Source organism: Solanum verrucosum, unplaced genomic scaffold, assembly GCF_900185275.1.
Source record: "Solanum verrucosum unplaced genomic scaffold, falcon-dt-bn FXZP01000278.1, whole genome shotgun sequence".
In the NCBI taxonomy this organism is placed as follows: Eukaryota; Viridiplantae; Streptophyta; class Magnoliopsida; order Solanales; family Solanaceae; genus Solanum; species Solanum verrucosum.
Window position 1 is genome coordinate 2126499 of NW_026020332.1, and position 71603 is coordinate 2198101.

Genomic DNA, 71603 nt, shown 5'->3' on the forward strand with positions numbered 1-71603 from the left:
TAATATAATTTTTTATACTATTTCACTCATAAAACCTATTTCAAATTTCATAAAAAATTGAATTTTTAATTGCATTTTAATTTTTAGGAATTTAAGCTTCAAACTTCATGGTCCTATTTTAAAATTGTTTCGTATTTTAACTATTGGTATTTTTATCTAGATATTATTTTCACTTAAAATAGTTATAATATTTCTTAATTATTTGTTCACTCCCAAAAAAGAGTGATCGACTTTGGTTGATTTTGGGCATGATTTTAAATCATATCGAAATGAGATTGTTTTGAAGTTGAAATTTTATTTGAACATGTATTTTGAAAATTTTAAGTTATATCTCTTTTATAAACATGAAAAATCTTTTAGTGAAAACTATCAAAACTTTCATACGTTCTTACTCTTACAAAATGAACAAATCATGATTCATAAGCATGTGTATCAAGATATTCTTATACACTGTATTAATAAATCACATTGTTTGCAACAAATTTTAAACATATGGAAATTAAATAAACCACAAAAATAAAATCTGAAGAAACATAATTTTATTCATCAAGATAGCGCGTACAATTTTGTTCCTCCCTTGATTTTCCTCTCCTAAAATTTATCCATGATTCGAGGGCCGTTAGTGGCGTATTTCTCGAACTAGGATGATTTAAATTTGACATCTATATGAATATTCCATGTCTTTTGTGCAATATATCGATGTCTTGATCTCTTTATGAAATTTTTGAGATGCCTTTTAAGAGAATTTAAACCCTTTATATAGGCATAAACTAGGGTTTAAGGTTGAGTAGCCTCCAAGAATCCTAATTTGAGTTGAACACAATTAGAAGAGTCCCAACTCGAATCGAACACATCTTGTAGAGTCCCACAAAATTTCAATGTCTACAAATGCCCCCTGCTTCAAGGCTTGTCGAAGTGTAGACTTGATGAAACTCAAAGACGGGGTTTGGAATATTCATTCTTCCACCTTTGCAGCTTCAGATTTTCAGATTTGATTTAAGAGAGAACAGATGAAGGGCAGATTTGGTCCCACTGGGCGTATTTTAAAGTGACAGAAAATAAATTGCAATCACAATAAAATAAGAAGAAACATAACTTTATTGATAAAAATTGTGGATACAATTATGTTCCTCCCTTGATTCTACTCTCCTAAGACTTATCCATGATTCGAGGGCCGTTAGTGACGTATTTCCTGAACCGGGATGATTTAGATTTGACCTCTATATGAGTATTCCATGACTTTTGTGGAATATTCGAGATATTAATCTTTAAAAATATCCAAGAGTTTATGGGATATTTTGAGATGCCTTTAAGGGAATTTAGTACCTTTTATATAGACATAAACTAGGGTTTAGGGTTTAGTAGCCTCCAAGAATTATAATTGAAACTGAACACATCTTTTAGAGTCCCAATTCGAATTGAACACGTCTTGTACAGTCCGCAAAATTTCAATGTCTACAAATGCTCCCTGCTTCAAGGCTTGTCGGAGTGTAGACTCGATGAAACTCAAAGACGAGACTTGAAGTACTCATTCTTCCACATTTGCAGTTTCAGATTTGATTTAAGAGAGAAGAGATGAATGGCAGATTTGGTCCCACTGGGCGTGCCAATTTGTTTGCAACAAATTTTAAAGTGACAGAAAATGAATTGCAATCACAATAAAATAAGAAGAAACATAACTTTATTGATAAATATGCGGGTACAATTCTGTTCCTCCCTTGATTCTACTCTCTTGAGATTTATTCATGATTCGAGGTTCGTTAGTGGCGTATTTCTCGAACTAAGATGATTTAGATTTGACCTCTATATGAATATTCCATAACTTTTGTGGAATATTCGAGATCTTGATCTTTAAAAATACCCAAGAGTTTATGAGATATTTTGAGATTTTGATCTCTTTATGAAAATTTTGAGATGTGTTTTAAGAGAATTCAATACCCTTTATATAGGCATAGTTTAAGGTTGAGTAGCCTCCAAGAATCCTAATTTGAGTTGAACACAATTAGTAGAGCCCCAACTCGAATTGAACACATCTTGTAGAGTTCCACAAAATTTCAATGTCTACACACATATCTCTATTTTTTTCTATTAACAGTTTTTTACGATTACATGTTATCACAAACTTTTAAAATACACACAATTTTACATAAATCCACTGATCCAGTAAATCAACAATAACGTTATTTATTGAAAAAATCGATATTTTGATTAGTAGTACAATTTGTAAAAAGGGGTTAAAAGTAAGTGGATTACGATTCATATTCTTTTTGTGCTAAACCAACAAAATTGGGATAGAATATAAAAATGTAAATTGCTCAAAGTAAAAGGGAATACGAGAGAGGAGAAGGTCGAAAGCCTTTCTCCATTGAAGTTTTTTGGGATAAGGGTCTTGAAAAATATCCCAACTTTGGTTGGATTTGCTGTTGCGATACTAAATTTTCATAACGACCTATTACCTCTTTAGACTATTTAATACCGTATTTTTTACCCCCTGAACTATTTAATAGTGTATTTTAAATGTATATGTGTGCCTACGTGGACACATTACTATTTATAATTTTGCATTATTTTTTATGTCCACGTGGACAAATATATATGTTTAAAATACGGTATTAAATAGTCTAGGGAGGTAATATGTCCTCATGAAAGTTCAGTATCGCAACAACAAATCCGACCAAATTTAGGGTATTTTTCAAACCCTTATCCCAAGTTTTTTTAGAGAGAGTTTTTGATGCATTTTCTTTTTTGGAAAAATTACCTAACTACACATCCCTTTGTACCCTATTTTCCATTATTCCCTACCATTTAAAAAAAAGGGAAGTTATATGAAATAACAAATTATTAATTCAAATTAAATGTTATAGCCATAGTTTATTTTAATTGTAATTCGTAGAAAACATCCTTTTTTTTTGCCGTCTGATTCGATATATAATTGCCATCCTCTTATAATTATATAAATACAGATCTTATTATAGAAATTACGATGTATAAGTGAATTTATACAAAACTGAATAATTTGTATAAAATTAGATGTTTGTAGGGAATTATACAAATCAAAAGCTCAATAGCAAACATAAAGTTTGTCATAGAGCGCAATTATGCAAACTATAGCTATAACATATAAAGATAATTTTTATGTTTGCCATATGTGAAAGTTGTTCTTTAAAAAATTACAAAAATCCCTTTTTTTTCTCAAATTCTCTCATTTCCAGATACATAACTTTCAATCTTCCAACTCCACTATTTTCTCCCTTTTTTCATGCCTATAATCACCGGTCACCTTCTTCACTCCTTTATTTTGAATTTTAAATATTTTATCTCTCCAGTTAATGATTTAAAGTTAATCAAGAGGTAGTTCTTCATTTATTTTTTTCTTTCTAGTTCTTTTTTTTACAAGAAAACACGAACAATAGGCTCAATTTATTGACTATGTATCATATGCTTGTTATGTATGTGCAGAACTATTTTATAACTAAATCATTGACTATCATATTCATAATTTTTTTTGTATATGATAAATAGCTACGTCAAATTATACAAGAATGATACATAAATACTAATTTATACTACATGTATTGATCTCAAACAAACAACTTATGGGCAACAATTACATGTTTAATGTATCCCGTAACAATACAATACTTATCAATTTAAACGAGATACATAAATAGTGTATCATGCACTAATTTTTAGATATGATACGTAAATTCGAATTTATACTAAATGTATCAATTACATAGCAACTACCACACGATAATGTAATGATCTCAAATCTAACATCTTATGGGCAACAATTACTTATTTAATGTATCTAGTATAAATACAATACTTATCAATTTAAACGAGATACATAAATAGTAATGTATCATGCACTAATTTTTTAGATATGATACGTAAATTCGAATTTATACTAAATGTATCAATTACATAGCAACTACCACACGGCAATGTATCAATCTCAAATCTAACATCTTATGGACAACAGTTATTTATTTAATGTATCTAGTATAAATACAATACTTATCAATTTAAACAAGATACATAACTAGTAAAATGCTAAGTAACAAAGATATTCATGATGTATCTTCTCAAAATTTTCGACAAGTTTGAATCAAAATTGAAAGGATCTTCAATAAACTAGGAAAAGAATTTTGAATCTCAAAATTTTCAACAATTTTGAATCAAAATTGAAAGGATCTTCGATGAACTGGAAGAAGAAAGAATCTTAAATCTCAAATTTTTTGATAATCTTGAATCAAAATTAAAAGGATCTTCGATGAACTTAAAGATTCAAAAGGAGATCGTTTGTCCAACAACAATTCCATCATTTTTGTATCCTTCATAACTCGCATAACTCACCTTGCTTACCCAAAAATTCAACAAAAGTTTTTGAATCAAATCTGAAAGGTTTCTTCGTTGAACGGGGGAGCAATTGAAATTTTGAATTTATTCATTTTGTTAGGATTTGCCTCTGTATGATTGAGAGTAAGAAGAAACGTAAGCGTAATTTATTCCCTTTTTGGCGCAACAGAAAGATTCTTCTTGTATTAGAATTAATGTATCCGGATAGTGAATTAATGTATTCGGATGATGACTTATGTATTCGGATAAGATGTAATATACTCTTTACACTATGAGATTTATGTAAGTTATACTTTTCTTTTCTTGATAGGGTTTTTTATGGGCCAAAAAACTAATCCCACTCCCAAGTTGGAAATGACTCACACTAGTTCCCTTTTTGAAAAGAGCAGGTGTCTAGAATCGGACGTTAGGCTCAAAGCTTATTGAGGGCAATCAATATCGGACTTGAGGTTGACTGCTAATCTATTCGAGGGTCATTATGATGGATCTACATCTATAAAGTGTCCTTCAAGCTATTCAAATACAGAGCAATCTTGATTGCCTTAAGGCAATAATAGTCCAAGTCACACCAAAATTGTAACTCCAAGGAGTTCCCTAAGCCGGAGTAAAAAATGACTAGTGTTTCTTCGATTTCAACTCAACCACATGTCATAGTTTGATAGTGTTTGGATATTTTTTAATATAATCATTCTACATAGTATGCACAATCTTGTCACGCCAGAGCATGCGTCTATTTTCACAAAAAATAAATAGGAGTAGTATTTTTCTTTATAAAATATAAATTTATGAATCAAAATTTTATATTTTTTAAATATTAAAATCACAACTTCGAATTTAAAATTCTACTTTCCAAACAATTTAAAATTGAAATTCATAAACAAATGTTTATTTCAAATTTAAGCACCAAATCATAAAATTACTCCAGAGGTGAAGATTTTTTATTTTTTTTATATTACATTTTCATTTAAAAAAAATATATAACTTTGATAAACTGCATTAAAAAAACGAAAAAATATATATTTTCAGTTATACAAAAAACAAAATTATTGAGTGCATGTGAAGAGGGGGATTCCAAAGAATAACTTTTTAAGGCCCGGAACGGAATTAGATTTGTTCACGCAATATATCTTGGGCCCGGACCAGCATTACCACGAAAAAAAACCCCGGCGACATCACGGTGCTGATTCAATGGCGAATCACGCAGCTGAGGAGAAGCCTCTTAGGAAAATGGCGGAAGCCTTCAAAGACCTAGCCAACACTTTGAATTCTCAAACCCTAGATGAAGCTGCTAAGATGGAAGTAGCTCCTTTCTCTCACGCTTGCACTTTGGTCTCTCCTCTATTCCGTTGCCTCGGTATCGCCTTCAAGTTTGCCGAGCTAGATTACGTTGCTAAGGTTATCATCCCCGATTCACAGTCCAATTCGCTTTTTGATTGAGGATTTTATTTTGTTCTAATAAATGAATTTTGAGTTGTGATCACATTGATTATGCATGAATTGTATGGAAGCTGGTAAATATTACTACTATTATTTTCTATTTTTCGAAGATTAAAGTAGAGAGCTTTTAATGTACATTTTGTGTTGTTTTTCAATGTTTATATTTGTTTTTTTTATCGAATCAAGTTATGTGCGAGTTCAATGACAAATTGATCAAATTGATTATTTAAAGTGTAGTGGGGCAGATATTATCTCAAGGACTATGAATTGTGGTGATCATATAAATATATTAATTTGATCACTTGCCTCATATGCCTTTTGTGGGGAATCTAGGCTATATTTTGGGTATTCATACAGTAGTGTATTGATCCTCTACTTGCAATGTTTTTTCCGACTGTGGATTTAGCTTACAGCAAAAATCTTGGCCCTTTGGGTTCCACTGATAGTAGGTTTTCCTTTGATCATGCATGCCTTTGGTAACATATATTGCATAGGACTATATGTGTTTAGGTATAGTCAATTTTTAATAAAAAATATGGTTGATTGAGTAACTAGACAATTGGTAATACCGCAGGTGGGTGATCTAGCAGAGGCATCAAAGTCTATCACAACGTTGCACACTATGATGGATCAAGATATTCAAGCAAACTGTGTGAGGAAGGCAGGTAGTCATACAAGGAACTTGTTAAGAGTTAAGCGTGGGCTGGATATGGTTAAGGTTTTGTTCGAGGAGATTATAGCCGCAGAGTATGCTTTTTATCTGGTCCCTCTATTATTAACATTTCTGTTTTACTATTTTGAAATGTAGAACTCTGAGATCATTTAGATGCACGACTTTATCTTTACCAGTATTTAAAAGTGAAAAAGTTTTCAACAGTGTGCTGGATGCCTTACCAACTTACATGATGTCTGTTTTCCCAGCACCAGCTGGTGTAATTGACAGAATAGAGGTACTCAGAAGAACTTTCTTTTGGCAAGGAAATGAAGATAAAAGGAAGTATCATCTTGTCAAATGGGAAGAAATGAACATAAGCAAGAAGATAGGGGGTGTGGGCATCAGAAACATGAAGTTTCAGAACCATAGCCTTATGATGAAGTGGTTATGGAAGTTTGCATATGCTGAGAACTCATTGTGGAAGGAAGTGATTGCTGCAAAATGTGGAATGAGGGATAAGTGGATGACAACAAAGGTGACCCCTCCCTATGGGTCTAGTGTATGGAGATCTATCAGTGATCTATGGGATTTGGTGCTAGAAAGATCATATTGTAAGGTGGGAAATGGCAGAAAGGTGGCGTTCTGAATGGACAAATGGTGTGGTCAGGTCCCATTAAGCCAAAGGTTTCCTGACCTCTACGACCTATGTCAAATGCAACAAGCAACTGTAGCCGAATTATGGAATGATCAGGGGTGGAATTTGCACCTCAGGAGGAATTTAAATGATTGGGAGATGTGCAGAATAACTGAGTTTTTGGTTACCTTAGCACAATTTAGTAACCTGTCTCAGGAAGAGGACTCATTGGTATGGAATGTGGGGAGCAAAGGGTGTTTCACAGTAAATTCAACATATGAAGATCTCAACACAGTTGACATTGAGGAAGTAGAATGGCCTTGGAAGATGATATGGAAAACCAAGATACCCTATAAAGTAAATTGTTTTACTTGGCTGTTAGCTAAGGAGACAGTTTTGACACATGAGAACCTGAACAAAAGAGGCGTTCACTAGGGATGGCAATTGGGGGAGGGCGGGGCAGGGCATAGTCTTAATAGGGCGGGCCAGGGGAAGCTTTAAACGGGGCGGGGTAGGGCAGGGAGGGGCAAATTATTATTTTAGAAAAATATTAATGGGTTAGGGCAGGGCGGGGCAAGGTCTAAAATAGAGGATGAGATAGCTAGAGGAGAAGAATCAGTGAAGAAAGCTGAAAAAACCTCAACGATTTAGGGACTTTCGGGCTGAAAAAACCTCAACAATTCTGCAGCTTAAAGTACTAGTTGGAATATTTTTTCCATTTCTTGGTTTCATTATATAGTCACTGTCACTTGAAATTATTAGAGTAATATTTTTGGAATTTTGTTATTTTGTAAGGTAGTGATTAATTAATAGTAGTAATTTAAGGTGTGATTTGTTATTTTTCTACATTCCAATTGTGATAGAATAATAAGTGTGCTACATGCAAAAAAAAAATACCAAAAAATTTCAAGTTTACTCCTTCCAATTCCTACCAGCACTTACCAATATTTAAATTTCTCAAATTTGTGAAGGTTGATACACCTAAAAAATCATGTAACTTGATGGGTTTGAGGTCTTGCACTGTTATTGTAATGGGGCAGTGCAGGGCAGGGCTTAGTGGGGCAGGTTAATTTAAAAAAAAAATGTTAAACGGGGTAGGGTAGGGCAGGCCAAAATATTAATAGGTCAAGGCTTACCCCGCCCCGCCCTAACCTGCCCTAACCCGCCCTATTGCCACCCCTAGCGTTCACCTGTGTTTCAGGTGCTTTTTGTGTGAAGAGCAAGGAGAGACAGTCAACCATCTCTTCTTACACTGCAAGTGGACAACCCAGCTGTGGCAAATGTTCACCAATATGAGAGAGATTAAATGGGTGAAACCAGGAAGGATCAAAGAGGTTTTGAAGTGCTGGAATAGAGATGGAAATGCAGGAAGAAAGGAGGAGAGATGGAAGATTGTCCCATCATGTATATGGTGGACAGTACGGCTAGAGAGGAACTAGAGATGTCATGAAGGAAAGCAGAGCAACATACAATGATTTAAGCTTAACTGTTTAGCTCTGTATTATTTTTGGTGTAAACAAGTAGTCTTAGATAGCTCAGAAGTAATCAACACAACTATAGATTGGCTGTAACTTGGTAGGTATAGGATCCTATGTAACTACAACACTTTTGGAGGGGAACTACACTTTTGAGGTAGTATACTTGTGGATAAATATAGACTAACTGTTACATTTCTAAAAAAAAAAAAAAAGCGAAAAAGTAAAAAAACTCCATGGGGATTGAGGTGAAAAGCGGCGAAAAGCGAGACGTGAACCATACGTTTCTTTGAAGTGAAGCGTACAAGTTATAGTAAGTTTAAAATGATAAAGTGAGATAAACATGTATGAGTTTAGTCTTAAATAATCACATACGATTAAAATAACTAATTTTTGCATCCAATTTACAATAATGCTAATATAGATCAAACTCTTCAAAAGAGAGATTCACATAATCAACTGCTCCTCCTTAGGATCGTGTTGCACATCATTGTTTGAAGCTCGATAGTCCCTCTTGCATTGCTTCATGGCTTTAAGCTATTGGTTTTACTAACACTGACCCTAACACTCATGTAATGGATTTGATCATTCAGTTGCAAGTTCCTCCAACTTCAGTGTTTCTATCTTTTTGTCGACATCACTGCTTGATGTTGTAAGCTTTATACTCTACTTCAGGCTTACAGTCTCATGGAAGTCTAAGCTAACCAGCATTTCATCAAAGAGTACTAATAGCATGAAAGCTCTAGTCTCAGATCTGTTGTAACAGAGTGAAGAAAAAGCTATAACTTTTGATGTTCTTTTTTCTCTTGTTGATAAGGAGCTATAACTTTTGATGTTTATGTCATGAAAAGAAAGAAGGACCCACAAATGAGTAGATTGGAAATAATATTTCATTGTGAGAAACTCCAGAACTTTCAATGTTCGCTAATTCAATAAAGAATTAACATTTTTGGTTGTTTCATTTATTTCCCAAGTAGTGTAGACCTATAAACATAAGCTTTGAAACCAGGAGTACAAAAAAGCAAAAGAACAAGAGATTGTGGTGTCATATATAAGATTATTTCTTTTTCTCCGTTGCCTAAACTATAAAAAAAGGAAAATAATATTATTAGTAACAAAGAAAAAGATATGCCATAGCAATGGGGTTTTCCAACATCACTAACATATTCCTTGACAGAGTTGTTGGGTAAAGAGGGAGGAACAAAGGGTTTGACAAGCTTCTCGCTGGCGAGCTGTCGGAGTTAACCCAAAGGTAGTCTTAGAAGCCCACATTAGAAAGGAAAGCGGAAGGTCCTAAACTACGAGAGTAAGACTTGAAACCAACATGTGCAATGCCTTTTTGGGTTTAGCAATGAGTGTATGTGTTACTGGGCTGTTACTGTATGGCTTCCTGGAAGTTGGCTTTCTTTTCTATAACTACATAAAAGTAAGCTTTGGCCCATTGGATGATGAGTTGGAAGGAGTGAAATCAGAAGATATTTTGTCCTATATGTGTCTACACGAGAAAACTTTTTTTTTTTTTTGATGAAGTAAGTAGATTCATTTAAAGGCATCAAGAAGATGCAAGATTTACAAGGATAGATCAGTTAATCTCACAAGAAAAGGATGTGTAGCCTCTTTCTAAACTATAGAGCTAACAAAATCCAAGAAGAGTTTTAAATTATTTACAGGGTCAATTTGGACCAACTAAAAAGGCTAACTAGACATCTGCCTTGCAAAAGATTTCTAGAAGTTGAAATTCCATCAAAACATCTTGTGTTCCTCTCTGTCCATAAACACCAACAGATAGCACCAAGGATCGTCATCGACATACTCTTGATGGCTTTGTCAACTTCCTGTGAACTCCAACTTTCAAGAGCATCCCTAATAGAGAAAGGCATTACCCAGGAAAGACCAAAAAAACAACAAAACATATTCCAGAGGTCTGAGGCAGCTGGGTAGTGCAGTAGCAAGTGGTTGACACTTTCTACGAGAAAACATTATATGTTTGGCCCCTAAGATATTGAGTTCAAAAGAAAAGTTTGGGTATTACAACATACAAAATACAAAATCAAGTGCCTTGTTTATGTCCAGATGAGTGGTACCTCTATTGCATATTGAGGATGGAAATTGGAGAGTCGACACATCTGGTTATGTGTTCCACAAGAGTTTAGGCATGCTCCAATTCATGTTCATGTGCATTTCCTTATATGATTTTTTTGGGTGTCCAAGACCAAAATGTGACAGATTCTGTATTCCATGCTGTACAAAATATCTTAATTCTCCAAGTAATGCTAATGCTTAAAGTATGATATCTCTCTCTACTTGAAATTGTTTGGTCATGTAATGTTATGTTCAATGAACATAATGGGTAAAGTCGTTTTAGTTATTAATAGAGGTCTTAATAGAAAACAAGGGAACATTTGATTGGATCGTGGAAGCTGTAAGGTATATTACATTTGACAGCTTGTATACATCAGGGTGCCAGAGGGCGAGGGGTCATCTACTTTGGTGCTACGGTGTACATGGAAAATTGGTTGTTTGACCAGTTTGCTAGCTTGTTGGTGTAATGGTTCTAGAAGCATGAGGGCCTTTGAAGATCACGGTGGAAATAGTAGGCCAGAGGAACTTATCAATACCTAGTTTTCCTGCCAAAGAAGCAATAATATGTATTTTTCTTCTCTGAAGAGAGGACTGAGTAGAGTAGGAGTGAAATTCATGCTAGCACTTTGAAACATGACTACTCCCCAAAATAATCCTATTTGCAGCTTTTATGATCTATGAAGGACAGTGCCAGAGCAGTTCATGTGTGTCTCACCTTTCTTTGTGTGAGAAGTGACAGTTTTTTTTGCTTAAGGTGATGGATCTTCACATGAATCTACTTTGTGGTTGAGGAATCGTTATCATAGGTTGATGTTTGTATAATTGCAGATACTAAATTTTAAATTTTATCCCGCTCGTTGATTTTAAGGTGCGTGGAAGTTGCATAATCTTATGGAGTTCTATTATAATCTGCAATCAATTGTTGTTTGACACGGTGGTGATATTCACATGAACCTGTCCTTCTGGTGGCTGAATTGGCAATAGATGGACATGACTCAAACACTTCGCTTGTTTGTTAATTCTTTTTAGGTGTGCGGAAGTAGGAAAATATCGTGAAATGTTGTTGTAGTACTATGAGATTTGTAGTATTTGTATGTTATCAGTTACTTTTTTTTTTTGGATCAAGTGTTTGTTATCAGTTACTAACTAGTCTTATCAGACCTCTTCTAGCGGATATGTTTGTTTTTAGTTTTAATATCCATATTTGATGTTCAAATTTGGTTGCTGTCTTTGGCAGGGGGAATTCCTTGAAGGATCCAGCATCAAAAGCATATACACAAGTGTTTGCTCCATACCATGGATGGGCCATCAGGAAAGCTGTGTCTGCAGGAATGTATGCCCTTCCCACCCGGCAACAGCTGATGATCAAACTTAATGAAGATGGTGAGTGTGCAGTTCAGCTTCTTTCCTATACTTCTGACTCAACTAAGTACTCACCTAGTAACTTTTTGAGTCTAATGCATTGTTCTGATACATTATTTTTTCTTTCTGAAGTGAACTTGGTTTGGCTTTATCCAATCTGTTGAGTAATTTGTTTAAATTCTTAATGTCACAATATGTTTTGGGCTAAAAATGAATTATGGACTGAAATTCTAGGACATTGTAATCCTGATTGTAGTAACTTCCTCCTATATACTATGACACGAAACTCAATATCAGTTTTTTAGTTTGCCTCACTTATCACACACTTGGGAAGGACTTCATGACACAACTCCGAAATTTTTTATCTTGCTTGTTTCGTTACTTCCTTATTTGGTTTTAGCTTCCAAATTGTTGGGTAGGGGGGGGGGGGGGGGGGGTCAGAAATGATTTTGCACTTTCTTTTGTCGAGGGAATAAATTGTGTTTAATTGTGATTTACTTATATGCTGACAAGCTCTTCTTAATAGTTGTTCATCTCATTCTATGTCAGCCTAGATGATAGTTGCCTTTTTATTGGCCAGAGTATCCAATGTCTGAGGCATTTTCATAGTTCATGACCCATCCTTGTCCGAGGCTCTGATCATATCAAATGCCTTGTAGTCTATGTGCTAAGATCTGGGATACTAGATCCGCCCACCTGTTCCAGTTTTTTTTTTTTTTTTTTTTCATTTTCCTGATGAGTTTGTTGTTTCTCTCTGTTAATTTCAGAAGACTCCGCAAGAACGCAGATGCAAAATTATGTCGCCTCGTGTGAGACTGTCATTACGTACATTGACAAACTCTTCACCTCAAGAGATTTGGGTATTGATTGGTGACCATGAAGAACTGGATGACAGAACGCCCATTCATTTATGTGATTCACCCCTAATCACTATTTATTATATGTATAATCATTTGACGCAGTGGTCCAAATATTTGATTGTAACTAATTTATCTTTACTAGCAGGGAAATGAAAAAATGCCCTAGAACAGAAAAGTATCTATCTGCACTTGGGGCGAGGTTGAGCTCATTATTTTAAAAAAAGAAAATACCACTTCAGTTTGACTTAAGTGTTTAATGTACTGAGTATAGAAAGTGACAAAATTACTTACCCATACTCTTTGCCATGTAATAAGGCCAGGTTCTCAAGTTCATCTCCATCTGAGCTTGAGGTTATGTTTAAACTTATATGTTGGTGTTTTCCCTACTTAGTTGTTCTGGCAGGTGTTTTGAAGAAAGTTTTGAATCCTAAAAGAATAATGTATAATAATATTTGATTGTTAGTTGGAGAAAATATTGTATAAAACTAAAGTCCAGGTGGTTATAAGAAAATGACTTTGATATAACACAAGTAAGGAAAGTCATTTTCCTTATTGAAAAATACTTTAAATACTTAAATTGATTTTATTGATAAATAATTATTTCTTTCAATAAAGCTACTCAAAGTAAATTAAACTTATTACTAGTTATTGTTACCGCTTCTCTTTATATGACAATCAATCATTTTAATGACATTTTCCACTTAAAAGATCAATGAAGTGAATTGAGAATTGTGAGATATTAGATTCAAAATTCATCAATCATGGTCCATGAGGTCTTACACTCAAATTTCTACAAAGACAAAAACACTCAAGGAAACTAACTATATACCAGAGTTATAAATAAAATAATAGTTCAATAACATTTTCTTCAATCAAATTGTGTAAAGTCTAAATTAAAAATATTGGAAGTATTAAATAATTTGAAAACAATAAAGTAACACACTAAATAATTGTTTTTTTCTCTTCTCAATTACTTCTTAAAAGAAGTATTGAAAACATCCCTAAAACTTTGCGCAAATTATTAATTTTATCTTCGAATTATTGACAACCTTAAAAATACCCCTTTTTTGACTAACTGAACCTGAATTCTCGCCAAGTTTACACTTCTCTTGACTTTTTATTAAGATCCCAGGCTCCTACAAGAATTTTGAGACTATCTGTTATGTCATGTGACAAATCATGAGTATACCTAATTTTAATTAGTCAAGTAGAGAGATATTTTTAAGATTGCCAATACTTTAAAAACAAAACTAATAATTTGCGCTAAGTTCAAGATCAATACTTCTCTTATTTCTTCTTAGAACTCCTTGATGCACTAATTTATGAAATAATAAGCCTCACACAACTTATATTACTATATAAATAAATTTAATTTGTGCTTAGTAGGTGGTGTATACAAATGCATAATTTACTTCCCAAAAAAAAACAATACTAACAATTTCCCCTCTCTGCCAAACAACCAAAAGCCCTGGTGCACTAATTTATGAAATAATAAGCCTCACACAACTTATATTACTATATAAATAAATTTAATTTGTGCTTAGTAGGTGGTGTATACAAATGCATAATTTACTTCCCAAAAAAAAACAATACTAACAATTTCCCCTCTCTGCCAAACAACCAAAAGCCCTGGGTTAAAACTTGAAAAACCCTGGTGGCTTCATAAACCCCAAATTCAACCAGAAATCAAGATTGATTGACAAACAGAGAAGAATATACTCAAAATGGATGATGGAGAAGGAGGATTAAACTTTGATTTTGAAGGTGGCTTAGATACAGGGCCAACACATCCAACTGCATCTGTACCAGTAATTCAATCTGCAGGCCACATCACCACCGGTCCCGCCCCAAATGCTTCTGTTGCCTTAGTTCCTCCAGGCGGCAGTGTGGGGCAAGGAGGGGATGGTTCATTTGGTGGTAATCGTAGAAGTTTCAGGCAGACTGTTTGCAGGCATTGGCTACGGTCGTTGTGTATGAAAGGTGATGCTTGTGGTTTCCTTCACCAGTATGATAAGTCCCGGATGCCTGTTTGCAGGTTCTTTAGACTCTATGGAGAGTGTCGTGAACAAGATTGTGTTTATAAGCACACCAATGAGGATATTAAAGAATGTAACATGTGAGATTCTCTCCGTGATCTGATTTCTTCTTTGCAATGGTTTTAATTCATGCTGTTTTCCTTGTGTGTTTGTGTCTGTGTTGAGGGGGAGTGTAATGTAAGTGACGGTGCGCCCTCCTTTGTTAGCAAGAAGTGGTTGGCTGTCCAGGAAGCTCTCTTTCAAGTCCTTATCTGTCGGTAGAAAAAGAAACCCAAAGCCGTTCAGTGGTGAATCGGTGGATTAGAGGAGGGGTAGAGGGAAGGGGAAGGGGAAGGGGAAGGTAAGGCGTATATTTACATACTTGCATTGCCAACATGCTAGTAGGGAAACCACAGATATTTAGATTGGATTCAAACTCTTACTTAGATACTCTGATGAGATAATTTGGGACTTATGTGTTTGGTCTCAGCAGTTAGCACCTCTGCTTGAATTTGGTTACATCTAAACCAAGGTTACTAGCTTTTAGGTTCGTATATTTGATGCATTTTGAGTTGCTTGGTGTGCAATGAATTGGATCTACTTTATCTGTTTGATATTTCTTGACATGTATTTTTACTTATACCAGTTTCGTTTGAACTTTTTAGTTATAAGCTGCATGAGTTTGTTACTTTGGGAGAATTGAGCGGAAGAAAAGTGCAAGAACGTAGTAAAAAAATGGATGTTTAATGTTTTTTTTCACGATCCTCACCTGATATTTAGTTATGCTGATTTGCTTTTGTTGGGCATTGGTCATTCTACGACAGTATCATCATTAATTACGGTGTAGGTGCTTTTGAGCTTAATGATAATGACTGTTTAGAGTCGCATGATACCTGGTGGGAGGTAGTATGTACCCTGTGGAAAAATCGAGGTTTTCGTGAGCTGTCCCGTACACCCGTCATAAAAAAGATCAAGAGTGTTGATTTGCTTTCTCTAAAGAAAAGTAATTGAAAAGAGAATAAGATGACCATACATGCTTTTTCTTTTTCTTGTAGCACATTATCACCTGTTTTTTGATGTAATTTCTATAATGACAGGTATAAATTAGGATTTTGTCCGAATGGTCCTGATTGCCGATATAGACATGCAAAGCTGCCTGGACCTCCACCTCCAGTGGTAGAAGTTCTTCAGAGAATTCAGAATTTGACATCCTATGGTTACTCAAACAGGTTTTTTCAAAATCGGAATACAAATTATTCAACTCAGGCAGACAAATCTCAAATTCCGCAAGTACCTAATGTAATGAATCAAGCAGTGAAATCTACAGCAGCAGAGCCACCCATTGGCCAACCGCACCAGCCGCATCAACAACAAGTTCAACAGCCTCAACATCAGGGTGCCCCAACTCAAACACAAACCCTTCCCAGCAGCCAGCAAAATCAGGCTGCAATACCCCTGCCTCAAGGACCATCTAGGTGTGTTCAGAGTTTCAAGGTCTTTACTTAGGTCATGTAGTCAGTCAGTCTACTTAAATAGGTGAATAATTTGGAGTCGTCCATGTCAGCTGTAAATTGTTTATCCTGAGCCTTGTTAGAATCATAAATGGTTCCACCTATTCTGTATTGTTGTTTATCAACTCCCTTTGTTCTATTCTTCATTCTGCTGCATGCCTGAGGAACTGATACAAACTATTGTGAACTCATTCTATGAGAGTTCTGCTATAAATGATATATATATTGTTGGCTGGTAATTTACAGCCCTGATGCACCCTACTATGTCGGTGAAATTTTAAAAACCATCCTCCCTCAAAAAACGACAGGAGAAATGGACTATAGGTTATGTGTTTGCGTACTTATTTCCTTTTCTGCTAAAGTTGGTCCATTGATTTGTGTAACTACAGGAATTCTTGGACCTAATTGTGATGAGGAGAGTTTCTTTTTCTTCTTTCTATTGCTTGTGAAGCCAATTGATGGTCATAGTACCATTGGGCGTTGATTCTTCTTCACAACCTTTCATCCCCACTGTCTAGTCTCATAGTCGGAAGCTAATTCAAAGTCATTATTTAGCTGTTGTAACTTTGTCAGAGTGATCCAAAAGATAACTCTTAACATAAAAATCTTATCAAAGCTATCAAAATCCCAAAACTTAGGTACAGACTAAAGGACATTGGATCATTCTTCTGGGTGGGTCAGGTGATGCACCAACCATGCTTTCCTCCAAACTTGTGATGAAACTTAGTGAAGAAGTATATACTTGGTTTTAACTTTTAAGAGCATGTGCACTGAAAATTTTTAGTTATTACTACTAATTATACAATTAGTGAAAACTGGCTGTAGAGCCCTTTAGATACTCCAGAGAGTTGGGACCATCTTAGACCCAGTGAACTCCTAGAACTGTCACTACAATGATGCACTCATCTAGAATATATATAAATATTTTTTTTGAAACTGGTAACTTTGTATACCGCAGCATAAGGGCTATGCTGGCCACCTCCAAAAGTGTTAGTTACATAGAAACAACAAAAAAGAGAAAACAAGAATACTTACATAGCTCCTATGAAATCCACTAGTTGAATTTCTTCTTCTATGTTTATTGCATTACACAAAAAACCTAAAGTGGTAATTACTTTCCACTTAATCTTCTCTATAACGCATTCTTTAACCCTACAAAAATTCTCTGATTTCTCTCCTTTCATATGATCCACCAAATACAAGCTGGTACTGTTCTCCACCACCTTTTTGGCTCTTACTACCTCCCCTTCTGGCCCAACAACTTAATAGGTCTACTGTATGTTCTGACATAATCCAATTTAGGCTAGCTAAATTGGTTAGCCTAAATTGGTGAATAGAGCCCATACTTGTGTTGTTACTTTGCAATGGAGGAACATGTGATTGTTGGTTTCTAAAGCTTCTTTACAAAGATAACATCTTGAGGCAATAATTCTTCCCCTCTTTTGAAATTTATCATGTGTCAGGCAAGCTCTCCCAGTTACCAACCAAGTGAAGCACTTCACCTTAGTAGGGGCTACACTCTTCCTAATAGCACTCCATGACCCTGATTTCTTCCCTGCAATTGTGGCTAGATCCCTTTTATACATTCTATTCACAGAGAATTGACCATCAATATGATGCCTCCACAGCAATTCATCTGTTTTCGGATTTGTGCCAAGAAAGTCTCCAATCAAAGCTAGCATATCCGATACCCACTCTATATCCCAGTCATTATTAAATCTCCTAAAAAGCAAATTCATCCTTGTGGAGACCAAACCTCTTGTATTTTGCTATTAAGATTCAGGCAAATAGAAAACAACCGAGGAATAAATTTTCGAAGGACCTTTGGTCAATCCAGTCTTCCTTCCTAAACAAAACCTTATTCTCTCTGCTAACCTTTATCCTTACATTGTCTATGAAAGCCAGTCATAGGTTTCTTGTAGTCCCCCATACTCCCACACCATATGTTTTCGTCACTTCTTCCGAGCATCATTGGCCTTCCTGACCATACTCGTGTTGAATGACTTCTTTCTATAGAGCTTGATCTTCCAAGTTGTATCCACAACCATTTGGTAAGTAAGCTATTGTTGTGTAGCTTTAGGTTTCTTACTCCCAAACCCCCATATATCTTGCTCTACTGAACTGCCATCCATTTAACCAAGTTGAAGCTCTTCTTAATCTTGTTACCTTGCGAAAGGAAATTTCTCCTCAACAAGTCTATAGCTTTGACTACCTTGCTGGGAATGGGAAAAATGACAGCACATATGTTGGCAAAGAGTCTAAAGTTGATCAAAATGACCCTTCCCAAGGATAGATATTGGGATTTCCAATGTGCCAGTCTCTTCTCTAATTTTCCTAGTATACCATCCTAGATGCGAATTGCTTTATGTTTAGCACCAGTGGCAAACCTAGATAAACTGTAGGCAGCCTCTCTATCTTGCACTTCAATATATTAGCCAAAGATTGAATATGTTGGGCCTCTTTAATAGGAAAAATGCTCCTTTTTTTTCTAATTCACCTTTAGTCCAGAGCATGCCTCGTTAATTACTAGAATTATTTTGATGTGACAAAGTTGTGCTTGCTCTGCTTCATGAAAAATTATTGTGTCATCACCATACAATAAATGAGTCATTTCCACTATCTCATTAGCCTTGTTTTTGATTCTGAAAACCCTAATCCAGTTGTTTAGAGAAGCTCTCCTCATCAGACTGTCCAACCCTTCCATAGCAATGATAAACAAGAAAAGGGACAAAGGGTCCCATTGTCTAAGTCCTCTTTCAGCAGGAAAAAAAAACCAGCGGGTTCTCCATTTACCAAAAATGGAGAACCTGGTGGTTTTAATTCAAAACTCAATCCACTTGAGCCATGTAGGGACAAAACCCATTTGTCTAAGAGTGTTGATCAGGAAGTCCCAATTAAGATGGTCATAGGGTTTTTCAATATCCAGTTTGCACATTACCCCTGGCACATCTCCTCTAATCCTAGTATCAATGCATTCACTAGCAATTAGAGCTGCATCCATTATTTGTCTCCTTTTAATGAAAGCTATTTGATTTTTGTTGACTAGCTTGTCTGTCACCTTCTTTAGCCTTTCTGCTGTTCTGCCATTGGCAATTATTTTATAAACCCCAGTAATGAGACTGATTGGCCTGAAGTCTCTTAGATCATTTGCCCCCACTTTCTTTGGAATTAGAGCCATAAAGGTGTCATTGAAACTCTTCTCAAAACTTTGGTGGCAGTGAAAGTTTTGGAAGGTTTGCGTCAGATCCTCCTTCATAGTTTCCCAGAATGCCTGAAAAAAGGGCATGGCTTAACCATAGGTGCTTTTTATCACAAGCACACAATGTTATCCCTTTTATCACCTCATCCTCACTGAATTCTCTAGATAACTAGCTCTGCTCCTCCACTGTTATTCTCTGTACATTAAGAATATTTAGTGAGGGTCTCCATTTTTCTACCTTCTTATACAAATGGTGGTAAAAATCCACAATAGAGCTGTTGATTTCCATTGGCTCAGAAGAGAACTCTCCATTAATCATTAATGACTCAATGGTGTTGATTCTTTTGTGAGCTGTAGCCATTCTGTGGATATACTTTGAATTTTTATCGCCATTCTTGATCCACTGAATTCTGGACCTCTATCTCCAAAAAATTCCTTCATTTTTGGCCACCTCCTCATATTCCATGGCCAAGTGTACCTTTAGTATCTGTTCATAATCAGTAAGAGATCTAGACTCTTGAGTAACTTCCATGTCCCCTTTCTGACTCAAAATTTACTCGTTCCTTGCCTTCCAATTCCCCATATTCTCTCTGCTCCATTCCTTAAGTTCTGTTTAAGCAGCCCCAACTTAGTAACTAGTTTGTAATCCAGTCTTCTTGACACTTCAAAGGAGCTCCACCAATTATGAACTTTACTTTTGAAACCCTCTTCATTAAGCTACCGCTTTTGGAACTTGAAATAAGATCTCTTGAAGACCTTATTCCCACATGTCAAGACAATGTGGTTATTGTCAGACCCCAAGCTAGGCAGGGTACATTGCCTAATTTGAAGGAACATTTCATCCCATGGGAATGAGTACAAAAATCTGTCAATCCTAGAGGCATTCCTATGATTTGCCCTCCTCTCCGAGTGTATGATCCTCCAAATAAGGGGGGGGGGGGGTAAATCAGCTCCAATTCGTTGATATAGCTGGACAGATCGGTCATGGCTCCAAAAATCCTGACACAATTGGTTTTCTCGGAGGGAAACCTAGTAGTGTTGAACTCCCCACATACTACCCAGGGTCCTTCACACAGACTCCTCATAACTCTTAATTCTTCCCATAACTCCATCCTTTCATTTCTTTCATAAGCTGCATAGACTGCTGTGAGAAACCAAGTAGTTCTTGATTAACTCCACATAGTTTACAAGTAATTGATTGGTTCCCATATTCCACCATCTCCCCTTTCCATGATCTTTTGTTCCACATAACTAAAATTCCACCTTTGCTGCCAATCGCTTCCAGCCATATTCCCCCCATCCACCTATTCCCCCCTGATTGTTGTATATAATCCCCCACTGCATTTAGCTTTGTGTCCATCAAAACTATAATATCTACCCCCTCCTGTTGTATTCTGCTTTTCACCAAATTTCTTTTATTCTCCATGTTTAAACTCCTTGACCATTATCAAGTATGTGTTGCACAATATTCCAATGATTCACTTGTCTTTTGACAAATTTAACAAATGCTCTGTTATTCAATTTTTAGAAACATAAAAGTTCAGTCTTGATCAGGAAGTAAAAGGAGCAGTTGATCTTGTCACATATGCTGAATGCCTCTTTATCTTTTATAGGTTGCTGGATTTTCCACCCCCCAACAAAAAGAAGAGAAGGAAAAATTAAACAAAGTGATAAAAAATATTTGAAAGCTTATAGAAAAGGGTCATTACTAATTTGGTGTCTCCTACTTTTTTCGGTGTCATAGATTATCAAATCATTGTTAGTATTATTATTCCTGGATACTCCAGTATCTTTGTTTAATACACCGGATAAATTCTTCTTGTCTTTTTATAACTTTTGTGTTTCCAATGTCTTTTCTGTGTCATATTTAGTTTTTTGAGCAAATGAGAACACAAAAAATTGCTGTGAAAATTTAAATCCCCCCCCCCAGGGTTTAGTTCAAGTGGTAAAGGTTGAGGGACTTGTGACTAAGGATTTAAGGTCATAGGTTTGAGCCCTACGCCATGTTGAACTAAACATGGTATTTACCTTACCTTACTCAAGAATTGTGTTCCTATAGTATCACCTTCCCTCTTGACATTTATATGTGAAAAAGGAACAGTTATAATCCATATCTCTATTTTTCTCTTTATGCTTATCTGATGTCCTTGCATGGTATTAGGTACTTTATAGTTAAAAGCTGCAACCGTGAGAATCTTGAATTGTCAGTACAACAAGGAGTTTGGGCGACTCAACGAAGCAATGAGGCTAAACTAAATGAAGCTTTCGACTCTGTGGAAAATGTCATTCTAATTTTTTCAGTCAATCGGACTAGGCATTTTCAGGTAGTCTGTTTTTCACCTATCCCATGAAGAGTATAGGTTAAAAATCTTACTGATTTAACTATGCATAGTTTGATTGTAACTTGTGTTGTGGTGAAAGGAATGTGTCATCTTCATCAGAAATGAAAGAAATATGTCATTAATTTAAGACTAGTTCATGGAATTCAACATGTATACTGTTTGTCAGGGTCTTGCAAAAATGACATCTAGAATTGGTGGTGCTGCTAAAGGAGGAAATTGGAAGCATGAACATGGAACTGCACATTATGGACGGAATTTTTCAGTGAAATGGTTAAAGGTACTTTTGATTTCTCTCTTAATATTAAAATGGTCCTTTTGATTTCTTTACCTTCCCCACCTGTTTTTTTTAGTATTTCTTTCTTTCTTTCTATTCTTACCTTTGCTCAGGTGCCTTGCATGGTTGTCAGCAAAATATTTCCTTGTAATTTATTAGATTCTGGACAAGGTAGAGGTGAGGTGGCAAGAAAAGATATCTGGCCCCTCTTTTCTGATTTATGTAAATGTAAATTGGAAGCTATTTCATGAATGTATGATATGTATTTCGAGAGGATTAGTGAGTCCACTTATATCCCTCAATGTTTCTGGTTATGACATAAGCTGTGCGCATGACATTTGAGCTCAACAAAGGTTTTTTGACCATGTGATCTTCTACTAACTACGTTATTAGTTTTTTCTGTTGCATGCTTTTCAATCACACTAGCTTTTCTATTTATCTTGGAAGTGGGCAAAGTAAATAATGAGCAAAATTTCCTTCTATAAAATTGTGAGAAATATTGAAGAAGAATATTATTGAATTGTTGTGTCTACAATATTACATAGAGACCCTATTTATAGACACTACAAGACAATCCTTTACCAAATAGGAAACTATATACTATACCTATTCCTATTCCTATTCCTATTCTTAGTTGGATTGTATATACCTTTTCCTATTCTAACAAAAATAATCAGTCAACCTCATCATAAAAAAAGAGTAATCAGTCAACTTAATGAAAATAACAAGTGGTGCATTTTGGTCAGTTTGCACTATTGTAGGTCTGTTATGATAGCAGGTGTAGCTCGCGAATTTTTTCATAAGACAAAGGGGGTGAATGTTATTATCAAGAACCTAAAAGGGTAGAACGAAATTATCTCTCTTTCGAGATTTACACTTTGAACTTGGGTATGTTTCCTTCTAGTGAAAAGCCTACACATTTTGTCTCAATAGATGTATTCTTAGAGTTAACCATCTATACCTGTTGCGCATTTTTTAGTATAGTGGGCTTACTTCTATGTTTTGATTTCTATCAAGGACATTTGTGTTTGTTAGTTTCTCTTTTGGTGGCAAATTGGCAATAGTAGGAGATTGTCCTATTTCACGATATTTAGTTTTCCCGCTTAGTTAAAAGAAGTTTTTCTGTCTCAGATTTCTGAAATGTTTTCAGCAGACTAATATTTAGCTCTTTCTCTCTCCTAGTCCTCCTTTCTTTTAAATTGTAGGACTTGTTGAGAGTTGATTGTTGCGATTATAGTTATTAGACTAGAAAGGTGACAGTTGAACTAGTTACATGAGTCAAAAGTCTGTGCAACCAATTATTCAACTCCAAATTTTCTGTTAGAAGCTGCTTTGGCTGATTGAAGAGAACAAAGTGTATTTCAGAACCTCTGCCTTATGTAAATTATTAAGCTTGAACCGTTCCATGTATCTTTAATTAGCATCACAACTTATGCAATTTACAGGTTCCAGCTATGGAGGCCATCTACTAGATGAATTGCTATTTTAATTCCTGTCAATTCTGTGGGATTAATCTGATAAGTACATTAGTACCTTGATCAATGATTTGTTTTGCTCACTGCTGTACGTAGTTGGTCATGCCTCTTACCTTGTTGCAATTTAAACTGATGAACTCTATGCATTCAAGTATCATAGGAGAAAAATCCTTTTTCTTTTTGTTGCCCTTTCTGTTTCACTTGAGGACTTCTAATCATTTTCCCAACTCTAACGCTTACCTAATATCAACCAGTGGCAGAGGCTCTTCACTTCTCTTCTTTTTCTTCCCCCTTTTAAAGATTTCATCACGAAATTGCCTGCATACATGAACTAAGGGACGGATCCACCATTACAGTATCGGGTTCATCTAAACCCTTACTTTCAACGTTGAACCCGTAGTATCTAAATGTTTGATCCACCTCTGCGTGAATCTATGGCTTAAAGTTCACTGATTACTTGATTCTCTTGTTTCTGTTTTTCTTTTTTAAATATCAATTGCTTGCATACATGAACTAACTCTGAGGCTTAAAGTGCAGCTCTGTGAACTGTCCTTCCAGAAAACTCGTCATTTGAGGAATCCATACAATGAGAACTTACCTGTGAAGGTATGTTTAAGCCTTTACTCATAGATTATTTGACATATTCAAAAAATTAGTTTCTTGGATTATTTTAGCTCTACAGTTTAGGAAGCTACAAATCATTATTTTTGTGAGCTTAGCTGATCTATCCTACTTGTAAAGCTTGCATCTTCTTGATGCCTTTAAATGAATCTACTCACTTTATAAAATTCCATCTATGGCTGTTCTGAGCATGCCGATGACATAGATTGATTTATAATGGACATATTTATAGATCAGGGCAGGTATTTGCATGTAGTTCTCTGTTATGCTAGAACACTGTTATAATTTGCAAAATTCTTCATTAGTAGATACATCGTGGACTTCAGCTTGAAGCCTTGATGGGCCTGACAGAACCATTGATTAGTCTAGTCAGAATCCCCACAAGTTGCTTTTGTCAAGTGTTATCTTTACTTCTTGCATTTCAGCAAGACTATCCAACTCCACCAGAGTTTCTTCGACTTACAAACAGTCTTTCTGACAATGAGGAAGACCTTAGTACCTTGAGGTTTGGGTTTCCTAGGTGAAATAACTTTTATTCTTTTCATCAAAATTGATGCTCCGCAATTTGAAGTCTCGTACTGTTTTGAGGGGGGGAAAAAGGGGAATAGTAGCCAGCCTTAGTATAGTGCTTTTAGTAGAATAATTGGAAGATCAATCTGTGTATTGCCAGTCGAATTATGTGGGTCAGCATGAAGTTGAAAGAAAACATAAAATACCATGGTTATATAGATAAACCGAAAATTATTATCTTTGGATAGATTTTTTAAATTGCCATAGAATTACATTCTGCATAATGATGGAGGTGAGATGCGGTTCAAATTATATTCTAGTGCCTATCTAAGGAGTCTCCTTTTCCCTTGCGTTTCTTTCAAGCACAAATTCTGTTAAAAAAAGCCAAAAGAGATGGTGGAGATTTTTTATTTTTTTTTCTTTTGAAATTGGTAAATTGTATTCATCAGCATTAAGGGTATGCTGGCCACAGCATTAAGAGATGGTGGAGATTGATTCCCTCATGTATATGGTGGTCAGTATGGAGGGAGAGAAATGCCAGATGTTTCGAAGATAGGTCCAATTCCATTCATAAAGTTGAATGGAATTGTATTGTATCTCTACTTTTTTGGTGTAAACAGCTATGTATAGAAGATACTGAATAGATTGTATATCTGATAGGGAGTCTGTAGTTTAACTTTTTTGTGGTGGCCATCATATCCTTAATGCTGAAGACTACAAACTTACTAGTTTAAAAAAAGCCACTTGCTTTGTTTTTCTCCATGAATTCTTAGCACCAAATGGTCCATTGCAATTAAACGATCTCACAAATTCATAACTCCCAGTTGGTGCATTATGTGCCAAAAGAGAAATTAGACCCGTTCTCACTTATGTTGGCTTTGCTCTTTTGCAAGGTGAGTCTGGATGAAATTATTAGGATTGTGATGATCTTTTGTGCTTTTATTATACCTCAGCTAGTGTTTAACGATTCAACATGGGGCTTTGGTTACACAAAGATGTTATATTCTCGGAAGAGAGGTTTTACATGCTGTTCAATCTGCCTTTGAGTGAAGAGGATGCCAGAAGGTTTGAAGGCCATTTTCTTGTAATATTTCAATTGATCCATCTCTTCTCTATGTGGTGTAAAGCTAGAACGCTCCAGGGATTGCCTAAGGGCATTTCAATTGAAGTAGATTCTTTTACATTGCCCTGACCAGACTTTAACAAGATATGAGGAGGGTTTTTTTTCCAAATCTATGCAGCTCTTTTTTAGGTTGAGGACATGTTGAGCCTTTTTATACTATCCTTCTCAATGGTACTTTTCTTTTCTTGTTGAAAGGAGAAAAAAGGAAAATGTTTCTCAAGTAAGATACTTTACCTTTTATCCACAACCTCTTTTAATGCCATGGGTATAGCACACAAGCTTTAATACTATTTTTGATGGCCACAAACTTTCATATTATTAAAACTAATTATTGATTAATTGCCCTTCTGAAGTACATGAACCAACCAAATAGCCTTTCTTCGAATATTAGTTGCGTTTCTGGTTGAGCAACTGTGCTAAGTTTGTTTCACATAATTTTCAGCTTGTAAGTGAACATTCTCTTTTACTGTTGCAATCAAAGTTGCTTATGATTCCTGAGATGGACTTTTACTTGTCAAGTTCAAAATTTCCTTCCATGTTTTGTTTGGTAATGTTAAACTTTGCTGTGTGCTATCATTACTTTCAGTCACCTTCTACTGTCGTCGTTTCAGATAAGCAGAGATTGTCAAGAATTAGAGATCTCTGTTGGTGAGCAGTTGGCTTCTTTGCTCTATGTGGAACCAGACAGTGAACTTATGGTATTTCTTTTTCAGTTTTTCTCCTATCAAACCAGTTTTCATTCAATAGATGGTAATTCATTTGGGATTGTGGATGTGATATATTAGTTAATCTTTTTGGTGATTGTTCTGATGTTATAAGGTTGATCTTTTATGTCCAAAGCTTTCTTCAGGTCTTAATTAATTGTTGGTTAAAAGAAAAATAAAAGAATTTTTATATTGAGTTTGGCTATAAGGAGTCATTTCTTGCTATTCAGTCATCCCTTGGACACAGTTCTGGATCTGTTGGACAACTACCGAACCTGGTCTCGGAAAAAAAATGAACCTGGTCTTCCCCTTATTTTCAATGCAACTGTCTAACCTGGGTTTTCCTGTTACTCACTGTAAATGTTGTTCCTCCAAATGTGGGTTCACAAAAATGATGTCTCAACTAGAACTAGTACTATAAAACTGGTATACATTGGTAAATTGTTGTATGACACATATTTCTATAGTTAAGAATCTTTTCTGGCTTGTAATGTAGGCAATAGTTGAAATAGATCCTTATGTGGAGAGGTAATTGCTTATTCGTTTTTTTTTCTTTTCATGATAGGTTCTGTACTTGTTTTTTGAGAAAGAAAAAAACCCCGCACATAGTCTAGTACTTATTTTGTTTGATTTGATAGTGAGTTCGTTCTACTGCTTTGCTGCTTATGTGCATTCAAATATGTTGTATTGAAATTCCAAAATTTGGCTGCAATTGGTCCATTCGCCTTAATTATGCTCTTTGGTAATTTGTGGAGCATCTAGTTGGACTGTTGATGGAGGAAACCACATGGTGTACACACACATACTGTGTACATATACATTATATATGTATGTTATATATACATATATATATAAATGTTTTCGATGTGTATGTATATGTGTACATTCACTTGACATAGTAGCTATGGGAACTTAAAGAATTGCTTCCTAATGTAGTTGAACTTTCTGTACAGAATTCTAATGGGACAATATATTATTGCATTTCAGGCAGTCTCACTAGCTGCAGAATCCAAGCGAGAGGAGGAAAGAGCAAAGGGAGTAAACCCTGATAATGGGAATGAGAACCCAGATATCGTACCTTTTGAAGACAATGAAGAAGAGGAAGAAGAAGAAAGTGAAGAGGAGGAGGAGGATGAGGGCTTTGGCCAAGCTTTTGGACCAGCTGCTTTGGGCAGAGGAAGGGGTAGGGGAATCGTATGGCCTCCTCTAGTTCCTTTTGGACGTGGTGCCAGGCCTTTCCCAGGGATGCGGGGCTTCCCTCCTGGCATGATGAGTGATGGATTTTCTTATGGATCAATGACACCTGATGGTTTTCCTATGCCTGATCCTTATGGAATGGGTGGCCGACCTTTTGGACCATTTGGCCCTCGATTCCCTGGTGATATGATGTTTCACAGCCGTCCTCCAGCTGCTGGTGGATTTGGAATGATGATGGGTCCAGGAAGGCCCCCTTTCATGGGTGGAATGGGTCCTGGAGCACCTGGCCCACCCAGAGGTGGTCGACCAATGGGAATGCATCCATCATTTATTCCACCCACACCACCGCCCTCTCAAAATCCTCGGGTCAAAAAGGATCAGAGAGCTCCTTTTAATGAAAGGAACGATAGATTCAGTTCAGGTCCAGACCAAGGTAGGGGTCAAGAGATTGCAGGCTCAGTTGGTGGACCAGATGAAGGAGTACATTATCCACAAACTGAAAACAGCTTTAGAAATGATGAAAGCGAGAGCGAGGATGAAGCACCTAGAAGGTCCAGACATGGTGATGGAAAGAAAAAGAAGAATAGCATGGATGGAGATGCTACAACTGGCACAGAAAAGTAAATCTTATGAGAAACTCTGAAGATGCAATCTTGCCTCTGCAAATGCAAGTGCCTGACATATCTCCATACAGGGAGAACACATTATGACTAGTTCTTGTAGTGGAGACCTAGCAAGTAGTGTCATCAGATTGTATACTACATATGACCTCTCATTCCGGCCTTCACTACTTCTTTGCTTGCTTACATTTTTACCAACTGATAAAAGTAGCAAACTTGAGTTTATGTCTCTAGTGTACAACAAATATGGTCTTTATTTTTCAAACTTATTTGCTTCCATCTAATTGTAAAAACTGATTTACAGTTACAGGTTAGTTAGATTAGTTTACAACTGACCTGGGCTTTATTGTTTTGGCAAGGTCCTGCCTTCTGTTAGTCAAGCTGAAGCATGAAATGTTGATTGATTTATTGATCACTTTTTAACTACCACCTATTATGGTTGCTGAGCAAACCTTGTTTTCTAATATTCCAGCAGCACCTTTGGATCTTGTATAGTCAAACCTCTCTGTAATAATGCTGTTTGTTTTAGAGAACATAACAAGGAACACAATTCAAAAAGAAAAAAAAATTCGATGAAATATTGTCATAACATTACTCTTATAGAAATTTCTGACTGTATTTGTTTCTGTAACGTTGACATCTAAAGGCGTCTTAATCACAGGTCACGAGTTTCTTCCCGCTAGTGCATGTATTTAGATGAAAATACCCTTTAAAAATTTAGCTTGATTGCATCATTATTTTATGTTTTTTCTCTACTTATTATTTAATAATTCTTTTTAATTCTTTACACTATTTTCATACTTGAGATTTTGTAACATGAAAGACAGTACAATTTATCCAAACATAATATAAAATAAACACAACACAATTTATTACAATACGATACATTATGAACATTACGTAAACGAGTACAAAACCAAAGCTAAGGGTATGTTGGTCATCTCAGAGAACAGAAAAAAATCGACTGAGAGTGAGCGTTGGGATAACTTACAAGAGGCGACAATGGCGTAAGGGGTTTCTGAGAGCTCTCTTAAAACTCTTGAAATGCTTATTGGCTTGGCGGCAACTCTCTTTAGAGCTCCTCCTGTTACACTCTACACTTTCATCTCAAGATTTTCGCCTAACAGTCATGGTTTTCTTAGTATTACTCCTACTAGGCTCTTCATAACTGCAGGTTCGCTTCAATTTTCCTTTTTTTTTCTGAATTTTTGTTGACCAGGCAAAATGGTGAATCAAATTTTGATACAAAAGTTACCTGTTTCTGGCGGAAGGTGGCTGCTATCCAGTGAAATTAGTCGAGCAGCTCGAAAGCTGGCAGGACACCTTGGTCATAAACAAAATTAATTTTGATACAAAAGTTGGGTATTTGGGGGAGCCATTTTTTATGAAGATATTTTTCAATTTTTTTTAAAACTAGAGGGTGATTCCATGTTTTGAGCTCTTTACACAGCTTTGTAAGTTTTTCTTTTTTGACCTTTGAACAATAAAAAAAATTAGACCTTGTGGTATTCCATAGAGTTCCTAATCAAATGCTTGTATATCTATTGTTACTTAGATATTTTTTTTAATAACTTTTACTAGCTAGTTTGAGGAGAGATGAAAATAAGGAGGTGGATGATTATGCTGAACTGAAGGAGAAAGTGGAAAATTTGGGTATATGCTGCAATTCTGTTACTCCTGAAGAATACACAAGATTAATGTGTCCCAAGGTATGTGACATTTTATTTGGTGTTTCTTTTGGTTTAATTAAGTTTTTCTTTTAATGAGTGTCAAGTGGTAGGTATCTGTTAATCATATGTAGCGATATCTACTAGTTGGAATTTGTACCTGCAAGCGCACACTAGTAAAGGAAATAATGAGAGTTGGGTAATTGTTCTCTTTTCATGGTCATGCATTTGTACTGCTAATTTGGTGAGGAAATGCAAGATGAAAAATAAGAAATAATGAAGTGTAATGCAGTTTTCAAGGTTGATATAGCTATGTGTAAAGTGTAAACTTTTTCGCTCTTTGTAACAGAGACCGGGGAAAACGAATATATAGCCTTCAATTATAACATAATTCTTTAAACTGTTTGTTTATATATATATATATATATATATATATATATATATATATATAAGAAGGAGTAGACGAGTAAACACATTTATGATGTGCTTCTTTGTTTTCCAATTATACAATGGAACCTTAATTTCTGCTAATTAACTCTTGTGACAAAAAAATAAGTTGGGGTTTGTCATGGACACTTGGATATGTTTGTTTTGTTTTGTTAAGCTAGATATGAGCCCCATTCATTTTCTTTTACTTCTCTCTATATCTTTGTATTTATTTGTCTCTTCTGAAACAGTGCAAAGGTGGTCGGTCAATGGGAAAGTGTTTATCATTTCATATGTCCTCGAAAAGGTACGATAGTTCTCATGTTCAATGATGATCTCCTTTTACAAGCAACTAGAGTTCTTCAAACTTTATTTTGTGGTCATCAAGGAATTCTGCATTATGGAGGTGTTTCAATATTGAATGTGGATGGGCAGGCCAGGTAGTTTAATTTATGGTTTTAAAATTTGCTTACATTAATTTCTGAGAGATAGAAGTTAAATCACCTCATTGGATATTAATTATGAACACAGATCCCACACAACAGTATGGCATCTGATGGGGTCCATCAACTTGGTAGAATGAATTTTCCTCGGATACTTACAGAGGAAAGCTTGAAGTTAGAACCATTAGGTGATATGGTAAGGAAACTTTCTTTTGCCATGCATACACTAAGTCTGATGGCTAGCATTGTATAGTCTAATATTAAGCACTGGGCAACAGATTTTCAACAATGCATTCCCTAATCTCTAAGCTTGATTTAGAGGGTGTTTAGATTGACTTATTTTAAGTGCTTTTGGCTTTTAAGATTATTTTATTTTTTAATTTTTGTGGTGTTTGGGAAAGATAAAAAGTGCTTTTAAGCACTTACTTTTATGCCAAAAAAGTACAAATAATAAGCTAAAAGCTAAAAATTGGTTATTCTTAACTTATGGCTTTTAGCTTATAAGCTACTTTTAAAAGGCTAATCCAAACACCATCTTAGAGCAAGATGCCCCTTTCTTTATTTTTTATGAAGTAAGTAAATATTATTAACAAAAGTACCGCCTTCTAAAAGGTACTACGCTCCTACATACACTATGAGGAATCAATTATATTGTTGTTTTTGCATTTTGCATAGTACTCTACAAAGCTATGCTTTGCAAACATTTAAGTTGACACAATGGAGAGCATTGGTCTTCCCCTCAAAATTTAGGTTCGTTCCTTCCATACTGTCCAGGTTATGCATATTCGCTTAGTGCTTCCAAGGTGAATTCTTGATTCTCTCAAGCAGCTGATTGGGAATTTATAGTTCTTATGTTATGATTTGATAAATTCATTATTATGAGCATAATTACATTTAGGCCTAATTAGAACAATCAAATTTATAGGGATTTTAACAAAAAGAAACTGATTCTGTAGCAATAAAATGATACAAGACGCCCTTTTTTGTTTATTGCCTATGACTTTTGGATGTATTACAGCTGACTGCATATTTTTCTAAGAGGATGATATCAAAGGATACTTTGAAGAGAAATCATGTCATGCAAATGGCTGGTGATCAGGTCAGACAATATTATGGTTTGGTAGAGTTTTTGATGGTTAATAAGAAGTAAAATTAAGTCAGTGCATCCAAATGCTCTGGGCACTCCTGATATCAATGGACAGTGCTATTTCATTATTATTTGGTAGAGCTGTTGATTATTAGTAATTTTTTTTGATCAGGTAAGATAACTTGATTATCAATAAGAAGTAAACTTAATTCTGTTCGTCCAAATGGTTTTGATTACTAATAAGAAGTAAATTAATTCTGTGCATCCAAATGTTCTTGGCATTCATATATCAATGCATATTTTAGATTTTCTTTAAGTTGCTTAACATGCGTAGGAGTAGGACAAAACTCAGTTATGTGTTAAGAATGAACTTCTGAAAAAATGCTCTGAAGTCATTAGCTTTACAACTTTGAGAATCTTTTTTTTGAGACAAGGGTAACTTTACAACTTTGAGAATCTTCTGTTTCTCTTTTAGCACACTCTCTTTCCAACTAAGAGTTCAAGGTAAACACATTTATTTGTAGGAGAAGATTGACTCATTGACATGAGAACAGCAAGGCAACGGATTGATCAAGCTTTGACTTAAAATATATAAGAGAGAATAAATTTCTAAATCTCAGGGCTGTTTAATGGCTAAAATTTGTGTCAAAGAACAAACGAACAAAAGAACTATGACAAGGTTCATAAGTCTCACTAACTTGGAAAGCAAGTAAGACTCAAGAAACATGAAGATCATGGTAGATAATCTGATCATTAACCTCATTTTGAAACTGGAAAGTAATATTTTATGGCTGCATCAAGGGTAGAGTCGTAGAGATATAAATAACATGCCAATATTTGGGTGATTGCAGATCATCATTGCATTCACTTATAGGCGGAATGGTATGCTCATTGGCTGCAAGTATAGGACTCTTGAGAAAAGGTTTTGGCAGGTAAATTTGTTCATTAAGTTATAACTCTAACTGCCTGCATGGAGTAATGGGGAAGTACGTGAAAACACAATGTGCCATTACTGCTTAACTATATGCAATGCATGCTTCCATTTCTTAAGCTAAAATTAGTCTTGCAAAAGTTTCTCGACGAGCAAATTCTTTAGCTTCAAATTCCTTTTAATAAAAAAGATATTGTGTCCTTGGGCAGAAATTAACAGTTTAGTATCTTACAACAAGAAGGGGATTGCTTGTCATGCTAATACATATGACACTTCACAATTATATTGTGGTAATATTCATCAAAATTATAAAAATTGGTCCCTCCTTTTTGGGTTTTGGGTTTGGGACTCTTTTGAATAACTTTAGCCTATCCTCTGGACAAACGTTTCTGAACAGTTTTTTTTGTGATGTCAATTTAAGAGTTTTTTCAAGCTTCCACTCAGTGTCTGCTGTTTTCAGTACCACTGATTTTTCTGAAGGAAAATTTGATATAGTCTGAACAGAGAAGCTAGTATTTTTCCTTATTTTCTTTGTGCCTTTATTAATCAACTTCTACTTTCAATTGCCAGGAGAAGGGTGCAGATAAGGTACTATATGGACTGGATGATGTAAGAGAAGCAGATGAGATCATCATTGTAAGTTCCAAAACTTTTTCTTTCTCAGATATGTATTTCTGGCTGCTGACTAGATGTGATACTCTATTGCTGACCAAAGGTAGAAGGTGAAATAGATAAGCTTTCAGTGGAAGAAGCTGGATTTCCCAACTGTGTCAGTGTTCCTAATGGTGCACCACAGGGCATCGCATCCAAAGAACTGCTACCACTGGAAGAGGTGTGTCATAAGTGTTTTGACATAATGTTACCATTGTGGTTTACCACTTATTTTAAAATTATTTGATATCTAGGATTATATTTCCAGCTTAATATTTCTTCTTGCACCTGAAGACAGGATACCAGATTTTCATACCTGTGGAACTGCAATGAGTGCTTGGAGAAGGTTGGTAGTCTTGATGCTTGCATTAAACTGAGAACACTAAGCAAAAGATATGTTCCTAATGTCATTGCTCATTCCCTTTCTATTTTTTAATTTATATGTTTTCAGGCGTCCCGGATTGTGCTGGCAACTGATGGTGATTTACCAGGCCAAGCATTGGCTGAAGAGCTTGCCCGCCGTCTGGGGAAAGAAAGGTTCGTCCTTCTCACTCATATGTTTATTTTGTGTTCCTTTCTTCTATGTCCCAAAATGTTGTCTACTTGAGTGGATGATTTCTCCATGCACTTCCTTTCAAGTTGCTGAACATTGTACAATCCAAGAAGTGGAAACTGCAATAATCCTTTCTATTTCAAATCAATTGTAAATAAGTTTTCATATACTTTGGATTAACTTATCTCCATTTCTCCAATGCCTAGAAGCATTTTTCATCGTCATACTTAGAGAAAGACTAACAAATTCTAATGGAGTTATGAGAAAGGTTGTAGTTTCTTGTTTGAACTTATCTTCTTAGAGTTCAAAATTCAACAAAGCTTTGCCCCCCCCCCCCCCCCCCGGTCGAAGTTCTTTTAGTGGTTTGCAATTGCATGCATCTTTCTGTCAATGCAGCTAAATTATGCAAGGCATGGCTGTTTGGTAATAACCATTGTCATCATTAAAGACTATGGTTACAAATTTTAGATGAGAACTAAATAAAAAGAAACACTTGCTTGATGTAGCCGCTAAGTTGCTCTTCAAATTAGTCAAATGACAAAACATAAGTCCATCATGAAAAATTTGGGTTCTTTTGACTTTTCATAACCCCAAACTTTTATCTTTTCTGTATTCACTTAATCTTGGCTCTAAGAGAGTTCCCAAGAGATATGGAGAGACTTATATATTGATGTAGCAAGTGGAATACTAAACAATGTCACCTTTTGGGAGGTGGAGTCAAATTTGCATCGGGTAAGAATGCAGATTAATGTACATTCAAATGAATATACTGGATTGTTGTACCTTTTTATCACTAGTTTAGTGTATTTTGTGTTTTTGACAGTTGTGAGAAGACATGCCTTTTTTCTTTTTTTCTTTCTGTGCATGAGAATCACAGCCTTTCAGCATGCTCGGACCTAATATAATTCTGTGTCTGTACATTGGTATTTATCTTAGTTGGCTGCAATACGCAGATGCTTCTACTTGTAACTCTCATTTGTTCAATCCATCATGCAACCCAAAGCCTTATTACTTCACCATCGGGTCAGAGAGTAATTACAATTGGTTGACTTTGCTTGATTTGCAGGTGTTGGCAAGTATGTTGGCCTAAAAAGGATGAGTTAAGCATTTATAAAGATGCGAATGAGGTGAAAATCTTTTTATTTTCTTTTTCCTTTTAGGATGTTGCCTTCATATTTCTTTCTCCCACCATTAATGTCAAACATTGGCCAATTTATCTCCCAACATTACTGTATCTGTACTTGTGACCAAAGAAGGGTTTTTCATAAAGCTAAAGCTCAGAATTGATAGCATGCATGGTCATCAACTCAGGGCATGATCAGACATTTAATTCTTTAGGCGATAGCTCAGGTATATAGGGTTCAATTCCCATTACCAGTGGGCAGTGGGCTAGTAATCTGGTTAGCCGTTTTTTGGTTTTAATCAAGAAGTTATCTGGCAGCCTTCTGAGTATTTGAGCATCAGAGTTAACTTTGACAACTAAAAGGAATTGAAAGGACATTGGAGGCACTGATCATGTACTAAGAACATGCTTGCAGATCTTACTCATCTGGTAGATATATCAATGTACAGATAGAGATTAATTTTTTTCTAAGAAGAATTTAAAAAAATTAAAATAAGTAGCAGGAAATGCAGTTGACATCCCCCTAAAACTATGTGGTCCTTTATTGTTCGCTTTGTGGATGACCTGATATTTGTCCAAGTCCAGTGTTTAGTTTATAAGGGATTTCATGTGCACCTTGGATATTCAAGCAATGCTTCCCTTATTCAATCTGGTGCACATCAGGAATTATGGCACTGTAATTAGAATGTTGGAGAAGTTCCCTGAAGTTTATCATTGTATTTGTTACTATTATTTTTATGGGGTTTGCTTCTTTGTCCTGAATTGGTTTCTAAGTTTAGATATTGTTAAGGAACATGCTGTCGAATTTCTGTTATGATGTTGGCAATCCACTGAAATCAAAACCTGTTCTATTCATTTGCTCATGCATCTGCTTCTATTGGGGAAACTAAATTTAAAGCCTTCTGTAAAATTGTTGTAGGTACTTGTAAATCTGGGAAGAGAAGCTCTGAAAGAAGCGATTGAATGTGCCGTGCCATATGAAATGCAGAATTTGAACTAATCCACAAAGTTTTTAGTCTTAAGAGGTATGTGTTACAGATTCCAAGTTCGACATTGTTGAGTCTTTCCTTTCTTTTTGCTCTTTACTTCTTTCTCCCTTTCTTAAAAAAATTCACGATAACAACCTACTAAAGTTTTTTGATACACAGATATCTTTCCAACAGTACTTGACCCTCTCCTCGAGACTTATGCATCTGTAAGTAACATTACTCAAGATGAGAACGTGAAGCAATTTTTGTCGACACCTAGATTTCCCTTTTCAAAAGTTTCATATTCTCCTCTAGATCATCTTGGACTTGGATTTCTCAAATAATGTGCTTAAATAGGTGACAGGTTGGTAGATGAAAGGTTTTCATTGTTTACTTGGAATGAAGGTTCTTGGGACATAACATATTCACCATACAAGGTACGTTGTTATAAAGATGCTTGGAGGAATGAAATGGAATTGGCTTGGCCACAGGTTTAGGAGATTGAATTTCTTATAATGTATATTTGATATTTTCATTTATTATTTGTTTTAAATAATGTTAGTGTATGCCTCTTAACTCCTAAAGAAATACTAATAGCTAGAGGTGTAACCCATAATGATCTCGTATGACTACTTACGAATTGAATAGAAGAAAATATCTTATCAGATGTCTTGTCTCAAAAAATGAAATAAGTTGAATGCTTGAATAATCACTTTATTAACTTAAATAATCGGCTATCAACGTCGCTTATCTTTGTTTTGTTACCACTTTTGAGAAAAAATAAGACCACTAGCTGTTTTAATACTGTAAGCATAATTTGCCTAGTTGCCTCAATTATGTTTTAAGGACATTTATAATGGTTTAATAAACAATGAGATTTTATTAATATAAATCAAGTTCTGATAAAGTTGAAACTGTCAGAATAGTAAAACAAGTTCCTTTTTTTTAAGGCTAATCAGAAGATTTAAATTATTATTTTAAATAGGGGAGAAAAACAGAAATGAAATAATGATATTAATAATAATTAAAAAATCAAAGCTTTGACTATGGGCTATTTGTTTAAAGGAGGTGCTGTCGAGCACCACGTGAATATATGTTGTTCATCAATGTCAATTAAGGAAAAAGACAAGAAAAGAGAGATTAATTAAGTAACGTTTAAACCAAATTAACAGATACAAACAACAAAACAGAGTCAAATATATGTTCTTTACTCCAATTGCCAACTCAATACAAATTTGTGAAACTATGATTGATGACCAACAGTTCAATATGTGATTGCTGTCTAATAGGGGATTAATAGGTAGCATGGGATGTCCTCAGGAAATTAGAGCACATTGGACTATGTAATAGTCCAAAATAGAACAACAACGTCTCAGAAAGGTAGATTATACGCAGATCTTATCTCTATTTCAAAGGTAGATAAATTGTTTCCAATAAATTCTCCGATTTTCAAAAAGAAGTCTAAAGTAGTCCCAAAAAGGAGTAACATAAGTATAAGTTAAGAAACAACAAATAATAATAAAAACAGTCAACAACAACGAAACAAAAACTACAATGAAATAATACGATAATAGCGGTACAAGAAAACGACAAGCATTGATAGAAATTGAAGATAAAAAAACTACAAGAGTAATACTACGACTACTAATATGAAATAGACAATATGACAACACACATAGTTACCAACTAAACTTTTACCTTAATCTAAGTCCTCTCAACTCACTTTTTACTTTTGAAATTATATTTATGTACATTTAATCATGAACATTTCAAATATCCTTTGCAAATTGTATAACCAAACACAAGTTTTATTCTTAACTCCATAAATTTCAAATAAAGTGAAAAAAATAAATACCCCATCCATTTCATTTACATGGCCTTTATACTATAATTTTTTTTTTTTTACTTACCATTTTAGCAAATCAAGAATGTTTTATTACTTTTTTTTTCATATCGTAACTTTTAATATTAAATAACTACATAAAGTAAGTAATAAAAATTTCAAAATATCATCAATAAAAACTCATGTTAAGGTTTTCGTCAAGTTAATCTGAATCAAGTAAAATAAAACGGAGGAAATTATGGAGGGAATTAAATAATGAAGGGTTCACGAATAAAATGTGTAGTATGTGGGACCTGAAAAGAGAAATGATTAAAAAGACAAGGAAAGTTTGCTGTATTACAGACTTTTGGAAACGAATCCCCCAACGGCTCTAACATGCCATGCGTCCTGCGGTGCGGTGTCACACTAAACATTAAATTTGACCGTTTTGGGCCCCATACACATTTTTCGAACAAATTATATTACCGTTATAAAAACCTCTCTTTCATTTCTCAATCTCAAACACAATTTGACACAGCAAAGCAACCTCATTCAAGTCCAAAAGGTGATTTTCTAATAACTATTCCTTTTTTGGTTATTTTTTTGAATGAGTTTTAATGTTGTGCTTCTAAAATGAAATTAAATTTGTGACATTTTCTTTATACGGTAGATGTTTTTGTTGATAGTTTTATCAGACTCAACTTGTGGGATTACACGAGGTGTTGTTGTTGTTTGTATAGGTTTTAGTTAATCGGAAACAATAAACAATAACTATACCTTCCTTCTCAAAGCCAGGGTAAGTTTGTGAGGGTAAACATAACATTCCCAGACATGAGACCCGGTAGGATTACAAAGAGTATGCTGTTGTTGTTTGTAGAGGTTTTAGTTGGGGAGATTGGCAAAGATTCAGCTACCTTGTCACTGAAAATCCATTATTTCAAGTATTTTTTTTCACATTTTTCAACTACACCTTAATTTCAATTTAGATCCTATTGGATTGGCTTTTGGCTTATTTTTATCATTCTAGCTTAAAATGTAATGCTTATAAGGTTTTTTTTTTGAAACTAACCATACACTTGAATAAGCCAATCCAAAAAGGCTCTTAGTTTCACTTTATTGTTAATTTGAAATAAATCATATCTTTTGGCTATTTAGGGCACTGAATTAGGGACTCAAATTTTGTTGTACTTGATTTTTCAGCTGTTTAGGGAGGTGATTGCCAAGATTCATTACTTGTGTTATTTATCAATCAACATGACTGTTGAGGTGCAATGTGAGGCAACTCAAGTAGCTGAAGTATTTGTTCCACAAGAGGAATTAGTGGCTGCTAACAAGGTTGTAGAGGAGGTTGAGGTGAATGAGAAAGTAAAAAAAGATGAAGAAGAGGAATCCAAGCCTAATACAATTGAAAAGAGCTCTTCTTATAGAGAAGAGAGCAACTTCCTCTCTGATCTCAAAGAGAATGAAAGAAAGGCATTGAATGAGCTGAAATCTATAGTTGAGGAGGCCATTCTTGGAAACACTCTCTTCAAAAAAGAAGAGACCAACAAGGCTCCCGAGGAAGAGGGAAAGAATGAGGAAAATCGCGATACGGTAGAGGGGAAAGAAGAGGAGAAGGAGGGTGATTTGGATGTTGTTGAAGTGGATAGAGAGATTTCTATTTGGGGTGTACCCCTTTTGCCTAGCAAAGGGGATGAGAAAACCAATGTGGTTCTATTGAAATTCTTGAGAGCAAGGGATTACAAAGTGAATGAATCTTTCAAAATGCTCAAGAAAACACTCCAATGGAGGAAGGATTTTAACATCCAATCTATCTTGGAGGAAGATTTGGGCTCAGATCTTGCTCCAGCTGCTTACATGAGTGGGGTTGATAACCAAGGACACCCTATTTGTTACAACATTTTTGGGGTTTTGGATGATGAAGAGATTTATAACAAGACTTTTGGGACGGAGGAGAAACGGAACCAGTTCTTGAGGTGGAGAGTTCAGTTAATGGAGAAGGGTATTCAGCAGCTTGATTTCAAGGCTGGAGGTGTTAGTTCACTGCTTCAGATAAATGATCTGAAGAACTCCCCTGGACCGTCTAAGAAAGAAGTCCGGGTTGCTACCAAACAAGCCGTTGATCTTCTTCAGGATAACTATCCTGAATTTGTTGCCAAAAATGTGAGTGTAATAGCATAGCTCTATGAAGTACATCTTACTTGAATTATCTGATCATTTCACCTGTTTGTTTTTCAGATATTCATCAATGTTCCATTTTGGTATTATGCCGTCCATTCTCTGCTGTCGCCTTTCCTAACGCAAAGAACCAAAAGCAAATTCGTATTTGCTCGCCCTGCTAAGGTCACTGAGACCTTGCTCAAGTAAGTTTCAAACATAAATCCAGTTATAGTCCCTGAACTTTAATGTCTATTGGGGGCTAAATGTTTAACTATTTGGCTTGAGTTAGGTACATTCCAATCCATGAAATCCCTATTCAATATGGTGGACTCAAGAGGGAGAATGAGTTTGAGTTTTCAGTCTCCGACTGTGAAGCTTCGGAGATTCTCCTTAAAGCTGGATCAACTGAAACTATTGAAATACCTGCAGTAGATGTAAGTATTAAGTAGTAACCTTGGATATATTGAGAGATTTGATATTACGCGGAGATTTTGAATGTTTGTGTTAAAATTTATGTCAGGTGGAAAGTACATTTATCTGGGATGTTACGATTGTGGGTGGAGAAGTGAGCTATAAGGAGGAATTTGTGCCAGAGGATGAGACTTCTTACACTATTATCATTCAGAAGGACAAGAAGGTGAGCTCGACAATTCGCAACACATTCAAGAACACTGAAACAGGAAAGGTTGTGCTGACAATCAAGAACTCTTCAAGCAAGAAGAAGAAGGCGTTTTACCGACACAAGATCAAGAAATCAACAATTTGAGATGAGCAAGTTTTCTACTTTGAGTGAAGATGGAGTTCTTTTTCTCTGTTTTAAAAAATATATATATAATGTAGTAGTAACCTTTTTGTGGTTCATATACTTTTTACTATTATTTTTGGTCCTACATTTATATTGTATTCATTCTTTTTTCTCTCCCTATAAAGGAAGAATATGATCTCTCTATTTTTTACCATCTTATCATTTGATCCATTCTAGGTGTATAAGCACACCATGGTGATTCAACATCACATCTCAATTATTTTTATTAGGAGCTCATTGTCCATACCTTGATATTTGACATATTTACATGACCCACCTCAACAATCAACATCATTTTAAACTTGCCAAATTATTAGGTTGCATGACACAATTACCGCATGCCCAATGACCTCTCATATTACTTTGATGACAAAAAATATTTTCTAAGTTTTGAAAGATCATTTTATTATGAACTCATAATTTTCTTTCTTTTAATTATCCCAATGTTGATCATAATAAACATTTTACCATGGGCCTATATTCATATAGTCAACTACGTATCATCTTTCACTGCTACCAGTTCACATATGAGAATTGAACAAATCAATTGAAAGGATTTCATCACTTTTAACCAAAAGTATATTCTTTTATCGTAGTCATCATTACATCATCAATAGATAGATCATAATGCATTGGGACATGAATGCAGCATCTTATTTTAATACTAAGGCATATTGTTCGTTGAGATCCATCCCAACATTTTATTATCATAATACATTAGAATTCTAACTTGATATCTTATCTACGGATGGCAATGGGTGGTGCGAGGTTGCGGCGGGTTGATCTTAATTCACAAAATTTTTAATTCGCCCCACCTTATATAACAACTTTTTCATTTTCATTCCGCTTCACATAAATCCGTACCGCATAACTTTTTTAATATTTTCTTTTTTCTAGTTAAGTTTGATATACTAAAAATAAAATTCATAAAAATAATTTTTTTTTTTTTATTTAGTTGTATTAATTTAAGGGAAAAGGGTCAAATATGCCCCTAAACTATTTGAAAAGGACTAGATATACCCCGTTTAAAGTTTGGCTCACTCGTGCCCTCGCCTTCCAACTTTTCGTCTAGATATGCCCTTATGGGCGTTAAATGCCAAATGGAATTGCCACGTCATTTTTACATTACCACGTGATATTTATATTAAAGGGAAAAGGGTCAAATATACCCCTAAACTATTCGAAAAGGTCTAGATATGCCCCCCTTTTAAATAAACTACCCGACCCGTTTTCAACAAATTTTTGGTAAATCCCGAAAATGAGTAATTGACTAATAAAAAATAGGAAAAATATGAAAAAAAAAATTAACGCCAAAAATTCGCAAATAAATATAATAACCTTAAATTTTTATTTTTTTTCGATAAATCACGAAAATGAGTAATTGATTAATAAAAAATATGAAAAATATAACCTAAAAATTCAGCATAAAGTCATTTTCATATTTTTCATATTTTTTATTAATCAATTACTCATTTTCGTGATTTATCGAAAAAAAATAAAAATTTAAAAAAATTGTTGAAATTGTTGAATTTAAGGTTACTATATTTATTTGCGAATTTTTGGCGTTAATTTTTTTTTTTCATATTTTTCCTATTTTTTATTAGTCCATTACTCATTTTCGGAATTTACCAATTTTTTTTTGTTGAAAATGGGTCGGGTAGTTTATTTAAAAGGGGGGTATATCTAGACCTTTTCGAATAGTTTAGGGGTATATTTGACCATTTTCCCTTTAATATAAATGTCACGTGGTAATGTAAAAATGACGTGGCAATTCCATTTGGCATTTAACACCCATAAGGGCATATCTAGAAGAAAAGTTGGACGGCGAGGGCACGAGTGAGCCAAACTTTAAACGAGGGGTATATCTAGTCCTTTTCGAATAGTTTAGGGGCATATTTGACCCTTTTCCCTTAGGACAATGACTTAAACATTTATTTTTTAGAAGTCAATTGGAAAACATGTAAGAGATTATATTATTTTTTACTGAACCATTTTCAATAACTATCTTGAATATTTTAGTAAATTTATAGAAATTATCTTAATAAATAATCTCTATCACTGTTATAACATGTAAAATTTTAAAATTAAATTTGAATCCACATAAAATCACATATACCTGCAATCCGTCCCGCATCCGCCCGTCCTATTGCCATCCCTAATCTTATCTTCTGGATACGATATGATTATATCCACTAATCAATGAAGTAATAAGTCAAAGTACAATCCGACTCACCCTTGCGGCCTTGCGCCTTAAAAGTCTTGCCACTTAATAATGCATGAAAAAGTGAATTTAATTTTCAAACAGAACATTTTAAATATAACAAATAATAACATATCTTGACAATGATATGAATCATGGTGGATGAAAACCGACCACATTTTCCATGAACACTTATTTTTCAAACCTTCCAACAATTTGTGAAAAGAAACTCCAAATAACAAAGATTATGACATCTAAACCAAACAAATCATAATTGCACAAATAATTAATTTTATATTGAAAAAAATATCTGATAAATACATTGAAGACCAAAAAAGTCAATGAATACCGACCATTATTTTTGATGAGAGAGTACAACTTGTGTTGATAAATGATAACGCGTTGAACCACTAAACTAAAAATGTAATAATATATATATGAAACAAAAAGTTTGACAAAGTACTATATAGATCATAGACCTTCCAATTATTTTGAAAGTGTGGGAGTTGAATACTAAAATAATGGATATTCACAATATATAATATTTTATAACATAGTATTACATAATTCGATGAATAGTACTGCAACACACGTATTGAAAAATTAGTATAAAAATAAAAGCTCATGTTAGGCATGAGGAAGCATGTGCATCTTCTATATGAACAGATATGACAGTTGACTAGTCTTTGGAATGAGTATATAATACTTCTTGCACGAAATTTGTCTGTATGCAAAGTTCAATTTTGCTTTTTTCTAAAACTATTAAAAGATTATTCTATAATTACTTGGTCTTAGGGCTTTAAACTAATTAAGCTTCTTTTAATTTCTTCCTAGCTAAGACTATAATAAATAGAAGTTGTTAGTTTCCATTTTCTCCATCATCGATAATCAATTATGACTACTTTCAAGAAGTTAATAATCTTTCTTTTTCTCTCAATATGCCTTTCATCATCATGGGCCAACAACACACATGATGAGTACTTTGTTGAATGTCTTTCTCACAAAATTAGGAACTCAAACACAATATCACAAGTCATCCACACTCCTAAAAACTCATCATATTCAACCATTTATAACTCCTTTTCAGATCGTAACCTAAGGATAACCTCCAACTTCAAACCATCAATTATTTTCACTCCTAATGATGAATCTCAAATCCAGGCAGCTATACATTGTTCCAAGAAACATGGGCTACAAATTAGAATTCGAGGCGGTGGACATGACTACGAGGGACTTTCATACATTTCGAAGATCCCCTTTGTCGTAATTGATCTTAGAAACCTAAGATCAATATCCATTGATACCCAAAAAAAGACTGCTTGGATTCAAGCTGGTGCCACCCTAGGGGAAGTTTACTATAGAATCGCAGAAAAAAGTAAAAAATTGGCCTTTACTGCTGGGGTTTGCCCAACTGTTGGTGTTGGTGGACACTTTAGTGGTGGAGGCTACGGTATGATGTCACGAAAATTCGGTACTGCTGCTGATAACATCATTGATGCAAAATTAATCGATGCTAATGGACGTATCCAAGATCGAAAATCGATGGGTGAGGATCTCTTTTGGGCTATTAGAGGAGGTGGAGGGACTAGCTTTGGTCTCATTATATCATGGAAAGTGAAATTACTCGATATTCCAAAAAAGGTGACCGTGTTCAATGTGCCACGAACATTGGAACAAAATGTTACTCAGCTTGTTTACAAGTGGCAACATATTGCAGACAAAGTTAGTGACAATCTCATCCTCAGGATCTTCATAAGAAATAGTGAATTTCCATTCGGGGGTGGGCAAAGGACTATCCACGCCTCTTTCACTGCACTGTACGTTGGAGGAGTGGATGAACTCCTCCACGAAATGCAAAAGAGCTTCCCGGAACTAGGATTAGTGAAAGACGATTGCATTGAGATGAGTTGGATTGAATCTACTCTCTTCTTTGCCAATTTCCCTAGGAATACATCACTTGATGTGTTACTAAATTGGAATACCACAACTAATCAAACCGGATTCTTCAAAGGGAAATCAGACTATGTCCAACAACCAATTTCTATTAATGGTCTTGAAGGTATATGGAAACTATTCAACCAATTAGTAGGCGAAAACTCGGGTGCTGAAGTACAGTTTAGTCCTTATGGAGGAAAGTTGAGTGACATCTCAGAATCTGAAACTCCTTTCCCTCATAGAGCTGGAAATATATTCATGATTGAGTATGCGGTGTATTGGGGAAATATTGAAAATTCTCAAAGTAACTTAGCTTGGAATCAAAAACTTTATGGATACATGGCTAAGTATGTATCAAAATCTCCTAGAGCTGCTTATTTCAATTATAGAGATCTTGATTTAGGGGTGAACAATATTAATGGAAACACAAGCTATGCACAAGCAAGAATTTGGGGAGTGAAATATTTCAAGAACAACTTTGATAGATTGGTGAAAGTGAAGACTAAATTTGATCCAACAAATTTCTTTAGGAATGAACAAAGTATTCCTCCTCTATTATCTTAAGCTTAATTAGTGGTAATTAATTTATATATACTACTATAGTACTGAAAAATAAATGTAGCAAGGATTCGTTCCAAAGATTATGTACGATATATATTGTTTGATTTATGAATATTATTCAAGTTATAAATTCGTGGACTTGTACCTGAGTATGAGTTAATAATAATTAATGCAACACTCGTGTGGTGCAGGTATTAGTTATGTGAGTATTAGTTATTTCATTTTTCACTGCATAAGATAATACATTGATTTGCTCATAACTTGTAAATATATTAGGTAAGCCGGTGTCTAAATTGCAAATCAAATTGCATATTAATTTTATATATGGATGAATAATACTTAATAACTAGCTTCCAAATGTTATATAACTTATGGAGGAATTAATACATGAATAAATTGCCTTTTTATTTACTAGCTACGAAACGACTCCTCAATGCACTCATACCGCTTAACGTTTCCATATTGTGTGATATTATTGAGAAATGAGGCGTGTAGAACTTGATTATAGTTACAAGTATACGACTTAATTAAGGGTGTTAAGTATAGTTAACATTTAAGTAAGGGTGTTAAGTATAGTTAACATTTAAGTAAGGGTGTTAAGTATAGTTAACATTTAAGTAAGGGTGTTAATTAAGTATAGTTACAAGTATACGACTTAATTATAGAACAATTTATACAAATTGATCGTTTATATATATACTGAGATCAATAACAAGAAGTTGTGATTGGGTGGTGGGGTTGGAATTGACTTGCGCACACCTAAGTAAATTATTTTTATTTATTTGGATGCTTGGCTAGTATCTCCTATGATTTTTTTTTATTTTGAGCGAGGTATAACCAACAATAATTGTATGAGGATTCACTCGATTTTTAACACATGAAATTATGGGCCCAATTTGTCCTTTAAATCTGCTAAAGAAATCAAAGGAGAGAGAATGTAAATTTTGATTAAAAATGAAAATGAAAATGTGGGGTCCATGCCACATTCCATTAAATATATTAGTAAAATATTGGATTAAATGTGCATTGTGGAGCTCAATTGTCACACATTCCAACAAATTCTAGCACTCTTTTCTAATTTTTCTTCTTCTTCTTGAACATAAAAAAAAAGTTTACATTCTTTTACATTAAATTTATTTCACTAAAAATCTGCATGTCAACTTTTGAAATTAAACATGCAATTTTCATGAAGATTGGTGTTTCAATGTTGGGGATCTTGTTAATGGCAAAAAAAGTTGATAGGGTGTTGATGCTTAAAAACTTGAAAAGTTGATATTGATGTTGATTCTTCCCTCTAAATCTTGTTCAATAACTTTAATCTTCGTCTGCAATTTTCCGTTGTCCATATTTTTCATGTATGAATTTTTTTAGCATAATGATTTTCAGTCTTTAAGAAGATAGTGTGTTAAAGAGATTATCAGTAAATAGTCTGATTTAATTGATATTTGAAACGAATGTATAAGTTGTTGGAAGAAGATCTTTTTACCTGTCATTTCTAATGTCAAAATACCAAAAATCACTTGCTACACACATATTAACTACTAAATTACAGATATAATTTTCAAAAATAAAATCTATTGTGCTTAGGTGTTATATTGAATTCTCTTCCCACTGATATCAACATTTTCTTTTGGATTGTTTGGATCTTGACTTTGAATGCAAACACCATGTAACTGCATGTGTAAATTCGAATAACAAAAATAAGAAAGAGCACTGAAAAAATTGATATATTAATCACATTTAATTCAATATTTTACTAATATATTTAATGGAATGTGGCGTGGACCCCACATTTTCTTTTTAATTTTCAATCAAAATTTACATTCTCTCTCCTTTGATTTCTTTAGCAGATTTAAAGGACAAATTGGGCCCACAATTTCATGTGTTAAAAAGTGAGTGGATCCTCATATAACTATTGTTGGTTGTACCTCGCTCAAAATAAAATTTTTCTTCACGTATTAGTAAGTTTAGATATATGAGATGAAATCAATAAATATTTTTTGCTTTCACTCAAACTTGAACATGAGACCTCGTAATTTTTTCATACTGTAATGACCCAGTTGGTCATTTTTGGAGATCTTTATAAAATAATCGTTTTGCCCCTCCCAATATTGTCCCCGAGTCATTTTTGATTGAGTTTTAAAAGTTGTCTTCGAGTGTTGAGTTAAGAGTTGTGAATTTTATAAGTTTTGTGTTTGAAAGACTAAAGTTGCTTAATATATAGTGATTTTCAGAGTCTTTAGGAGTTTCGAGTGTCGAAATGGAATTCTAACAATTCCATCGGTCCCAAAATGTGAAAATCCGTCAATGAAAGTTGTCGATTTCATATTCCAAGTCTTTTTGAGGATTTGAGGTCCTAAGTTGGAAAATTGTGGAAATTTTTAGCGTTTGGGTCGACTTTGGTAAACATTCGGGGTTCAAATGCTCGTATCGAAATTCCGCAAATTCCATTGGATTCGGGGGATGATTTAAGGACTAGGCGAGGTCTTGGTTAAAATTTTAGAGTTTCTGAGCTTGATTTGACCTTTTAGGCGTTACGTTCATTTCTTGTGACTTTCACGGTTGTCATATAAAAGAGACCTCAAATTCTTATTTCGACGGTTTCATGGAGTCCGAAACGTCGAGTATAGTCAATTTGCTTATATGATTTGTGTATACGGGATCTCGCACGAATTTCGAAGGTCAATTCGATTATTTGTGAATTGGCTGAATTTTCTGATGCTTGAGTTCTGTGACCTTCACATTTGAAATGGGCCTTTCGCTTTAGCGTCCTTCGCTTAAGCGAAGGGTCGATTGCTAAAGTGAAGGCTGCCATTTTTGCGGGGTCAGATCTTGATTCAGCTGCTTACATGAGTGGAATTGATAATCAAGGACACCCTATTTGTTACAACATTTTTGGAGTTTTGGATGATGAAGAGATTTACAACATTCAACAGCTTGAATATAATATGTTCTTATTCATATTTTTATTACATTTTGATACAATCACTTTCTGGAATGGATTTCACGATGCTTATAACAAGTCACAATCTATTCAAGGAGTTTACTATGATCATTTATACGTGTTTCATAAGTTTTCATTAGAAACTCATTGTCATATTTGATATATTTAAGTGACTCATCTCAACATCATTTTGAAATGTCAAACGCACCATTTTCTCTTCCTTTCTATTGATGGAGAGTTTATAAACTTATCAAATTATTAGGTTGCACGATAATTGGTGTAAGTCGAGACTAAAACAAATTACTTTAGGAATGAACAAAGTATTCCTCCACTATTATCTTTAGCTTAGTGGTCATTAATTTTTACATACTACTATAGTACTGAAATATAAATGTAGCCCGGATGCGCGTTCCAAAGACGGTACGATATATATATGGTTTAATTTATGATTTTTTTTCAAGTAATTAATTTTCTATATATTAAATGTTCTTTATGTTAGAATCGTGACTTGTACATCAGTATGAGTTAATAATACTTAACGCAACACTCAAGGATCGTTTAGTAGCTGGTTAATTAGAATTATGCATGTATTAGTTATGTGATCAGTATTAGTTATTTCATTTTATATATCCTGTATAAGATAAATACCAATTCGCTCATAACATATATGTATATGTATTAGTTAAGCGAGTTTCTGAATTGCTAACCAAACGTCTTATTAATTTTATAGATGCATGATTAATACTTAGTATAACTAGCTTCCAACAATTATATAATTTAAAATACTCTTTGAATCGTGTTTTGTGCTCATATCTAGACGTATGCTCTCAATGTTTCATGCCATGTTATGGATACACTCATGTCAACAATCAAATCGGGTGCTGATTCCGCCTAAAATGTAGGACGTTGAAGCATGACAAATTTTCTTAGAAGAGAGTCATAATTTGAATGACTTTATTGATACAAAACTAAATTTAATGAAATATTTACTCATTACTGTCACGCCTCGAGCCTACACCCCGGGCGGGACTGGCACTCGAGAACCATTGCTAACCCCAAGCGAACCCTTGGCCTGACTTATTTATTCAGTGGAAGACTTAATTCAACAAAGACAAGTCTATGTAATAAACTGGAATGTTATAATGGAACATTCAATTTGGCCATTAAGGCAAACTCAAGTCTTAACATAAGATAATGACAATGAAAAGACTAAAGAACTAACATCTGACTGTCTATGAAGCCTCTAAAACAATTGAGATGGATATCGAGACAAACCCCACGACATCCTAATGAACTAATAAAATAACTAAAAGCAATAAAAGGAGTCAACAACTGACTCTGGAGTGCTCCTTGGATCAACGATGCGCGGATGCCGATCATAGTTACCTGTGTCTGCATCATAATAAGATGCAGGCCAACTGACATCAATACATTGAATGTACGAGTATGCGAGTTGGAATGCTAAACACAGCGTAGGCTTGAAAGGAATATGAAGAACTTACCTGGCTCAACTCAACTCAACATAACTAAACTCATTTCAATATAAATCAGTTTAAAACAAGTGCAATATAAAGAAAAGCTGTGTAAAACATAATGTCAATTATGTGTGTATGCAAAGATACATATAACTCTGAGATGTATGTAAAAATACAAACAAACTGTGTATTTAAGAATACAATTACTTCTGTGGGAGTTTCTCTAACCGACAACCATCACGTAAGAGCTATTGTGATGATACATCATTTTACCTCACACTGCCAGGGCCGTCCTATACCTTGCCGACGGTATAGAACCTGAACTACTATGTAGATCCACTAATCTATGCTAAAAAGCACTAAATGAATCATCTAAAAAGCATGACCCTTTTTAACCCATGATGACTACATGGTTTATGGGGGCTATGAGTAGTCTGAACTCTCCCCCATATCGGTGCTCAATACTACCCCCAAAATATGATACCAACTCTTATGTTTAAAAACATACTTCTTTCTGTGATTTCAGATATTTGCTCAAATACTTAGCTCAAAGGCTATCTTGGAAATCAAGGTTTCCTCTCTTGCTTCATTTAGAAAGCGATTACTCTTTTATGAAAACTAGCTCAAAAGCTCTTTGAAAATCTCAGTTTCCGTTCTTATTTAAATGTGAAAACATTTTAAACTCTTTGGGAATACATAGTCCCCATATACTTCTTTTAAGAAATGAACTTCAAACATTACTCTTTACTCTTTACTCAACTTGAACTTTAAGTCTTAAAACAAAGTTAAAAGCATTTGCAAAAGACTTCTTGAAAAGACTCTAAGGACTTCCTAAACTTGACTCTTAACTTTCCTTGAATTTGAATTTATAGATTCAAGATTATGATTCATGTTTCTGGATGATTTCTAGATGTTTAGAAGTCATTTAGAGTAGTTAGAATCAATAGGAAGTGTTAAAACACTTTAGAAAGACTTAAACGGACTGAATGACGAAAAACTGGTGAAAAACAACGATCTGGGTGCATCCTGGGTGTGCTGCGCCAGCCCCCACTTTCTGGGTCTCCTTTTGGGCGCACTGCAGGCGCGCCGCCCCAGCCTCTCTGGCGCTATGGGGGTGCGACGCGCCTGACCCTCCCAAGGTGTATCTAACGAATTTTTGATCTCGTTTTCTGATCCTAAATCGTTTTAATCCAATTCTTTTTCTCAAATTCACTTTAGATTCATGTACCCAAATCATATACACAAAATCTAACCCAAAAAAATCAAGGAAACAACACTTTAACAACAAGAAACTCTTTAATCCCAACTCATATTCAGGGACGAAATCAATTCAAGAACAACTATAAAGAACATCAAATTCTCAATTTTTTAGGACGAATATACGCTGAATTAAACATGCTTGGCGCGTGGGTGAACTAACCCAATGCTATGTGATCTCACATACCTTGTAGGGATCACCCCCGACGAAATCCACAAGCTAAACTCGACGATCTGGACGAATCTTGCTTCTCTTCTCCTTTCTCCTATTCTTTTCTCTTTTCTCCAAGCCCTAGCGTATTTTGATAAAAGCGTAAACTGATCTAATTCTGATTATACCCTAACTAAATTACCAAAAATGAAATAAAATAATTGGGTAAGGAAAAGACCAAACTTCCTTTTTAAAATCCGGATTGGACTTTTCTTATTCCAACAGCCCAACTTCCAAAGGGCATAACTCACTCATACAAACTTGAAATCACGCAAACTCAGAGGCGTTGGAAAGATCATTCCAAGAGCTTTCCTACCATATCTGGAAGTACCTCTAACTTATCCTGAGCCAGAAGTTATGGCCATTTGAAGTTGGTCAAAACTCAACTTATTCTAACTTGACAAAATTTCCAGATTTCATTCTTTCCAAAAATGACTATTTTCAATTATTAGCTTCTTCCTAGTTATTTTAATTTGCGAGATGTTACAATTACAATTACAAGAATTAATTAGACATTTTTAATTCAATGTATGAGAGTAGACTTTGTAATTTACTCAATGTCTTTAACAATTACAAGTCTTCAATATTATATTATACCTTCTCATTTCATGTATGATGTGGAGATATTCTATCTATTTGACTATATCAATGATATTAATAATAATAACACGCATGTTATGACCATAAAATAAAAATAAAAACAAATAATCCACGTTAGCTATGAGGAAGCGTGTGCATCTTTATTCTTCCGTATGAATAAACATGACGATTGTCTAGTATTCTAGATCATATTAAGTGAATTGTTGGAGTATATATTGACATATTTCTTAAAAAAATATTTAAGAATCGTGTGATTGAAATAAGTTATTCCGAGATTATTAATGCCCGATTAAGTTATCATGAGATAGAGAATATATATATATATATATATATATATATTATTATTATTATTATTATTATTATTATTATTATTATTATTATTATTATTATTACTTTAAAAGCATGAAATCCTAACTTGAATGTTAAATTACTATAATATCTCTAATTTAAGTTGTGACTTTTCGGTGAGTTGTGACTTTTCCAAAGAGTTGTGAGTTTTCAAAGAGTTATGACTTTTTCAATAAGTTATGACTTTTCCAAAGGGTTGTGACTTGTTGGAAATGTCATGACTTTTCAGATAAGACACAAAAAACACTTGTTCATACTATCCTTTGTTGACTATAAATAGAGGAGTTTTCTCTCATTTTTCAACCACATGTTTTTTAATCTTCTACTCCTTCTTCTTCTTGCATTTTAAAAATTTTCGTGTGATTTATTGTCATTGAATGAGTTCGAAGTTTAGCGGAATATGAGGTACCACTATTATGATGAAGTAAATTGTTCTATCCTAAGAGAATATATTCTTTAACCTCAAGTATTTGAGGAAAATATTTCTGATGATATAATTATTATTTTTTTGCTTAGTATATACATTAGTATGTTAAGTTTCAATATATGAAGTTGACATGATGTAGTCTAAATTCATTTGTTTTTGTTAACAATTTCTCTTGTGACGTAGCTATATGCTTCTGAATATCTTTTTCAAAAATTATTAAACTTATCAAGAATTAGAGAATTATGACGATTTGTTTTTTGAAGATCAATACAAAAGAATAACTTTATTTATCAATGCTACTTATGTGATTGCCAGGACGTTTGCTTCAAAATAGTTATTACTATATAAAATAGCCCTTTTGTTTTATTGATTTTCTATTTCTTAATATGTAAGTATTTTCGACAAAGAATAATTTATATGACTTGTAATAACGCCAGTTGAAATTTTGATTAGTTTAATTTTTATTGTAGTCTAAATTTATTTGTTTTTGTTAATAATTTCTCTTGTGATGTAGATATATGTTATTGAATATCTTTTTCTAAAATTATTAAACTTCTCAAGAGTTAGAAAATTGTCATGATTTATTTTTTAATGCCCAAGACAAACGTATGACTTTATTTATCAATGCTACTTATGTGATTTAGATTGTCATGATGTTTCCTTGAAAATATTTATTACTATATAAACATTGTCTTTATGTTTTACTGATTTGCTATTTCTTAATATATCAGTATTTTCAACGAAGAAAAGTTCATTGAACCTCATCAAATTGAAATAAATATATACATTATTACATTTAACTAATAAAATTTTTCATTGACCATCTTCATAGGTTCGTGTGAATAAGAGATATATATGATGATCCACATTGAACATTCACAAAAGAATCTGCAATATTATTTTGTGCAAAGCTTATTATTCAAATCTTCGCTTAAATTTTCTGAGTTGATGCGTTGTCGAAAAACTAGTATATATATATATATATACCTACTTTGTTGCACCAAATGATAATTGCACGGAGAATTTATTTTACTTTTTTTAAACTAATACTTAATATTCTATACCACGTGGTCATAGCCTTTGTAACTAATTAAGCTTCTTTAATCCCCCCCCCCCCCCCCTTCCCACACCCCCAAAAAAAAAAAACTAAAACTATAAATCGAAGTTGTTAGTTTCCATTTTCTCCACAACAAAATTTGCAACAAAAGATAATCAAGTATGACTAAGTTAACAATCTTTCTCTTTCTCTCAATTTGCTTTTCATGATCATATTCATGGGCCTACAAAACTCATATTGATGACTTTCTTGAATGTCTTCCTCACAAAATTATGAACTCAAACTCATCACAAGTCATCCACACTCCTAAAAACTCATCATATTCCACCATTTATAACTCCTTTTCAGATCATAACCTAGGGATAACCTCCAACTTCAAACCATCAATTATTTTCACTCCTATAAACGAATCTCAAATCCAGGTAGCTATACATTGCTCCAAGTTACATGACCTACAAATTAGAATTCGAAGCGTTGGACATGACTATGAGGGACTTTCATATATTTCGGACACCCCCTTTGTCCTAATTGATCTTAGAAACCTAAGATTAATCTCCATTGACACTGAAAACAAGACTGCTTGGATTCAAGCTGGCGCGACCCTAGGGGAAGTTTACTATAGAATCGCAGAAAAAAGTAATAAATTGGCCTTTGTTGCTGGGGTTTGCCCCTACTGTTGGTGTTGGTGGACACTTTAGTGGAGGAGGCTATAGCATGATGTCATGAAAATTTGGTACTGCTGCCGATAACATCATTGATGCAAAATTAATCGATGCTAATGGACAAATTCAAGATCGAGAATCAATGGGTGAGGATCTCTTTTGGGCTATTAGAGGAGGTGGAGGGACTAGCTTTGGTCTTATTATAACATGAAAGGTGAAATTACTCGATATTCCTGAAAAGGTGACCGTGTTCAATGTGCCACGAACGTTAGAACAAAATGCAACTCAACTTGTTTACAAATGGCAACATATCGCAGACAAAGTTGATGACAATCTCCTCCTCAGGATCTTCTTGAGAAATAGTGAATTTCCATTCGGGGGTGGGCAAAGGGCTATCTACACCTCTTTCACTACAATATTCGTTGGAGGAGTAGATGAACTCCTCCACGAAATGCAAGATAGCTTCCCGGAACTAGGATTAGTGAAAGATGATTGCATTGAGATGAGTTGGATCGAATCGATACTCTTCTTAGCCGGTTTCCCTAGGGGCACATCACTTGATGTGTTGCTAAATTGGAATACCACAACTAATCAAAGAGGATACTTCAAAGGGAAATCAGACTATGTCCAACAACCAATTTCTCTAAATGGTCTTGAAGGTATGTGGAAACTATTCAACCAATTAGTAGTTGAAAACTCGGGGGTTGAATTAGAGTTTAGTCCCTATAGAGGAAAGTTGAGTGATATCTCAGAATCTGAAATTCCTTTCCCTCATAGAACTGGAAATATATTCATGATTGAGTATGCGGTGTATTAGGGAAAACTTGAAGATTCTCTAAGAAATATAGCTTGGAGTCGAAAACTTTATGGATACATGACTAAGTATGTATCAAAACCTCCAAGAGCTGCTTGTTTCAACTATAGAGATCTTGATTTAGGAGTGAACAATATTAATGGAAACACAAGCTATGAACAAGCAAAAATTTGGGGGGAGAAATACTTCAAAAACAACTTTGATAGATTAGTACAAGTGAAGACTAAGTTTGATCCAACAAATTTCTTTAGGATTGAACAACGTATTCCTCCTCTATTATCTTTAGGTTATAATATATGGTAGTTAATTTATATATTATATAGTACTGAAAATTAAATGTAGCATTCAAAGATTGTGTAAGATAAATATTGTTGATTTATGAACTTTTTTCAAGTAACAAATTTTCTTGGGCAAACTACAAAAATCCCACTAGTTTAGGTCTTAATTACTAAGATTCCCGATAGTTTCAAATTTTACTGCCTTCACCATATTTCATGCTTAGGATACATGAGTTTGAATCCGTGAGATACATGTATCTGCCAAATTTTTAAAATCGAGATACATATTTTATCTGTTTAAATTAATTGGTTGTAACTGATTTTCTTAATTAGAGGAGTAATTAAGGATTTTCATAATACATGGACAATTAATTCTAGAAATTTAAATTAATAAAATCCCTTAATATTGTAACGACCGGTTCCCGTCATTATAGAAAAGCGAACAGGGAAAAATTTTGGGCCGGAAAACTTTTTCCTACTAACTTGGAATTTCCCAACCTACTCTAGATTTGGACGAAATTGGAGTCAGTAAGGTCTAGGGAAATCTGGTAACAACTGAGAGATCTAAATATGAAATTGATCACATGAGTAGATAGCTAAGACGTTAAGAAAACCGTACGACTTTACGTAATTGAATTCGGGTGAATAGAACTCTCGAAATTGATATTAGCGTGAACAAGTTTGTTTCTGAGTGTCATAGGATGAAGGTGTGTTTTGAAATGGGAGTTTTGGAACTGTTAATTCAACTCACTGTTTTCGTGCATGCCACTGTGGCGGGCTGGGGGTCGCCATAGCGGGACTGTCGCGATTTAAGTTGGAAATAAATCTCAAAAACGTTTTATTCTGCAGTTTTAGACTTTGAGAGCTAAGAGACGACCCCAGGCGAGTTCTTGACCTTTTTTCACTATTCTTGAGGCTAAAGGTAAGGTTTTCACTCCCCGAATCCGTTTTTTGATCTGTAGAATGTAAATTCATGGGTAATTATCAATGCGGAAAGGTTTTGGAACTGTTTGGATGGCGGGAAAAGCCCTATTTTTGGATATTGGGATCATGTGTTTGATATAGGGTTGATAGTGTTGATTGTATTCCGGGTAATTAAGTCTTGATCATTGATCCTATAATTTTATTGATTGTTTGTAGATCAAGAACAAGTGAAAAGAATTCGAAAAGGGAAGAATTAAGTTTCTTAGGGGATTCAAAATTTGTTCGAGGTAGGTGATGGTTGTGATTTCATGTTGTGTGGTTTATGTTTGTTCTTGCTTTGTTATAATGCATGTATGAATACGAATGTTGTATTATTGATTTCACTAATCGTAAATGAGGATAATTGAATAATTGCATGCCATGAATCATGACTTGATTGTATGATTATGAGAATGTACATTGTGATTGTGGTTGTGGCTTGTTGAATGGATCGAGTATTACGTTCTGTCACACTAACTGGAATCGGTTGCTACGTATCAACATAAATATTAGAACAGGTGTCAAGATCCGACACACTAACTTGGATCGGGTACCACATACCGGTACACTAACAATTTAGGTTTGGCTTCCATGAGAGGACCATTGACTTGTCATAATTGTATTTCTTGAGAATTGTGAAACTGTATGTGGTTCGTAAGTGATAATTGAAATTGTTTATGTTCGGTGTATGCATGGTTATTATATTGTAATGGCTTATGTATGCTGCATTTAATGGAATAGTCGCGTGATCCTACCATTACATTGTGGTTGTGTACTGATACTGCACTTGCTCTTTCTTTGTTGAGTACAGGGTATCTTCAGGTGGCTATTGACAGACCTCGCTTAGAAGATCAATGATCCTTTTGAATGCAAGGGTGAGCCAGTTCTTTCGGGCTGCCATGAATTCTCTTTTGTTTATGTCCATATTTTCGGACTTAGACTATAGTACTTAGATTTTCCTATGTTTAATTGGGTTGTACCCATTTCCTTAGACTTATGGTTCCTTGTTAAAGTTTTGGTACTTTGACTTTCAGGTTCTAGGCGTTATTTCCGCATTTGGTTGCTAGACTTTTGTTGAAGTTTATGGGAACTCTTTCTTTCCTTTAGTATTTAAACCTGCTTCCGTATCTTTAAATGTGTAGTATTTTGGTTAAGGTTGCTTAGTTGGGTTGTTGTAATAGTTCTCCCACTGGAGGGTTAGTGGGAGTACCAATCACAACGGTCTAGATCATGCCTAAGTTGGTATCAGAGCTCTAGGTTCGTTGATCTCATTGTACCAAAATGAGTCTAGTAGAATCTTGCGAAACAATATGGAGACATCTGTACTTTTCTTCGAGAGACTATAAGACTTTGGGAAAAACTCATTTCTTTCTACTCCTTTCGTGCTATGACTTGAATCCAATTGGTATCTAAGTGATACAAATTGGTATATGAATTTCTTCACTCTATGTCGCATCTGGTTAGTAATTGAGTTGTAAAAGTGGAAACAACATCACCAACAATAGAAATTCTGTCCTTGGAAATAGATATGTTTCCCTGACTCGTTGTGGACATGTAATGACTAGAGACAAACATGAGGTTTTACTATGTCCTGAAGGTTGAAACTTTCATTCTTCATGGGTACTGAATCTGAAGATTCTTATGATTTTCTTGTTGATTGTCATGAGCTGCTTCATAAGATGGATAAGGTAGAGTGATTTGGTGTTGAGTTTATGATATACCGGTTCAAGAGAGACACCAAAATGTGATGGTGATCTCATGTTGAGTGCCGACTAGTAAATGCACTACTCATGACTTCAGAAACATTTTATAGCTTTCTGTATGGAGAAGTATATATCCTGAATATATCTACATAATGTAATTATTGTAGCCTTCGAGGCAAAAGTTTGTGTTTTATCCAAATATGGTACTCCACTTTGCTTCAGTCTAAAAGAGCAAACTCGTTGCTTGTGAAGTTATTAAGGTCAGATTTACATAATCAAGCTTATAAGTAACAACATTCAATAAGTTTTGTAAGGGACGACTAGATAATGAACACCATTATTTGAAAAATGCATTTAATATTGTTGTCATATCATGTATGAGTTGCTTAGTAAATGATGACATTATGTTGCGACAATTGAGGTTAGATCTCTACTGCGACTTCCTAGATTGAGTGTATATAAAATGTAGGTCGAAGCATGACAATTTTTCTTAGAAGAGAGTCATAATTTGAATGACTTTATTGATACAAAACTAAATTTAATGAAATATTTACTCATTACAATTGAATTAATTAGACATTTTAAATTCAATATATGAGAGTTGACTTTGTAATTTACTCAATGTCTTTAACAATTACAAGTCTTCAATATTATATTATACCTTCTCATTTCATATATGATGTGGAGATATTCTGTCTATTTAACTATATCAATGATATTAATAATAATAACACTCATGTTATGACCATAAAATAAAAATAAAAACAAATAATCCACGTTAGCTATGAGGAAGCGTGTGCATCTTCATTCTTCCGTATGAATAAACATGACAATTGACTAGATGTAGTTCATATTAAGAGAATTGTTGGAGTATATATTGACATATTTCTTAAAAAAATATTTAAAAATTGTGTGATTGAAAAGAAGTTATTTGGGGATTATTAATTCTCGGTCATGATATATATATATATATATATATATATATATATATATATATATATATATATATATACTTTTTTGCACCAAATGATAATTGCACTGAGAGGTTACTTTACTTTTTAAAAAATAATACTTAATATTCTATACCACGTGGTCTTAGCCTTTGTAACTAATTAAGCTTCTTTAATCCACCCCCCACCCCCCTCCCCGCCCCCAAAAAAATAAAATACTAAAACTATAAATCGAAGTTGTTAGTTTCCATTTTCTCCACATCAAAATTTCCAACAACAAATAATCAATTATGACTAAGCTAACAATCTTTCTTTTTCTCTCAATTTGCTTTTTATCATCATATTCATGGGCCTACAAAACTCATATTGATGACTTTCTTGAATGTCTTTCTCACAAAATTATGAACTCAAACTCATCACAAGTCATCCACACTCCTAAAAACTCATCATATTCCACCATTTATTACTCCTTTTCAGATCATAACCTAAGGATAATCTCCAACTTCAAACCATCAATTATTTTCACTCCTATAAACGAATCTCAAATCCAGGTAGCTATACATTGCTCCAAGTTACATGACCTGCAAATTAGAATTCGAAGCGGTGGACATGACTATGAGGGACTTTCATATATTTCCGAGACCCCCTTTGTCCTAATTGATCTTAGAAACCTAAGATTAATCTCCATTGACACTGAAAACAAGACTGCTTGGATTCAAGCTGGCGCGACCCTAGGGGAAGTTTACTATAGAATCGCAGAAAAAAGTAATAAATTGGCCTTTGTTGCTGGGGCTTGCCCTACTGTTGGTGTTGGTGGACACTTTAGTGGTGGAGGCTATAGCATGATGTCACGAAAATTTGGTACTGCTGCCGATAACATCATTGATGCAAAATTAATCGATGCTAATGGACAAATTCAAGATCGAGAATCAATGGGTGAGGATCTCTTTTGGGCTATTAGAGGAGGTGGAGGGACTAGCTTTGGTCTTATTATATCATGGAAGGTGAAATTACTCGATATTCCTGAAAAGGTGACCGTGTTCAATGTGCCACGAACGTTAGAGCAAAATGCAACTCAACTTGTTTACAAATGGCAACATATCGCAGACAAAGTTGATGACAATCTCCTCCTCAGGATCTTCTTGAGAAATAGTGAATTTCCATTCGGGGGTGGGAAAAGAGCTATCTATGCCTCTTTCACTACAATGTTCGTTGGAGGAGTAGATGAACTCCTCCACGAAATGCAAGATAGCTTCCCGGAACTAGGGTTAGTGATGGAAGATTGCATTGAGATGAGTTGGATCGAATCGATACTCTTCTTTGCCGGTTTTCCTAGGGGCACATCACTTGATGTGTTGCTAAATTGGAATACCACAACTAATCAAAGAGGATTCTTCAAAGGGAGATCAGATTATGTCCAACAACCAATTTCTATAAATGGTCTTGAAGGTATGTGGAAACTACTCAACCAATTAGCAGTTGAAAACTCGGGGGCTGAATTACAGTTTAGTCCCTATGGAGGAAAGTTGAGTGACATCTCAGAATCTGAAATTCCTTTCCCTCATAGAGCTGGAAATATATTCATGATCGAGTATGCGGTGTACTGGGGAAAAATTGAAGATTCTCAAAGAAATATAGCTTGGAGTCGAAAACTTCATGGATACATGGCTAAGTATGTATCAAAATCTCCTAGAGCTGCTTATTTCAACTATAGAGATCTTGATTTAGGATTCAACAATATTAATGGAAACACAAGCTATGAACAAGCAAAAATTTGGGGGGAGAAATACTTCAAGAACAACTTTGATAGATTAGTACAAGTGAAGACTAAGTTTGATCCAACAAATTTCTTTAGGAATGAACAAAGTATTCCTCCTCTATTATCTTTAGGTTATAATATATGGTAGTTAATTTATATATTATATAGTACTAAAAATTAGATGTAGCATTCAAGGATATGTATTGTTTGATTTATGAATTTTTTTCAAGTAATAAATTTTCTATATTATAAATGTTCTTCATGTTAGAATTCGCGGACTTGTACATCAGGATGAGTTGATAAAAACTAACGCAACACTTGTCGGTCGTTTGGTAACTGGTTAATTAGAATTATGTAGGTATTAGTTATTTCATTTTATATATTTTGCAACTCTTTCTTTTTCCTACCCCTACGAAGAGAAAAATTTCCGCCTTGTCCTTAGAAGAAGAAGAGGAAAAGCAAGAATGGCAATAACCTCCGCTATTTCTGCTTCGGTCCGAGTAGGAATAAATTGACTAAGATACTCGGGTCAACAATCAAATCGGGTGTTGATTCTGTCCAAAATGTAGATTCGGAGCGTGACATATTTTGTAAGAAGATGGTCATAAGTTAATAAGTGTCTTATTGATACAAAACTAAATTCAATGATTTTGTTTAATAATTTTACATACTTAAACAATTTTTTGAAATCTTTACTCGTCACAATTATAAGAATTTAGACGTTTTAAATTCATTGTAGGAGAGTAGACTTTGTAATTTATTCAATGTCTTGAAAAATTACGAGTCTTTAATATTATTATACCTTCTCATTTTATACCTGTGGAGATATGTACAATATTTGTAGAGATTTATCATCATATTTTCCATCTGATAGCATCTATTATCCATATTTATCATCTAAAAGTCAAAGTGGATTTGGTCAATCATATTTTTGAGACAATATACATATAGGAAGTTTGATACAAAACCCCATCAATGTTCATATATTATAGAAAATTAAAATTTCTTATTAAGGTCTAGTTTAACATCGAGTTTCTTTAGGTACGAAATCGTCTTTGTTAGAGAGTGATTACCCCCGAATGTGGGATTTCCCAATGCAAATTTAAATTTATTCAGACTCCAATGTGGATACCGAACACTACGTAGAAAAAAATAAAGTGGAAATGTTTAGTTTTCTACACAAATTTATTTATTAAGAGCGACATAGTTTAAGTGATAATATCCGTTGTAGTAGATATTCTATCTATTTGACTATGCAACTATATCAAAGGAAAAATATCTTGTCTAATTAGTTTTACCTTATCAATGATATAAATAATAATACTCGTGTTATGACCCTAAAATAAAAATAAAAACAAATAATCCACGTTTGCCATGGGTATGGCATATTATTTAAAAAATGGATTGTTTGGTTGGAAACAAGTTATTCGGTATTATTAATTGGGAAAAGTCTCAAATATGCCATCTAATTTTCAGAAAAGACTCATTTATACCATCCGTTAAAAGTTTGGCTCATCTCTGCCATTGTTGTTAAAGAAAAGGCTCATCCATGCCATTTTTTAACTCTGGTTTTGCAAATCACTTTTTACCCCCCAAACAAGGTTTAACACTTTTCAATTGAAGTTTTTGGATCAAATGTACTTTTTTTGCTTTTTCTTCCTTAAGAACACCAAGAACACATAAACAACATTAACAATTCCCAAATTTCAAACTTCTTTGATTCTTCACGAAATCACCTCAAATTTCAAGAGTAGTTTCCTTCCGAGCTAGATACCAAAACTCAATATTTTTTGATCGCGGATTCAACCTAACTCAACAAGATCCACTTGAAATTTCTTCAAAGTTTCAAAGCTTCAATATTCTTTAATTGTAGATTTTTCTCCACAACTTCAAATCATTTGAAATTTTGAACATAACTCGAAAAACACTAGGTAACAAAGATCTAATGTCAAAAAACAACTTCAAAAACATGAACTAAAGCAAATTTTTGAAATTTTGGGACTGATTTTCATTTTTTTGAAATATTTTTTAATACGGATGAATTTTTTAATCTCTACAAATGATTTTAGAATTTTAGTTTACAAAAAAAATTAATAATGTAGCCGAAATTTGAGATGAATTCGTGAAGAATTGAAGATGTTGAAATTTGGGAGTTGTTTATGTTCTTCATGTGTTCTTGGTGTTCTTAAAGAAGAACAAACCATTACAACAAATGTGATATATAGCTACAAAAATTATTAGCTACGATATTCGTCATTAATTGTTCACTTTTAGTGACAAAAATTATATTTCGTGCCTAAATATATGAGACACATACTTTTAGTGACGAAACGTGAAGATTCGTAACAAAGTTTTGTCCACTGAAGTTTCCCACCAAAAAATGGTTTGACACCATATATTGAGTACTATTAGTCACAAATTTAGAGTTATCACTAACACATTATTTTGTCACTAATGATGTTCCCATTTTGTGATAAAGCACTTTTTTTGGTCTTAACTTCAGTTAAATTTTGGATACGAAATTTTTTTGTCACAAAAAATATATTGAGACGTTAGTGACAAATCATTTTTGTCCTAAAATTAGTTAAATTTTGAATACGAAATTTTTTTGTCGCAAAAAATATATTGATACATTAGTGAGGAATCATTTTTTATCCTAAAATTAGTTAAATTTTGGATACAAGAAAAATTTGTCGCAAAAATTATATTGATACATTTGCGACAAATAATTTTTTGTCCTAAAATTAGTTAAATTTTGGATACAAAAAACTCATTCTCAAAAAAATATTTATACATTAGAGACAAACTATAATTTGTAGTTAATTATATTGTATACCTTAGCCACAAAAATTTGTATTCTATTGTGACATTTGTTTTTGTCAGTAATAGTTCAAACAATTAGAGACAATTGTATTATTGTCTCTATTTAACCTACAATTTAGTCACAATGAAATTTTGTCACAAAAAATATATATTTAAATGGCTAGAACCTAAATTTTATGGTTGAATAGTGCAATTATTGTCTACGAAAAAAACCAATAGTTATACTTATAAGATCATTAATTTTAAACATATTTTTAAAGAAACAATTTTTTTTAGAGAAATGACTAATGAAGCAAGAGTTTAAAAGAAAAGGATGATATCAAATAAATAATTTCTTGCCCGCGCAAAGCAATTCCTGCTAACCAAGAATTTGTCAACTCGTGCACTCTAGCTAGAGAAAGCCTTATAATCGACGTCACTTGTGATCTCTGTAATATAATATAGTAGGGAGTGATTCGCTAGCTCAATCAATAATTACAATTAACCACAACTGTTTATATGAATAAAAAAATATAATGAAAAAATGCCCTTTTCAAAAATGATAACAATAATCAATCTTGTTTTGTTTCATGTAAGCAGAACTCAATTCACAATTCAATAATAAAATCGATAAATTTACTAAGAGTATGACTGAATTTTCAATGATCTCTGATCAACCCCTAGATTTACAACACTCCGTCAGATTCATTAATGTTTTAGTGTCACAATGAACAGAAGTCCTTTGCACTGTTAATAGATTATTATATTTTTGATAAAGTTAATTAATTTTTCCCTATATCATAGTACTAAAATTCATAAAATGATACGGAAGTCAAGAACTGAAATACATATTACTAACTTTCTATGAAGTCCCTCTAACATAACTGGAAACTACATGCAGGGACAAGACCCTATCAACCCTATCATACTTTTAACACACTACACCATAAATAATCATTAGCAGCAATTAATTAATGTCAATAGCTTAATTGCCATTAAATATGTATTTTAAGCGGCAATTAGCATTCTTTGTGAATGTCCCTAAAACCTATAGCGACATTGGATCCAATGACATTTAACTAATGCCGATATAGACTTTAACACTCTTTGTTAATGTGTATATTTGTTGCCGCTAAAAAATATTTTTATTGTAGTGACATGATATATTAAAATATCATAAGGAATAATCCTTAGGAGTAAAGTGAACAAAAGTCATTTAGTTTTCTCAAGATAATATATAGTCACTCAAACTGATAGGCAAAGCCAAAAAGCTAAGCGACAATTAATATGCACACACACTCAAGAACAAGTTAAGCTTAAGATAATAGAGGAGGAATACTTTGTTCATTCCTAAAGAAATTTGTTGGATCAATTTTAGTCTTGATTTTCACCAATCTATCAAAGTTGTTCTTGAAATATTTCACTCCCCAAATTCTTGCTTGTTCATAGCTTGTGTTTCCATTAATATTGTTCACTCCTATATCACGATCTCTATAGTTGAAATAAGCAGCTCTTGGAGATTTTGATACATACTTAGCCATGTATCGATACAGTTTTCGACTCCAATCTAAGCTTCTCTTAGAATTTTCCATTTTCATCCAAAAAGCCGCATACTCGATCATGAATATATTTCCAGCTCTATGAGGGAAAGGTGTTTCAGATTCTGATATCTCACTCAACTTTCCTCCCTAGGGACTAAACTGTAATTCAACGCCTGCATTTTCGCCCAATTTGTTGTATAGTTTCCATATACCTTCAAGACCCTTTATAGAAATTGGGTGTTGGACATAGTCTAATTTCCCTTTAAAGTAGAACTGTTTTTTAGTTGTGGTATTCCAATTTAGTAACACATCAGGTGATGTGCCCTTAGGGAAACCGATATAGAAGAAGATTATAGATTCAATCCAACTCATCTCAATGCAATCTTCTTTCATTAATCCTAGTTCCGGGAAGCTCTTTTTCATTTCGTGGAGGAGTTCATCTACTCCTCCAACAAACATTGTAAAGAATATGGCATGGATACTCCTTTGTCCACGCTTGAATGGAGAAGAAATATTGCTCCTCAGGAAGAGCCTCAGGAGGAGATTGTCATCTACTTTGTCTGTGATATGCTGCCATTTGTAGACTAGTTGAGTTGCATTTTGTTCCAACGTTCGTGTCACGTTGAATACAGTTACCTTTTCTGGAATATCATGCAATTTCACTTTCCATGAGGTAATGATACCAAAACTAGTCCCTCCACCTCCTCTAATAGCCCAAAAGTGATCCTCACCCATTGATTCTCGATCCAGGATTTGTCCATTAGCATCAATTAATTTTGCATCAATGATGTTATCAGCAACAGTACCGAATTTCCGTGCCAACATACCATAGCCTCCACCACTAAAGTGTCCACCAACACCAACATTGGGGCAAACCCCAGCAGGAAAGGCTAATTTTTTACTTTGTTGGGCGATTCTATAGTAAAGTTCCCCTATGGTCGCGCCAGCTTGAACCCAACCAGTCTTTTTTTGGGTATCAATGGATATTGATCTTAGGTTCCTAAGATCAATTATGAAAAAAGGGGTCTCCGAAGTGTATGAAAGTCCCTCATGGTCATGTCCACCACTTCGAATTCTAATTTGTAGGCCATGTATCTTGGAGCAACGTATAGCTGCCTTGATTTGAGATTCTTTGGTAGGAGTGAAAATAATTGATGGTTTGACGTCGGAGGTTATCCTTTGATTATCTGAAAAAAAGGAGTTAAAAAGGGTGGAATATGATGAGTTTTCAGGAGTGTGGATGATTTGTGATGAGTTTGAGTTTATAATTTTGTGAGAAAGGCATTGAAGAAAGTCATCAATATGAGTTTTGTTGGACCATGAATATGATGATGAAAGCCAAATTGAGAGAAAAACAAAGATTGTTAACTTAGTCATAATTGTGGACTAAATGGAAACTAACAACTTGTATTTATAGTTTTAGCTTGGGAGAAAATACACGAATATTAGTTTTATTCACATGGAAGATGCAGGGGCTTCCTCATGGCTAACGTGGATTATTTGTTTTTATTCTTATTTTTCTTTTAGGGTCATAATTATTAATTATTTTTTTGTTTTCTACCCAGTTTTAGTGTCTGGTATTCACATTCTATTTTAGGGTCATAATTATTACTCCTTCTGCCCCATTTTATGTGAGGTAGTTTGACTCGACATAGAGTTTTAGAAAGAAATGAAGACTTTTAAATCTTGTGGTCCAAAATGAATGATAAAAATTTGTGTGTGTGTAAATCATTTCATTAAGAATAAAATAAACATTTTATAGTTAAATTGTTATTTAATATAGAAATGTGTTATTTTTTTGGAACTGACTAAAAATAAAAGTAAGTCAAATGGGATATAGAGAGTGTATTATTTTTTGGTGTTGGTGTTGGTGGACACTTAAGTGGTGGAGGCTATGGCATGATGTCACGAAAATTTGGTACTGCTGCTGATAACATCATTGATGCAAAATTAATCGATGCTAGCGGACAAATTCAGGATCGATAATCAATGGGTGAGGATCACTTTTGGGCTATTAGAGGAGGGGGAGGGACTAGTTTTGGTCTCATTATCTCATGGAAAGTGAAATTACTTGATATTCCAGAAAAGGTAACCGTATTCAAAGTCACACGAACGTTGGAACAAAATGCAACTCAACTAATTTACAAATGACAACATATTACGGACAAAGTTGATGACAATCTCCTCCTCAGGATCTTCTTGTGGAATACTGAATCTCAACTCAGCCATGGGAAAAAGACTGTCCACGCCTTCTTCTGTACAATGTTCATTGGAGGAGTCAATGACCTCCTCCATGAAATGCAAGATAGGTTCCCAGAACTAGGGTTAGTGAAGAAAGATTGCATTGAAATGAGTTGGATCGAATCGATACTCTTCTTTAACAGTCTCCCTAGGGGCACATCACCTGATGTGCTACTACATTGGAATAGCTCAACTTATAATGTAGGATTCTTCAAAGGGAAATCAGACTACGTCCAACACCCAATTTCTATAAATGGTCTTGAAGGTATATGGAAACTACTCAACCAATTATCATCAATCAAAAACTCGAACGCCATGTTAGAATTTAGTCCTTGGGGAGGAAAGTTGAGTGAGAAATCAGAATCTGAAACTCCTTTCCCTCATAGAGCCGGAAATATATTTATGATACATTATGGTGTGAATTGGGGGAATATTGAAAATTCTAAAAGAAACATAGCTTGGAATCGAAAACTTTATCGATACATGGCTAAGTATGTGTCAAAATCTCCAAGAGCTGCTTATTTCAACTATAGAGATCTTGATTTAGGAGTGAACAATAAAAGAAACACAAGCTATGAACAAGCAAGAATTTGGGGAGTGAAATATTTCAAGAACAACTTTGATAGATTGGTGAACGTTAAGACAAAAATTGATCCAACAAATTTCTTTAGGAATGAACAAAGTATTCCTCCTCTATTATCTTAATTTGATTAGGAGTAATTTATGCAGTTTATTGCGAAGCCATTATATTACCGGTTTCAAAAAATAAGGCTTTTATGTATTAAATGGAGGCATGATATATCCAGAAAAAATAGTGCATGATAGTTTCATCTATTAACTTCTGCCAAGTTATAGTATTTTTCTTATAATTTTCAAACATTCAAATTTAAAACGGAATAATAAAAAAAAACAACGAAAGTTCAAATTTTGTTGACACCAAATAGATTAGGTGCAAAATACAATCATTCAATGCCTCTGTTGTTTGTCAGATGTTGCAAGACTATGAAAACCTGTCCCACTAAATTGAGATAACTGAAAAATGTTTTCTTAAAAAACAATTAATTAGTAGCTATTTACTTATTCTTTTTTTTAGTTGTTGTTTGGTAAGCTAGTAGAAAATATTATTGATAATATATACACATCCTTGATGAAAAGGGGATTTCTTCGACATATGACAACTAACTTAGGACGATTTTTCCATGGATCTTCAGAAATTCGGATCATGCACCTGCGGGTTCCATTTATGGGGTGTAATTGCATTGATATTCGATTAAATCCAAATTTCGTGTTGCATGACGATGGTTTTTTTAGCCTCCATCCCTTTTGCTCCTTTGGTGACTCGAACTAGCAACATTCGGGTTGGAAGTGAGGAGTGCTTACCATCCGAGCAACTCCCTCTCGTCACCTACTTATGATGGTGGCACTAGCTCCCAACGTTTTTTTTCTATTTCAGAAGCTCAAACCCAAGTGATAGTAACCATGTCGGCCTACATGCACTTAAGTTGGCAGACTTCAATGGAAAATCAAGAGTATGTTTATCACTAAAGAAGTGTCCAAATTCAAGCTCAAAAGGAAGAAGATTTGACCAACCCAATAAAATAGCCCAAAAAGTTGAATGATAAAGTCAAAGTTTCAACTTTTAAAAGCTTCCTAGTTTAACAATTTCATAGTTTAATTAATAAGATATATATATATATATATATATATATATATATATATATATATATCAGAGAAAGTGTACATGAAGCTAGATTCCCAAGAATGGGATACAAAGAGTGAGTACTAGTATCTATTCTATATTTAGAACTAGAAGGATGATTAGCATAGTACCTATATTACTGACATTACAAAAACTTTTAGTACAAAAAAAATTGTGAACTAATTAATCACGATAACATTTGTGTTTGTGTTGGATGGAGCATGTGCTATAATTCTTGATTTTGTAACCCCTCTTTGACCTGCTTCTAGGAGATCCATAACAAAAATAGGAGGTTGGTTAAATATCCTTATGCTGCCACCATTCATTGAAGAACCAAAATGTGCCATTTTTTCAGCGACTGCATTTTGCTCGCTGTACACATGTGCAAATGATGGATCTTTAAGGTGGTTGAGGAGGTGCCTGCAATCATCAAAAAATGACATATGAGAGTTAGATGTGTTGTGGATATGTTGAAGAACCTCTTTAACATCTATATTGATTTGTAGTGATGTCAAATAATGAGCTATTGCAAGCTGTAGGCCGTTGAGCAGTGTCAATTAATGCTTTTGTTTGCAAAGGTATATTTGCATTCAATTCTCCTGCAAAACAAATTATCAAGTTTCCTGCAAAATCGTGAAAGACTCCACCAATTCCTTGAGTATGGATATAAGCGTATAAAGCACAATCAGTTTTTGTTGTTAAGCCCTATATTTTTTTTTTTTTTTTACCGTGGTTTCCGGGCGTCGCTTTGCGAACCCGACTAGCTGTACCCACCGGGTCCCGCTGTTTCAAGGCGGGTCCACCACGGTTAGTTCCACGGGGCCCTGGAGACGCGGCCGGTTTGTAATGCCTCCAGTGGCCCTGCTGGGGCTCGAACCGGCGACCTGAAGGACTTTGTCCCAGGCCTTTACCAGCTGAGCTACCCCTCAGGGTTTTGTTAAGCCCTATATGATATTATTCTAGTGCCAAGTTCTGAATTACTATAGTATTGGGTTGGGAATATTTGTGCTAAAAGATGCGATCATTTTGAGATTCCCAAAGATGACATAGAATGGAAAAAATTATAATTGAAGTAGGCATAGTATTGTAGTGAGTGTGAGCACTCTTAGTGAAGAGTTGCTTGAGGAAACAATAGGGATCCATCATTGATGTTAAAGAAGTGATAAATAGTTTATTTCCCCAGATTTGCATACTTTACAAGTATTTGAAGGGATAATATGAATTTGATGTAGATAATAAGTGTAAGAAAAAAAGTGTAGAAAAGAAAACTCTAATACTGTCCGCAACTTGAGTGCCCTTTAATGGGCAGTAGTGGAGCCAGAATTTTTACTAAAGGGGTTCAAGATCTAAAGAAGTAATTAACATATGAATTAGCTAGGAGAATTTGATATCTACTCTTTATACAAATAATAATAATTTTAATCATCTATTTATTAGACGAAGGGGGTTTGAAAGTAACTTTGACGCGAGCCAAACAACAATCGAAACCACCGGATCTCCCAAATCCAAATGCAACCCCAACATGTAGGATAATGGTCGTAAGGTATCAAAAAACTCATGCTATTTTTTTTTTGAAAACTAAGTGATTGTAAGAATTATTATTTCAATTATTTTTGAAACAGTTCCGAGAAAAATTATTAATTTCCAAAATAAACTAATGTGAATTTTCAAGAATTCATTCTTCATTTAGTTTTGCGTTTTAGGTTCTTGAAAGTTACTTGTTCATTTGTAATATTTATGAACCTATTAATAACTTCTACTTACTGGAATTTTTTTTTTTTTAAAACTTTTATCCTGTAAATAGTGTTTTTTTTCTTTGAATAGGCAAACACTTGAAAATACTTTATAAAAATTGAGTTACATTAATCAAATGATGAGATCACTAATTCAAGAATACAAAAGCTAGATTCTTGAGTACTACTTATTTTGTGGTTTAGTTGAATTTTGAAAATAAAATTGTTATTGATTCTTCTATTTTTGCTCCTGAAAATGACTTTGTGTCACGAAGTCCAAAGTTATGGCTTAGTGTTAATTGAAGTAAAAATATGTTTCAAACATTAAAATGGAGTATCAAAGGCTAAC

The 71603-nt window shown here is 34.2% G+C and overlaps 6 protein-coding genes and 2 pseudogenes across 8 annotated transcripts; 7 read left to right on the forward strand and 1 right to left on the reverse strand.

The window, feature by feature from the left end:
* The first annotated feature begins 5468 nt into the window (after window positions 1–5468).
* Window positions 5469–13121, forward strand: LOC125836603 (accelerated cell death 11). 2 transcript variants are annotated; one of them, XM_049515794.1, is made up of 4 exons: window positions 5469–5757; window positions 6374–6546; window positions 11883–12028; window positions 12775–13121. In XM_049515794.1, the coding sequence occupies exons 1-4, from the start codon at window positions 5551–5553 to the stop codon at window positions 12879–12881; spliced, it is 633 nt and encodes a 210-aa protein (XP_049371751.1). In that variant the 5' UTR covers window positions 5469–5550; the 3' UTR covers window positions 12882–13121. The 2 variants fall into 2 exon arrangements, with proteins under 2 accessions (XP_049371751.1, XP_049371752.1); XM_049515795.1 differs by having other exon boundaries at window positions 5471–5757; window positions 12778–13121.
* Window positions 13122–14478: 1357 nt separating this feature from the next.
* On the forward strand, window positions 14479–28724 carry LOC125836275 (30-kDa cleavage and polyadenylation specificity factor 30-like). Its single transcript, XM_049515446.1, has 7 exons — window positions 14479–14983; window positions 15980–16357; window positions 21754–21916; window positions 22101–22211; window positions 24221–24289; window positions 26549–26635; window positions 27629–28724. Exons 1-7 carry the CDS (start codon window positions 14592–14594, stop codon window positions 28460–28462), a joined length of 2034 nt encoding a protein of 677 aa, XP_049371403.1. The 5' UTR covers window positions 14479–14591; the 3' UTR covers window positions 28463–28724.
* A 731-nt stretch (window positions 28725–29455) lies between these two features.
* On the forward strand, window positions 29456–36968 carry LOC125836528 (primase homolog protein). 2 transcript variants are annotated; one of them, XM_049515700.1, is made up of 14 exons: window positions 29456–29632; window positions 30040–30167; window positions 30803–30858; window positions 30940–30991; window positions 31083–31190; window positions 32013–32093; window positions 32933–33013; window positions 33583–33648; window positions 33728–33844; window positions 33962–34009; window positions 34115–34200; window positions 35283–35343; window positions 36259–36364; window positions 36473–36968. In XM_049515700.1, exons 1-13 carry the CDS (start codon window positions 29503–29505, stop codon window positions 36337–36339), a joined length of 1095 nt encoding a protein of 364 aa, XP_049371657.1. In that variant the 5' UTR covers window positions 29456–29502; the 3' UTR covers window positions 36340–36364; window positions 36473–36968. The 2 variants fall into 2 exon arrangements, with proteins under 2 accessions (XP_049371657.1, XP_049371656.1); XM_049515699.1 differs by having other exon boundaries at window positions 36488–36968.
* A 2397-nt stretch (window positions 36969–39365) lies between these two features.
* Window positions 39366–41084, forward strand: LOC125836670 (patellin-4). Its single transcript, XM_049515873.1, has 4 exons — window positions 39366–40292; window positions 40368–40492; window positions 40579–40723; window positions 40810–41084. The coding sequence occupies exons 1-4, from the start codon at window positions 39384–39386 to the stop codon at window positions 41053–41055; spliced, it is 1425 nt and encodes a 474-aa protein (XP_049371830.1). The 5' UTR covers window positions 39366–39383; the 3' UTR covers window positions 41056–41084.
* Window positions 41085–44188: 3104 nt separating this feature from the next.
* LOC125836746 (berberine bridge enzyme-like 18) lies at window positions 44189–45922 on the forward strand. Its single transcript, XM_049515954.1, has one exon. It carries the CDS (start codon window positions 44189–44191, stop codon window positions 45791–45793), a length of 1605 nt encoding a protein of 534 aa, XP_049371911.1. The 3' UTR covers window positions 45794–45922.
* Window positions 45923–54270: 8348 nt separating this feature from the next.
* Window positions 54271–55888, forward strand: LOC125836745 (berberine bridge enzyme-like 28; annotated as a pseudogene).
* Window positions 55889–59769: 3881 nt separating this feature from the next.
* LOC125836744 (berberine bridge enzyme-like 28) lies at window positions 59770–61386 on the forward strand. Its single transcript, XM_049515953.1, has one exon. The coding sequence runs from the start codon at window positions 59770–59772 to the stop codon at window positions 61384–61386; it is 1617 nt and encodes a 538-aa protein (XP_049371910.1).
* Window positions 61387–65356: 3970 nt separating this feature from the next.
* Window positions 65357–66958, reverse strand: LOC125836751 (berberine bridge enzyme-like 28; annotated as a pseudogene).
* Between the last annotated feature and the right edge of the window lie 4645 nt (window positions 66959–71603).

Excerpts from the sequence above, each read along its gene's own strand:
- LOC125836603 (XM_049515794.1), top strand. The coding sequence starts at position 5,551 with ATGGCGAATCACGCAGCTGAGGAGAAGCCTCTTAGGAAAATGGCGGAA. Across the intron at positions 5,758-6,373 it reads AGCTAGATTACGTTGCTAAG|GTGGGTGATCTAGCAGAGGC; the intron begins GTTATCATCCCC and ends GTAATACCGCAG. Across the intron at positions 12,029-12,774 it reads GATCAAACTTAATGAAGATG|AAGACTCCGCAAGAACGCAG; the intron begins GTGAGTGTGCAG and ends TGTTAATTTCAG.
- LOC125836275 (XM_049515446.1), top strand. The coding sequence starts at position 14,592 with ATGGATGATGGAGAAGGAGGATTAAACTTTGATTTTGAAGGTGGCTTA. Across the intron at positions 16,358-21,753 it reads CTGCCTCAAGGACCATCTAG|GTACTTTATAGTTAAAAGCT; the intron begins GTGTGTTCAGAG and ends GCATGGTATTAG. Across the intron at positions 24,290-26,548 it reads ATGAGAACTTACCTGTGAAG|ATAAGCAGAGATTGTCAAGA; the intron begins GTATGTTTAAGC and ends TCGTCGTTTCAG.
- LOC125836528 (XM_049515700.1), top strand. The coding sequence starts at position 29,503 with ATGCTTATTGGCTTGGCGGCAACTCTCTTTAGAGCTCCTCCTGTTACA. Across the intron at positions 34,201-35,282 it reads CGCCGTCTGGGGAAAGAAAG|GTGTTGGCAAGTATGTTGGC; the intron begins GTTCGTCCTTCT and ends CTTGATTTGCAG. Across the intron at positions 35,344-36,258 it reads TTTATAAAGATGCGAATGAG|GTACTTGTAAATCTGGGAAG; the intron begins GTGAAAATCTTT and ends AAATTGTTGTAG.
- LOC125836670 (XM_049515873.1), top strand. The coding sequence starts at position 39,384 with ATGACTGTTGAGGTGCAATGTGAGGCAACTCAAGTAGCTGAAGTATTT. Across the intron at positions 40,293-40,367 it reads CTGAATTTGTTGCCAAAAAT|ATATTCATCAATGTTCCATT; the intron begins GTGAGTGTAATA and ends TTTGTTTTTCAG. Across the intron at positions 40,493-40,578 it reads GTCACTGAGACCTTGCTCAA|GTACATTCCAATCCATGAAA; the intron begins GTAAGTTTCAAA and ends GGCTTGAGTTAG.
- LOC125836746 (XM_049515954.1), top strand. The coding sequence starts at position 44,189 with ATGACTACTTTCAAGAAGTTAATAATCTTTCTTTTTCTCTCAATATGC.
- LOC125836744 (XM_049515953.1), top strand. The coding sequence starts at position 59,770 with ATGACTAAGCTAACAATCTTTCTTTTTCTCTCAATTTGCTTTTTATCA.